Raw genomic sequence first — 72,089 nt, 5'->3', positions numbered from 1 at the left:
TGCCAGGGACGGTGTTCGGGGGGCCTCTGCCAGGGACGGTGTTCGGGGGCCCCTGCCAGGGACGGTGTTCGGGGGGCCCTGCCAGGGATGGTGTTTGGGGGGCCCTGCCAGGGACGGTGTTCGGGGGGGCCCTGCCAGGGACGGTGTTCGGGGGGGGCCCTGCCAGGGACAGTGTTCGGAGGGGCCCTGCCAGGGATGGTGTTTGGGGGGGCCCTGCCAGGGATGGTGTTCGGGGGGCCCTGCCAGGGATTGTGTTCGGGGAGGCCCTGCCAGGGACGGTGTTCGGGGGACCCTGCCAGGGACAGTGTTCGGAGGGGCCCTGCCAGGGACGGTGTTTGGGGGGGCCCTGCCAGGGATGGTGTTCGGGGGGCCCTGCCAGGGATTGTGTTCGGGGAGGCCCTGCCAGGGACGGTGTTCGGGGGGCCCTGCCAGGGACGGTGTTCGGGGGCCCCTGCCAGGGATGGTGTTCGGGGGGGGCCCTCCCAGCGGGGGACCCCTGCCAGGGACGGTGTTCGGGGGGCCCCTGCCAGGGACGGTGTTCGGGGGGGCCCTGCCAGGGACGGTGTTCGGGGGGGGCCCTGCCAGGGACGGTGTTCGGGGGGGCCCTGCCAGGGACAGTGTTCGGAGGGGCCCTGCCAGGGATGGTGTTTGGGGGGGCCCTGCCAGGGATGGTGTTCGGGGGGCCCTGCCAGGGATTGTGTTCGGGGAGGCCCTGCCAGGGACGGTGTTCGGGGGACCCTGCCAGGGACAGTGTTCGGAGGGGCCCTGCCAGGGACGGTGTTTGGGGGGGCCCTGCCAGGGATGGTGTTCGGGGGGCCCTGCCAGGGATTGTGTTCGGGGAGGCCCTGCCAGGGACGGTGTTCGGGGGGCCCTGCCAGGGACGGTGTTCGGGGGCCCCTGCCAGGGATGGTGTTCGGGGGGGGCCCTCCCAGCGGGGGACCCCTGCCAGGGACGGTGTTCGGGGGGCCCCTGCCAGGGACGGTGTTCGGGGGGCCTCTGCCAGGGACGGTGTTCGGGGGGGCCCTCCCAGCGATGTTGTTCGGGGGGGCCTCTGCCAGGGACGGTGTTCGGGGGCCTCTGCCAGGGACGGTGTTCGGGGGGCCTCTGCCAGGGACGGTGTTCGGGGGCCCCTGCCAGGGACGGTGTTCGGGGGGCCCTGCCAGGGATGGTGTTCGGGGGGCCCTGCCAGGGACGGTGTTCGGGGGGGGCCCTGCCAGGGACGGTGTTGGGGGGCCCCTGCCAGGGACGGTGTTTGGGGGACCCTGCCAGGGACGGTGTTCGGAGGGGCCCTGCCAGGGACGGTGTTTGGGGGGGGCCCTGCCAGGGATGGTGTTCGGGGGGCCCTGCCAGGGATTGTGTTCGGGGAGGCCCTGCCAGGGACGGTGTTCGGGGGGCCCTGCCAGGGACGGTGTTCGGGGGGCCCTGCCAGGGACGGTGTTCGGGGGGCCCTGCCAGGGACGGTGTTCGGGGGCCCCTGTGATCTCTAATAACAGCTGTGATCCTGAGTGTGAAGTGATTTCTCTTCCATCCAACCACAAAGGAGAGGAGAAAAAACACTGACAGATCAATACCCCCCGCCCCCCCCACATCCGGGCACCGGACCTGATCTCACTTGTAAGGCGAAGCAACGGCTGACACTGAGTCTACTATGAGAAAGCTGGGGGTGACTGTAGTCTCCAAAGAATCCACCGGAGGGCACTGTGACAAGAGCGGCGATAAGACGCTCCTTCCTCTTCCGAGTAAACGCACAGAGTGGTGTGAGCGGCGATTGAGCAGTTGCTATGACGCTTCCGCTATGACGCTTCCGCCCGACCCCTCCGCCAATCAAACGAAACGTGACACCCGCGCGGCCGCCCCTGCAGGTCTCTCAGCGAGCAGGATGTGTGTTCCGGTGTTGTGTCGAACCTGTTTCCCCTGGCTTTCGGCTGCGATCGGAACTCCGCCCCTCCAGCCTGATGCAGACCAGCTCCTCCCGGCTCTGCCTCTCTAGCCGATCGCAACTCCGCCCCTCCAGCCTCCCTGTTTACTACGCTCCAGCTCCGCCCATTGTCTCTCCTTGTTTCATTGCCCCCCTTATACAGCTAATGGCACAACATTGAAACAGTGATATGTGCCTGGCTTGCGACTGATTTAACCCTTTAAATGGCGCACTACCATGCTGCAATAGTGTGCATTGCAGGTCCATGGGGCTCTAATGCAAAGTGAATGGTGGCTACACTGTGACCAGCTCACAACTGCATGTAATGCACACCACTGCGATGTGGTCATGCGGCATTTATTGGGTTATATTAAGTGGAAGAGGCAATACATTGATATAAAATGCCTCTGAAAAGCAAAAAAATATGTGGATCGCTCTTCACCGCCTGATTTAACCCTTTAAATGGTGCACTACCATGCTGCAATAGTGTGCATTGCAGGTACATGGGGCATGCACACCACTGCGATGTGGTCATGCGGCATTTATTGGGTTATATTAAGAGGAAGAGGCAATACATTGATATAAAATGCCTCTGAAAAGCAAAAAAAAATGTGGATCGCTCTTCACCGCCTGATTTAATCCATCAAGTGCCATGGAAACCCTACTGGGTGGGGAAACCAGATCTGATAGCAATAGGCAGCTTGTTATCAGAATCGGTTTCCCCTGCACAGAAAGGGAGAAATGAAAGAAGGAAGAGTGAGGATGGTCTATACGGGGTTACGGAGCAGTCAGGGAAACCATATACAAGTGCTTTTTACCCATCAAGTGCCATGAAAGCTCTATTGGGTGGGGAAACCAGATCTGATAGCAATAGGCAGCTTGTTATCAGAATAGGTTTCCCCTGGATAGACAGGGACAAATGAAAGAAGGAAGAGTGAGGATGGTCTATACGGGGTACGGAGCAGTCAGGGAAACCATATGGAAGAATTGGTATCTCGCACCAATAGTGAAGTATATAAAATGAAATATATTAATATGACATATATATATTAGTGAATAGGCTGCTCCCCTGAAATTGAGACCAAGGTCAAAAGGTCAAAATTGGATAATAGTGGTGTGTAAAGGGGGCGCTCTAAATTAATTGTGTAATTTGAATAAACAAATGATCAAATACTCCGTCTGTGTCAATAAACAAAAATGGTTAACAAAATAATATATACAATAATTGAATAATACAATAAATTGGAATAAGAATATATATAATATAAAAAAGGGAGAAAAGTTGTAGTGACTAGATAAATAAAAAATATATAGATAAAGTCCATTCACAAATTATTTGGGTGAAATCCATTCAAATATGTCCTAGGCAGATTAAACTGAGAGAACAATGTTGAAAGTTCATGTGAAAGGTGTCGTCCTCCACCAAGAAAATATCCCCCAAAAGTGCACTAATGGATGGCTTCTTACCACAAGACGTTGACCTGATTGTTTAGAAAAGGTCACATAAAGCGATTGGTCACTAAACCAGTTGAAGGATTCAGCTGTGTAGCTATATGTCTCCTAGACTCGGGTACTCACATAAAAGAGGGAAAAGGAGAACCGCCATAGTAAAGTATTGTTTATTAAAATATACCAAAATGATAACAGCGTAGCCAAATGGTCTCTTACTTTAGTAGTGCAAGTACTGCAATGAAGGTTCCTCGCTGGGGAACTGGCGTGTGAGATGAAATTTCCTCGCTGGAAAGACGGCGTGCGTTCCAAGCACGGGAGCCAGCGGGACCGGAAGTGCGTCGTTCGTACGTAACTAGGCGCCTCGACGTACGTTTTGTTTCGCTTCCTGACGACGTGTTTACCACGAAACGTACGCCGAGGCGCCTAGTTACGTACGAACAACGCACTTCCGGTCCCGCTGGCTCCCGTGCTTGGAACGCACGCCGTCTTTCCAGCGAGGAAATTTCATCTCACACGCCAGTTCCCCAGCGAGGAACCTTCATTGCAGTACTTGCACTACTAAAGTAAGAGACCATTTGGCTACGCTGTTATCTTTTTGGTATATTTTAAAAAACAATACTTTACTATGGCGGTTCTCCTTTTCCCTCTTTTATGAGAGTACCTGAGTCTAGGAGACATATAGCTACACAGCTGAATCCTTCAACTGGTTTAGTGACCAATCGCTTTATGTGACCTTTTCTAAACAATCAGGTCAACGTCTTGTGAGTACCCGAGTCTAGGAGACATATAGCTATATAGCTGAATCCTTCAACTGGTTTAGTGACCAATCACTTTATGTGACCTTTTCTAAACAATCATGTCAACGTCTTGTGGTAAGAAGCCATCCATTAGTGTACTTTTGGGGGATATTTTCTTGGTGGAGGACGACACCTTTCACATGAACTTTCAACATTGTCCTCTCAGTTTAATCTGCCTAGGACATATTTGAATGGATTTCACCCAAATAATTTGTGAATAGACTTTATCTATATATTTTTTATTTATCTAGTCACTACAACTTTTCTCCCTTTTTTATATTATATATATATATTCTTATTCCAATTTATTGTATTATTCAATTATTGTATATATTATTTTGTTCACCATTTTTGTTTATTGACACAGACGGATTATTTGATCATTTGTTTATTCAAATTACACAATTAATTTAGAGCGCCCCCTTTACACACCACTATTATCCAATTTTGACCTTTTGACCTTGGTCTCAATTTCAGGGGAGCAGCCTTTTAACTAATATATATGTCATATTAATATATTTCATTTTATATACTTCACTTTATTGGCGCGAGATACCACTTCTTCCATAAGGTTTCCCTGACTGCTCCGTACCCCGTATAGACCATCCTCACTCTTCCTTCTTTCATTTGTCCCTTTCTATCCAGGGGAAACCTATTCTGATAACAAGCTGCCTATTGCTATCAGATCTGGTTTCCCCACCCAATAGAGCTTTCATGGCACTTGATGGGTAAAAAGCACTTGTATATGGTTTCCCTGACTGCTCCATACTCTGTATAGACCATCCTCACTCTTCCTTCTTTCCCTGGACACTTTCTGTCCAGGGGAAACCAATTCTGATAACAAGCTGCCTATTGCTATCAGATCTGGTTTCCCCACCCAATAGAGCTTCCATGGCACTTGATGGGTAAAAAAGCACTTGTATAAGGTTTCCCTGACTGCTCCGTACCCCGTATAGACCATCCTCACTCTTCCTTCTTTCATTTCTCCCTTTCTGTGCAGGGGAAACCGATTCTGATAACAAGCTGCCTATTGCTATCAGATCTGGTTTCCTCATCCAATAGAGCTTCCATGGCACTTGATGGGTGAAAAGCACTTGTATATGGTTTCCCTGACTGCTCCAATCCCCCTATAGACCATCCTCACTCTTCCTTCTTTCCCTGGACACTTTCTGTCCAGGGGAAACCAATTCTGATAACATGCTGCCTATTGCTATCAGATCTGGTTTCCCCACCCAATAGAGCTTCCATGGCACTTGATGGGTAAAAAGCACTTGTATATGGTTTCCCTGACTGCTCCGTACCCCGTATAGACCATCCTCACTCTTCCTTCTTTCATTTGTCCCTTTCTGTCCAGGGGAAACTGATTCTGATAACAAGCTGCCTATTGCTATCAGATCTGGTTTCCTCATCCAATAGGGTTTCCATGGCACTTGATGGGTTAAATCAGGCGGTGAAAAGCGATCCACATTTTTTTGCTTTTCAGAGGCATTTTATATCAATGTATTGCCTCTTCCTCTTAATATAACCCAATAAATGCCGCATGACCACATCGCAGTGGTGTGCATGCCACATGGACCTGCAATGCACACTATTGCAGCATGGTAGTGCGCCATTTAAAGGGTTAAATCAGGCGGTGAAGAGCGATCCACATTTTTTTTGCTTTTCAGAGGCATTTTATATCAATGTATTGCCTCTTCCTCTTAATATAACCCAATAAATGCCGCATGACCACATCGCAGTGGTGTGCATTACATGCAGTTGTGAGCTGGTCACAGTGCAGCCACCATTCACTTTGCATTAGAGCCCCATGGACCTGCAATGCACACTATTGCAGCATGGTAGTGCGCCATTTAAAGGGTTAAATCAGTCGCAAGCCAGGCACATATCGCTTTTTCAATGTTGTGCCATTAGCTGTATAAGGGGGGCAATGAAACAAGGAGAGACAATGGGCGGAGCTGGAGCGTAGTAAACTGGGAGGCTGGAGGGGCGGAGTTGCGATCGGCTAGAGAGGCAGAGCCGGGAGGAGCTGGTCTGCATCAGGCTGGAGGGGCGGAGTTCCGATCGCAGCCGAAAGCCAGGGGAAACAGGTTTCCTTGGGGAAACCAACTTCGACACAACACCGGTGTTCTGTCATGTCTAAAGTACCGGTGTTCTTGTTATTTGGTAGCTGTGCGTCATGGCAGGGGAAAGGTGACTTCTAGCGGCTGTTACGGCAGTTAACAATGAAGTGATGTCATTTTGGGGTGAGAATGATAGAACATGGATAAAACAACTTGGGGCGGAATAAAGATGTTTAAAATGATATATGGATGTGGCTTTGCCCCTTTCCTCAGTCTTAAAGGTATATTCCACCTTTTGTAAAAATGAAATTATGCAGCCAAATTGGAAAAAAATGCATTTGCAAGAAAAAGCGTGCTGTTATCAGGGTGTGAATGGCGCACAGGCTCCTGCAAACTTCCCCAGGTCTATATGGAGGTACAGATGGAGCTTCAGTTATGGATCTGGAGGAAGTAATCAGTGGACTACTGAATGGAGTGATATTACTGCACCACTGAGGCCCCTTTCACACCTGGGAGTTTTAAGATTGTGGCAGAATCGCTGTCGCCCTTATTATAGGCTTACCTGTAGGTAAACATGACCAAGCAGGGTTTACTACCAGTTTAAGTAATATTTCTCCTTCACTGATGTGTGCTGATGAGGCTACACTCATGGGCACTGATGGGGCAGAACTAATGAGAAGGCACTGATGAGGTGGCACAGATGGACACTAATAGGTAGCACTGATTGGCAAGTATAGGCACTGATAGGCAACTGATGAGGAGGCACTGATAGACACTAATAGGTGGCACTGATAGGTGACTCTGATGGGCAATTATAGGCACTGACATGCGGCACTAATAGGCATATCAGTGCGCTCATAGGCAGCACTTATGGCAGCTGATAGGCTCCTCACCCCCTTACACGCCACATTTGGCATGTCATTTTTTATTTTGGGGGGGGGGAGTGGGTACCTAGTTCTGACAGGTACTTCCTGCCCACTTCCTTCTTCCATCGCCTTGGCGACTCCTCCTCTCTACAATCTTCTGGGACACGTCACAGGTCCCAGAAGATTGCCTGACCACTAAGAGAGTACAGCGCGACTCGCGCATGCGCACTGCACCCGGCTGTGAAGCTGTAAGCTGTCACAGCTAGATGCCCAGACTTACAATGCCGGCACAGCAGAGAGGAGTGGGAGAATAGGGGGATTTTGGGTGACAGCTTCGCTGGACCATGGTACAGGTAAGTGTCTGTTTATTAAAAGTCAGCAGCTACACTTTTTGTAGCTGCTGACTTTTAATAAACATACAAAACAAGTGGAACTCTGCTTTAAAGGTTAAGGTTTTTTCTTTATGCATCCTATGGTAAAAAACCTTCTTTGTGCAGCACCCCCTGCCCCCACTAATACTCACCTGAGTGCCAGTGATGTGCACAAGAGCTGAGATTTTCCTGGGTCTCCTATTCCTTATTGACTGAGATAGCAACGGGAGCCATTGGCTCTTGCTACTGTCAATCACAGCCAGTGAGCCAATGAGGAGAGAGTGGGGGCAGGGCATGAGCTGCGGCTCTGTCTGTCTTATGGACGCATAGAGCGGAGCTCGGGAGCGAGCATGCACTAGTGCTTCCAAAGCAAGTAGCTTGCTATTGTGGGCACTGCCTGAAGGGGGAGGGGGGCAGGAGCGCCAGCAAGGGTAAGCCCCTGCACAGAGAAGGTAAGAATAACATATTTTTTCATTTATTTTTTATTTTTAAATGAGCCTTTAATGAAAACCTCATTCAATGTTAGAAATTCATTAGTTCTAGAAATATTTTCCATCCTGCTACTTTGAATTTTCTCATCACTGGAGCCAAAAACGTATGCCCATTTGACCCCAATGATGATTAAAAAAATCAAATGAACATTCTGAAGACAAACATTTTTGAACAAACTTCTACTAGTGTATGGCCAGCTTTAGTCAGTCACCTGTATTAAGAATGCAGTAAGTGAAGTCAGACAAAGGAAGAAACTCTGGTCTGTCTAGTTTTTCTGGGTCAGTGACTCCAAAAGTGTTAAAGCCCATGGATCAGTGTGACAGCTGGTTGGTAGGTATGTTTAAAATGACAGCTTAACAGTGGCAGTCAACATGATTTACTTAGTCTATTGGGCTATTTATAAAGCAGTAGAATGGTCTTCAAAGAGAGGTATGGCCAAAGCTTTTTTGGTCTCACTTCTCCTATGGGTCACAGGAGTGCACTTACTTTTGCTCTTCTGTGGCCCACAGTCAGCTTATAGCAGGCTACTGGTCACTATCAGCTGATGTCACAGAATTGCTCCAGACGCTGGAAGAATCCTGACCCAGTGGTGTGATCAACTGCTGGCTCTCAGAACACAGCTTAGAACCAAAGTCAGCTGCACCTGCCCCCTCACCAGCGATCACTGGAGGGGCAGAGCAGAGAGCAGTGACTGACAGTCTCTGATCTCTGCTCGGAGATGACTGAAAACTTTGCAGGGGACAGCTGCAGCATCAGACCAATGCTGCAGCATGGAGGTGAGTATTTTTATGTAGCCCATACATTTCCTTTAACACATTTACTCTGCTGCTTTAACCAATTGCCTCCTGGGCACTGCTAAAGAAACAAAATAATGTTTTTTTCATAGTCTGTTATAAAATTTTGTAAACAGGTGTTTTTTCTCCTTCACTGATGAGGCTGCACTCATGGCCACTTATAGGCTCTGATGAGGCAGCACTGATGGGTGGCACTGATTAAGCCGCACTAATGAGGCAGCACTGATAAGACTGCACCGATAGGTGACACTGGTAGGCAGCACTGATAAGTGGCGCTGATGATGAAGCACTGATGGCACTGATTGGCAGCACTGGTGAGCATTTATAGGTGAAACTGATGGGTGACACTGGTTGGCACTGATTAACAGCACTGGTGGGTTCCGATTGGGACTGATGTCCTTGTAACAGAAGCCTGGCTACCAGTTGCTGGCTTTCTTCATTTCTCCTCACGCTGATTGTAAGGAGAAAAAAAGCTGATAGCCAGCTTCACTTTCCTCCTGTGATCAGCTGTCTTTGGCTGACAGCTGATAACGTGGTAAAGGGGCGATGTGATTGGCCCTTTACCCTGTTCTGTGATCAGCCGAGTCCAAAGGACAGGGGGCTATCAAGTGTATTGACCCACTCCCGACACTGGAAGCCCGAGTTGTAGCTGTCTTTCGGCTACAGCGCGGGCGGAAAGTGGTTAAAAATGCACTGTATAATGCATGGCAATATAGTGCCCCAGGACGTCCGTTGTGACGAAACGCGTGCTGAACTCTTTATTTTTGTGGATCAACTGACAATACACAACTGTGAGAGATAACATCTGAGAGGACGCTGGACCATCGCCCAGGCTGGGTATTAAGCCACAAGTGCATGTGACCTCCTGTAAGAGATCACTGGCAGTCAATAAGCGTCAGTGTGTGTGAAGGTGGAAGCTATATGTTGTCTCATCACACTTCTTGGGTGCACTGTGTGTCAGCTTTACCATTCAAATTTTCATCTTTAATATAAAGGACTATTTGGAATACAACTTGATGCGATAATCAACTGTTACACAATCGAGTCACTTTATGAATGTTCACTACTAATTTTGTTCACAATATAAATGTATCATATACAGGGAGTGCAGAATTATTAGGCAAGTTGTATTTTTGAGGATTAATTTTATTATTGAACAACAACCATGTTCTCAATGAACCCAAAAAACTCATTAATATCAAAGCTGAATATTTTTGGAAGTAGTTTTTAGTTTTTTTTTAGTTTTAGCTATTTTAGGGGGATATCTGTGTGTGCAGGTGACTATTACTGTGCATAATTATTCGGCAACTTAACAAAAAAAAAATATATACCCATTTCAATTATTTATTTTTACCAGTGAAACCAATATAACATCTCAACATTCACAAATATACATTTCTGACATTCAAAAACAAAACAAAAACAAATCAGTGACCAATATAGCCACCTTTCTTTGCAAGGACACTCAAAAGCCTGCCATCCATGGATTCTGTCAGTGTTTTGATCTGTTCACCATCAACATTGCGTGCAGCAGCAACCACAGCCTCCCAGACACTGTTCAGAGAGGTGTACTGTTTTCCCTCCTTGTAAATCTCACATTTGATGATGGACCACAGGTTCTCAATGGGGTTCAGATCAGGTGAACAAGGAGGCCATGTCATTAGTTTTTCTTCTTTTATACCCTTTCTTGCCAGCCACGCTGTGGAGTACTTGGACGCGTGTGATGGAGCATTGTCCTGCATGAAAATCATGTTTTTCTTGAAGGATGCAGACTTCTTCCTGTACCACTGCTTGAAGAAGGTGTCTTCCAGAAACTGGCAGTAGGACTGGGAGTTGAGCTTGACTGCATCCTCAACCCGAAAAGGCCCCACAAGCTCATCTTTGATGATACCAGCCCAAACCAGTACTCCACCTCCACGTTGCTGGCATCTGAGTCGGACTGGAGCTCTCTGCCCTTTACCAATCCAGCCACGGGCCCATCCATCTGGCCCATCAAGACTCACTCGCATTTCATCAGTCCATAAAACCTTAGAAAAATCAGTCTTGAGATATTTCTTGGCCCAGTCTTGACGTTTCAGCTTGTGTGTCTTGTTCAGTGGTGGTCGTCTTTCAGCCTTTCTTACCTTGGCCATGTCTCTGAGTATTGCACACCTTGTGCTTTTGGGCACTCTAGTGATGTTGCAGCTCTGAAATATGGCCAAACTGGTGGCAAGTGGCATCTTGGCAGCTGCACGCTTGACTTTTCTCAGTTCATGGGCAGTTATTTTGCGCCTTGGTTTTTCCACACGCTTCTTGCGACCCTGTTGACTATTTTGAATGAAACGCTTGATTGTTCGATGATCACGCTTCAGAAGCTTTGCAATTTTAAGAGTGCTGCATCCCTCTGCAAGATATCTCACTATTTTTGACTTTTCTGGGCCTGTCAAGTCCTTCTTTTGACCCATTTTGCCAAAGGAAAGGAAGTTGCCTAATAATTATGCACACCTGATATAGGGTGTTGATGTCATTAGACCACACACCTTCTCATTACAGAGATGCACATCACCTAATATGCTTAATTGGTAGTAGGCTTTCAAGCCTATACAGCTTGGAGTAAGACAACATGCATAAAGAGGATGATGTGGTCAAAATACTAATTTGCCTAATAATTCTGCACTCCCTGTATGAAGGTTTTGCACAGCTTAATATTGAAGGTTTTGCACAGCTTAATATTGAAGGTTTTGCACAGCTTAGAATTGAATGTTATTGAATGTTGTACGGAAAGTATTCAGACCCACTTCAATTTTTTTTACTCTTTGTTATATTGCAGCCATTTGCTAAAATCATTTAAGTTCATTTTTTCCCCTCATTACTGTACACACAGCACCCCATATTGACAGAAAAACACAAAATTGTTGTCATTTTTGCAGATTTATTAAAAAAGAAAAACTAAAATATCACATGGTCCTAAGTATTCAGACCCTTTGCTCAGTATTTAGTAGAAGCACCCTTTTGATCTAATACAGAGTCTTTTTGGGAAAGATGCAACAAGTTTTTCACACCTGGATTTAGGGATCCTCTGCCATTCCTCCTTGCCGTTCCTCTCCAGTTCTGTCAGGTTGGATGGTAAACATTGGTGGACTGGACAGCCATTTTTAGGTCTCTCCAGAGATGCTCAGTTGGGTTTATGTCAGGGATCTGGCTGGGCCATTCAAGAAGAGTCACAGAAGTTGTTGTGAAGAAACCCCTTCATTATTTTACTCCTTCATTGTCTTGTTGGAAGGTAAACCTTTGGCCCAGTCTGAGGTCCTGAGCACTCTGGAGAAGGCTTTTGTCCAGGATATCCCTGTACTCGGCCGCATTCATCTTTCCCTCGATTGCAACCAGTCGTCCTGGCCCTGCAGCTGAAAAACACCCCCACAGCATGAAGCTGCCACCACCATGCTTCACTGTTGGGACTGTATTGGACAGGTAATGAGCAGTGCCTGGTTTTCTCCACACATACCGCTTAGAATTAAGGCCAAAAAATCCTATCTTGGTCTCATCAGACCAGAGAATATTATTTCTCACCATCTTGGAGTCCTTCAGGTGTTTTTTTTTTAGCAAACTCCATGCGTGCTTTCATGTGTCTTGCACTGAGGAGAGGCTTCCGACGGGCCGCTCTGCCATAAATCCCGACTGGTGGAGGGCTGCAGTGATGGTTGACTTTCTACAATTTTCTTCCATCTCCTGACTGCATCTCTGGAGCTCAGCCACAATGATCTTTTGATCTTTAGGTTCTTCTTTACCTCTCTCACCAAGGCTCTTCTACCCCGATAGCTCAGTTTGTCTGGACAGCCAGCTCTAGGAAGGGTTCTGGTCATCCCAAACGTCTTCCATTTAAGGATTATGGAGGCCACTGTGCTCTTAGGAACCTTAAGTGCAGCAGATTTTTTTTTTGTAACCTTGGCCAGATCTGTGCCTTGCTACAATTCTGTCTCTGAGCTCTTCAGGCAGTTCCTTTGACCTCATGATTCTCATTTGCTCTGACATGCACTGCGAGCTGTAAGGTCTTATATGGACAGGTGTGTGGCTTTCCTAATTAAGTCCAATCAGTGTAATCTAACACAGCTGGACTTAAAGCGGAGGTTCACCCGCACATGACACTTTTTCCCCTAAGGCTGGGTTCACACTACTACACTACTTTCATCCTACTTTGCTCTGTGTTCAATGTTTCCCTATGAGAGCGTCTTGTAGCATCCTACACAAGTCGGTCCGACTTTGAAAATGCTCCCTGTACTACTTTTGGTCCTACATTGATCCTACTTCAGGCCCATTGAATATCATTGAAGTCGGACCAAAGTAGTATCCTGTTCATGAAAGTAGGATGGATGTAGGACCAATGTAGGATACATGTAGGACCAATGTAGCAGAGCAAAGCAGGATGAAAGTAGTGTAGTAGTGTGAACCCAGCCTGAGGCTGGGTTCACACTACTACACTACTTCCAGTTTTTTTGGCGGACCTGAGCGGGCGCTCCATGCTCCTCTATGGAGCCGCGGATGTCAGCGGTGACATGCACGCTGACATCCGTCCCGCTCCGATCCGCCAAAGTGTGACGGAGGAAAAGCCTACTTTTCCATCCGTCTATCGGATCGGGTGAACACGGACATACGGTCCGTGTTCATCAGATCCCCCCATAGGGGGGAGTGGAGAAAAGACAGGGCGGTCCCTGCACAGTGTGTGGGGACCGCTCTGTCATCCGCCGGCTCAGCGGGGATCAACAGAGCGATCCCCGCTGAGCAAGCGGAGGTGCACGGGGCGGATCATTACTGATCTGCCCCGTGTGAAAGAGGCCCTACTAATATAAAAAAATACACAGCCTGTACTTTCAAACCAGACTGAATCACAGTGAATACTGTGCTGTAAGTAGCTTAATCTGACTTGGTATTCGCTTTTTTGAACCTCTTAAAGAGGAGTTCCACCCAAATTTGGAACTTCCTCCTAACCCACTCCTCTCCCCCTTACATGCCACATTTGGCATGTAATTTTTTTGGGGGGGGGAGTGGGGACTTCAGCAAGAGTGGGACTTCCTGTCCCACTTCCTCCTTCCTGTAGGCGACTAAGCTTAATCGCCTTCAGGAAGGGGCTGCTGTAGGCGATCGCCTAGGACACGTCACAGGTCCTAGGCGATCTCCTGGCCAATTATACGGCGCCGGGCCGCGCCGCTCGCGCATGCGCAGTGCCGCTCGCGCATGCGCAGTGGGTGCCCGGCCGTGAAGCCGAAAGCTGTCACGGCTGGGTGCCCACACTGAGAATGAAAACGCCAGCCGGGGAGGGGGGGGAGAGGAGCGGAGCCCCGGCCGGCGCGTCGCTGGAGCGCTGGAGCAGGTAAGTGTCTGTTTATTAAAAGCCAGCAGCTACACTTTTTGTTGCTGCTGACTTTTAATAAACATACAAATGGCTGGAACTCCCCTTTAAGGAGGGAGTTGCTAATAGACGGAGAGAGCAGAAAGAACAAAATGATTGAGCTGCTGCTCAGTCGCTGTCCAGTCTCTGACATTCAATGCAAACTTTCCCTTGTGCTGCTGGCTGACTCTTATGTACAATTCAAAGTCCTCCCAATCCACCTGTCCCCCGCAGCCGGTGCTGTGGTGATTAATACAGCTGCTGGACCTATCACAGACACTCATCAAGAGTGATGATTGTGTACGCCCATTCTGCTCCCCCCTTCTATTCATAAAAGCTGTACTATAGCTTCTATTAATGATAAGCCAATGATGGAGGATGAAGGTTTGAATGAAAGGTTCACAAATAGAGCTTTCTTTTAGTGGTATCTGATCACCTCTGTTTTTTTTTTTGTTAACCTCTTCCATACAGGGCAGTTATACACACTTCCATACCAGGCCTATTCTGGCACTTCTCTCCTACATGTACAAATCATAATTTTTTTGCTAGAAAATTACGCAGAACCCCCAAACATTATATATGTTTTTTTAGCAGACACCCTAGGGAATAAAACGACGGTCATTGAAACCTTTTATCTTGCACGGTATTTGCGCAATAATTTTTCAAACGCCTTTTTTTTGGAAAAAAATTGTTTCATGTATTAAAAAAAATTAAAAATAGTAAATTTAGCCCAATTTTTTTGTAAAATAGGAAAGATGATGTTACACCGAGTAAATAGATACCTAACATGTCACGCTTTAAAATTGCGCACACTCATGGAATGGCGCCAAACTTCGGTACTTAAAAATCTCCATAGGCAACGATTTGAAAATTTTTACAGGTTACCAGTTTAGATTTACAGAGGAGATCTAGTGCTAGAATTGTTGCTGGCACTCTAACGCACGCGGCGATACCTCACATATGTGGTTTAAACGGCGTTTACATATGTCGGCGGGACTTGCGTGTGCGTTCGCTTCTGCGCGCAAGCTACCGGGGACAGGGGCGTTAACATTTTTAATTTTATTTCTTTTTTTTTTTTTATATATTTATTTCTTTTTTTACACTTTTTTTTTTAATTTTTTATTTTTTTTTGATCACTTTTATTCCTATTACAAGGAATGTAAACATCCCTTGTAATAGGAATGTGTGTGACAGGTACTCTTTATGGAGAGATGCGGGGTCAATAAGACCCCACATCTCTCCTCCAGGCTGGAAAGCATGAAATCGGTGAAAAAAAATTCACCGATCTCATGCTTGCTGTTGCTTAGCAGCCGCAATCGTGGCTTTGTTTACTTACGGGGACCCGGGCGTGACGTCATCACATCGCGCCCGGGTCCTCCCACGGTCATAGAGATGACTGGTGACCATCTGGTCACCAGTCATCTCTATGCTTCCTGCGAGCGCCGGACGATTCGTTCTCCGGGCCCCCGATGGCACGGGAGAGCCCGGAGAAGCACCGGAGAACCACCGCCTGTAAGAACGATCTAGCGGCGGAACCGCCGCTATGATCGTTCTTACGTTGTGCAGAATCGCCGGCACAAGAGAAGGATATCTGAATGATGCCTCTATCTGCAGGCATCATTCAGATATCCCCCTGCAAATCCCAGGACGTCATATGACGTCCACTCTGAACGGCAGAGGTTCTTTGTGGACGTCATTTTACTATGGGCCGGTAGGGAAGTGGTTAAAAATGTTGAAAATTTCGAAAAAAATAAAAAACAGTTTTAGATTTTGATATAAAATTTTTGATGTATGCTGATGAGGCTGCACTGCACTGATGGGCACTGATAGGCTGCTTTGATGGGCACTGATGAGGTGGCACTGGAGAGCACTGATAGGTGGCACTGGAGAGCACTGATAGGTGGCACTGGTGGGTATGGAGAGGTACTGACAGGCACTGAAGGGCATTGATAGGTGGCACTGAAGGAAACTGATAGGTGGCACTGATAGGTGGCATTGATGGGCACTGATAGGTGGCAGTGATGGGCACTGTTAGGTGACACTGATAGGCAATACTGCTAGGTGGCACTGATGAAGCATTGATTGTCACCACTGGTTGGCATGATAGGTGGCACGCGTGGGTATTGATTGGTGGCGCTGATATACACTGGTGAGCACAGATTGGTGGCACTGTTGGCACTGGCAGGCGGCACTGGTGGGCACAGGTGTCCCTTACACAGAAGCCGGTGATCTGCAATTTTTTCTCCTCACAGAAGCCGCCGATCTGTGATCACCTGAATCTCATTGCCTCTGTGTTAACAGCATGTGCTGCGCGCGCTCTGCAGGGGGCGCGCAGGTATCGTGCAAAGGGGAGGATGTCTATTGACGGCCCCCCGGCAATGTAGGTCTGCGCTGTAGGCGTCATTTGGCTATAGCACGGACGGGAAGCGGTTAAACCAACAACAAACAAGATGATGCAGACTTTCTCAAGTATAACACAGTGGGGTTGATTTACTAAAACTGGAAAGTGCAAAATATGGTGCAGTTGTATATGGTAGCCAATCAGCTTCTAATTTCAGCTTGTTCAATTAAGCTTTTCCAAAAAACCTGAAAGCTGATTGGTTTCTATGCAGAGCTGGACCTGATTTTCTACTCTCACTTTTAGTAAATCAACCCCATTGTGCCTCAAGTGTGCACTATGTCGCTTTAACTGACAATTGCGCGGTCGTGCAATGCTGTACCCAAACACTAGTAATGGCGGCGATCTGTGATTTTTATCGGGACTGCGACATTATGGCGGACAGGTCGGACACTTTTGGCACATTTTTAGGACCATTGACAATTTTACAGCGATCAGTGCTATACAAATTCACTGATTACTGTAAAAATGCCACTGGCAGTGAAGGGGTTAACATTGAGGGACGATCAAGGAGTTAATTGTGTTCCCTAATTTGTGTTCTAACTGAAGGGGGTATGAGACTTACTAGGGGAAATGACAGATCACTGTTCATACTTGTATAAACATATGACAAGTCATTTGTCCCCTGAAAGAGCCGGGAGCTGTGTGTTTACACACACAGATCCACGGTTCCCGCTGTGTCACAAGCGATTGCAGGTGCCCGGCGGTCTTCACGCCTGCCGGGCACTCGCATCGGCTCCAAGGGCGAGCAGTGGGTGCTCACGCGCCCCTAGTGGCCACAGGGCAAAGCAACGTAACATAACGTTGTTTCGCAGTGCGGCGGCTGGTCGGCAAGTGGTTAAACCTAGTACACAAGGGCCTAATATCAGGCGATATCAGCTGGTTCAATGAAAAACGTCCAACATTTGGCCCGTGTGTATGGCAGCCGGTCTGACAGAAACGTCTGTCGGACGTGCATGCCGGAAAACAGCAGCCGACAGACTCCCGATCAGCCAATAGCTGAGAGCGCTGGCCGGAGTGTCCTGGCGGGGGGGTTGTCTCTCTGTCAGAACACAATAGCACAGCAGGGAGATTGCAGTACTAACATTAGATAGTTAGTTCAGCGGCTCTGATCTGAGCTGTCATGTTTTCTTCCTTCAAAAAAATAAAAACTATCGTTGTGTGCTTTAATCAGTGCTTTTTGTTTCCCGCTGCTTCTCAAAAATATGATATATATGTACTGTGTGTAAGTGATTTACTGAAAAGCTCACATCGCCCGCACCTTAAAAATGTATATTGTTTCGTCTTATGTGAGGCAAGTTTTCTGTAACACACAAACATAAAAACACATTTATTGTATGATATTGCAGATAGCAGCCTAGGCCTGTATAACTAGTAGAAATCTTGAGTGGCAAACATGACAAAGTGTTACATGTTGATAACATGATTTTTCAGGTTGTTTCTTCTACAAAGCAACATGCCCTACCAATGAGTGATGTGTATTCCTGACTCCACAAAAAGGTCAGTTATTTTTGCCTGGACACTCCCTAGCACAGCAACATAGCAGAGCTGCTTAATCAAAATCCTGAAATAGAAGCCCCTACCCATCTTGTAGTCTTCTAGTTAGCTGGCTGTAAACTGCTAGAGGAACATATCCCTGATCAGACGAGGAAAATCACATTTTCGAATACTTTCTGACTGATGATGAAGTTAAGCATTGGGTTATTTTTTGGTGGTCTTTTTGGCGCTCTTGGAATTTTAGTCCTTTTGGTAGCATTTGGATCAGACTACTGGCTTCTTGCTAAAGAAGTGGACAAATGCTCAGGAAATCAAGGGGTTGAGGTTAGTGTTACTGTTTTGTAGCTGCTCCTACTTATTATGTTCTCATAGGCTTTTATAGGTTTACATTCTAAATATTTTGTACTGTATGTGAAATAACAATAAATCAGTTATATTTTATGCTGTGCATTTTCTATAGGGGTCTGATCCAGCCCTTTTGCACCACGAGGGATTCTTTTGGAGATGTTGGTTTACCATGGATGTAGGACCAGATAACAACAGCATGGCAGCTTTTTGGATCAGTAAGATACCTTATATTTTGTCTAATAAGTTGTGTGCACAAATGTTCAAATGTTTTTTCTCTTTTTGTATTGTGATTATCCTGTATTTACATTTTATTTCTCATTACCATTTTTAAGCTTTTCTGGTTAGTACATACAGATCATTTTACTATTGCTGTCTAAGTGCCAGCATAGAAATGTGGCAAAATGAGTACAGATCCCATAATTGAGAACTGAGCTGCACTGTTATTATTAGGGACTATCTCTATATGATAAATGATATAAACTGTGGGGTTTTTGAAGGAGGATTACATTTTTTGTGTATCCTCATAGGGTGACAATGTGGATACAGCAGTAAGGCCTCGTACACACGCATGGTTTACTCGGCAAGAACCAGCAAGAAAACTGCTGGCAGAGCTTTCTTGCCGAGTAAACCGAGCGTGTGTACGAGGCTTTCAGGTTTCTCGCCAAGAAAACTGCCTAAAATCTTGACGAGAAAAATAGAGAACCTGCTCTCTATTTTCTCGTTGTGATTCTCGGCAGTGTTTTCCTGACGAGAAACCCAGAGAGTGTGTATACTTACCTGGGCTTGCTCGAAATTACTTTGACGCATGCACGGTAGCTTCCTAGGCATAGGTAGGGTGCAGCAAGATGGCGGAACTGCGTTCTTGCCTTCCAAAAGAACCGCAGTTCTTTTGAAAGGAGTGTCTGTACACTCGGGCGGCAAGAGATTCTAGCCAAGAATCTTGTCAGGAAAAACAACGTTTTTTTCCTGACGAGATCCTGGCACGTGTGTACAGGGCTTCACAGTGTGCCAACGTCCCGATCTTATATGTAAATAGAACTAAGAACTAAGGAAATTGGACTTTTAGAGGCACACGGGTAAGTATTGTAAAACACTAGAAGTTTTTATTGTTGACATTTTTTTTTAAAAGAACAATTAAACACGTAAAATTGTTTGTAACAACATTATTAAATGGCCCTTTCAAGTGTTATCATAGCATTTCCAATGGTATACAGTTGTATCAAAATAATTCAAAACATACAGTAAAGTGAAAAAAAAAATGGCGATACAAATGTGGAATGGATAACCATGAAGAGGTAGTCCAGATGTAGAAAAGAACTTGCTCTACATGTTACGTGTCTAGCAGGCCCGGACTGGCCATAGGGCATACTAGGCATATGCCTGGTGGGCGGCGGCCCGCGGGCCACATGTCACACCCCCCCCCCCCAGTGTAACCTACATGGGGTCCAGAACTGTTAGGGGGTTGTCTGTGTAACAAAATAAATGTGGGGGGCTGTGTAATGTAAAGGGGTTCAGAGGTGCTGTGCTATATAATGTAAAGGGGTCCAGAGGTGCAGAGGGCTGTTAAATGTAAAAGTGTCCAGAGGTGCAAGGTGCTGTGTAATGTAAAGGGGTCCAGAGGTACAAGGTGCTGGAACCCCACATCCACATCCCATCTTTAAACGCTGCCGTGAAGCACCGCTGAAGCCCCCCCCCACCCCCCCAGGCTGCTCAGTCTAAAATGCCTGGGCCTATTTTTTGTCCCAGTCCGGGCCTGGCATCTAGAAACGTTTCTTCAGGAGCATGAATGTCTAATAAAATATAAACAAACAAAGAAAGTATAATTATACTTTCTTTGTTTGTTTATATATATATATTTTATTAGACATTCATGCTCCTGAAGAAGTGTTTATAGACGCGTAACATGTAGAGCCATTTAGGGTCATTTAATAATGTTGTTACAAACAATTTTACGTGTTTAATTGTTTAAAAAAAAAAAAAATCGACAATAAAAACTTCTAGGGCCAGATTCACAGAAAAAGTACCCTGGAGTATCTGCTGATACTCCGGCGTACTTTCAAATTTGCCGCGTCGTATCTTTATTTGTAATTCACAAACAAAGATACAACGGCTTTAGGCTAAGATCCGACAGGCGTACGGCTTCGTACACCTTCGGATCTTAGGATGCAATACTTTGGCGACCGTTGGGTGGAGTTTGCGTCGTTTTCCGCGTTGGGTATGCAAATTAGCTGTTTACCGCGATCCACGAAGGTACGCGCGTTCGTCACATTCTCTTACGTCGTCGCTAGTCGGTTTTTCCCGTCGTAAAGTTGCACTTTCTATTTAGGTGGTGTAATATTAGACAGCCCATGTTAAAGTATGGCCGTCGTTTCCGCGTCGAATTTTACATTTTTTTTTTTTTCGTAAGACGTCCGGGAATACGAAAGGACGTAACGCATGTCGCCGTTCAAAAAACACGTCGGGGCGCCGTAATTTCGCACAAAGCACAGCGGGAAATTTCCTAATGGAGCATGCGCAGAAAGTTCGGCGCGGTACACGCCCCATTTGAATTAGGCGGGCTTGCGTCGGATGGCTTTACCCTACGCCGCCGCAAGTTTACAGGCAAGTGCTTTGTGAATCAAGCACTTACGCCGAAAACTTGCGGTGGTGTAACGTAAACAGGATACGTTACGCCGCCGTAATTCTACATGAATCTGGCCCCTAGTGTTTTACAATACTTACCCGTGTGCCTCTAAATGTTCACTTTCCTTAGTTCTTAGTTCTATTTACAAACAGTGGGGTTTATTTACTAAAGGCAAATCCACTTTGCACTACAAATACACTGCTAATGCACTTGGAAGTGCAGTCGCTGTAGATCGGATAGGGACATGCAAAATAAAAAACATGATTGGATAATAGAAATCAGCAGAACATCCCCTCATTTTAGATCTTCCCCTCAGATCTACAGCGACTGCATAGCTCCCAACTGTCCCTGATTTGGAGCAATGTCCCTCTGTCTCTCTTTCCTCCTCATCTCTCCCTCATTTTGATCTGATCTATAGAGTTGTATATAAAATGCACGTTTTATCTTTCAAAAAGTGTTTTACAGCATTAAACCTTTCATCTGGTTTCTAAATTGCTGCATTTGTAAATTCCAAAAGCCAATATAAAGGAATAGTAGTGGTAAAAAAAAGCACTTGTGGATTTAACCAATCTTGTTTTTTTTTGTGCAATTCTCCTTTAAGGAGGTGTGGCAAGGGGTGTGTCCTATGCCTGAATACTTTTTCTGATAGGTGACCCTCGTTCCCATTTCAAAGTTGGGAGGTATGCGACTGCACTTCCCAGTGCACTTCCATATGCATTAGTAGTGCACTTGTAGTAAATTAACCCCATTGTTCAATCTAAGGTGTTTAGAGAAATGTAATCTTAAATAGTTCTGCACTTAGAGGTTTTGCAGTTTTTCACAATGCAGTTTGTCCGAGCTACCTGTGGCTTGACACCAAGGGCAGGCTTCCATAAAGCTGTAAGTTCATTCATCAAAATGTTGTTAGTTATTTATGGACTGCTTGCAAAGAGCACTGCAGATCTAGGTCACTGAATGTCTAGGGCTCTCCAGCATTAGGTAACATTGGGTTCAGAGAATGGGAGGATTCTTGTGGCAGACACCATCATTGTGAATGCCTGAAAGCGATATTAAACCCAAAAACAAAAATGTTAGATATTTCAGCTGATCAACACTGCGCTCATTTTCTTTTTAGGCATCTTTTAAGTCCCATACACACAGGCCGAATGTCGGGAGACATCCGCCAGTGAAAAAAATAAAAATCCACGGTTTTGTTGTCCGAATGTCCGATCATGTGTCCATTTACATCTCTGCGTATGGGAGTGACAATCGCGGTAAAAAATATAGTCTGGGAATGCCGTTGCCCAAAGGAAGCTCCTGTATTTCTTTTGGGTGACAGGCGTCCCGCAATTCTTTTTGCGTTTTTTTACCTTGATTGTTGCCAGGCGAATCACGGGAAAATTGCGCCGTATTTGGGGTGCTATTAAAATCAACGGACAATGCACCAGGAACGCACAGGCATCCCGTGATTTGCCGCTGTTGCAATTGGGAACGCAGAGATATGAACGGAGCTTTAGAGTGTCTCAACTTTGGATGGAGGAACAAGAGAGACACCTTTGAACAATGTGAATCTGGGAAGGGGGAAGTGTTAGTTGCATTAGCAGATTTAGGTGGACTAAACTAACAAATTAGAGCTGAATTCCAGCTAATAGTTTTCAAGGAGTTACAGAAACAGTTTTTCTCTACCTTTAGGGTAAAGTTTTTACAAATTTTATAAATAAATAAAGGCTGACCATTGTAAGCATCCCTGTCAGTGTTAAACTCGACGTGCCAAACACATCGAGTTCCTCGGCCAGTTCAGCCCTGAAGCCGCCGAGGAGCTCGGCGGGCCGAGAGCTCCCATAGAACAACGAGAAAATAGAGAACATGTTCTCTATTTTCTCGACGAGTTCCTCGGCGGCTCCATCAGGCCAAAAGTGTACACACGACAGAGTTTCTCGGCAGAATCCGGCTCTGACCGAGTTTCTCGCCGAATTCTGCCGAGAAACTCTGTCGTGTGTACGAGGCCTCTGTCTCAAACCTCTAACTGCCACTTTTCCTGGATAGCTTGGTCTGTTAAAGGAAGTTGAAAAACAGACTTATGCCCTGTACACACGATCGGTTCGTCTGATGAAAACGGGCCGATGGATTTTTTCATCAGATATCCGATGAAGCTGACTTTCATCAGTCTTGCCTACACACCGGTTAAAAATTCTGATCGTGTCCAACGCGGCGACGTAAAACACCACGATGTGCTGAGAAAAATTAAGTTCAATGCTTCCAAGCATGCGTTGACTTGATTTTGAGCATGCATGGATTTCTGACCAATGGATTTCCCCACAGACGATCGTTTTTTTTCTATAGTATTTTTTAACCATACGAAAATTTTAAAACAGGTTCTTTTTTTTTTCACCAATGGGAAAAAACTGATGGGGCACACAAACGATCGGTTCGTCCGATGAAAACGGTCCGTTTTCATCAGACGAACCGATCGTGTGTACAGGGCATAACTGGTAGGATCACCAGTTGAAAATACAAGAAAACAGCCTAAAAAAAATTAATGCCGCCAAAACTTTTAAGAATTGGTAAGCTGCAATAAAATATATTTTTGTTTTTGGGTTTAATACTGTTTTAGGTATATTTACTCCAAAGTAAATAAGTGTGGAGGTTGTGAAAATGGGCCCTTACTTCTGAGCTCATAGGGTTTCTACAGAAATCAGTCTCTTTTACTTGGTCAGTACCATGAACCACAATTTTAGAAATCAGGAGATTAAGTGTAAAATGTTACTCTACAGTGCTACTTGATTGCCTATCTGTTTTTACTCAAAGACACCCCTTCATCTTTGTTTAATAGCACATCTTGTTCATATCATGTATCAGGCACAGTAGGTTCAATAAATTGCAGCTTTATATTTAGCATATTGATAGCCATCCACTTTTATGTTCTTTAAGGACAGCGATAAATATGCAAGCTGCATATTTTCCCCTCGTTTTCTTGAAGCAGCACACTTACCGATATGCAGATGTTTAAAAAACAACAAAAAAACAGTCTAGCCTTCATCTATGACTTAATTGGTGTATGAATGAACATGGATCTGTTTTTTTTAAAAATACTTCTCTACTCTGTAAAAAAAAAAAAAAACTAATGAGCACCATAGTACCATACACAACAAGCATACATAACAAGTTGTTATGTACAATCTCCGCTCACTGTACCACCCCAACAAATAGTAGCAAGGAGTCAGACCAAACGATCCAACCTGCATGATGCCAGTTCAGCCATTGGCATTTTCTCCCCATACACAGATAACAGTATTATTGTACTGTGATTGTCGGGTGCAAAAATGTATTAGTACTTTAAATGTTAGCTTATGCAGAAGTTTGTGAAATTCCATGAAAATAGCTTCCTACATTATAGTGCATATCTTTCGCGTTGCTGGATAGGAAACTTTATAAATGGAAAGTACAGGGAGTGGACAGAATAACTTAAATACCACACGGAAAAGTCGTTTAAAGTTGAAATCCAGGCAGATAGCTAAACAGTCAGATAAAATAATAAATACTCAGATCTGCCAAAAGATCTGTATATCCGTTAAGGCCTGGTTCACACCTATGCAGGTTGCTGTTTGCATATTACAGGTGCATTTTGCATTTTTCAATACACGCTTTTGATCCATTGAAGTCTATGTAACCAAAAAACAGAAAAATGTGCTTTAAAGGGGTTGTAAACCTTCGTGTTTTTTCACCTTAATGCATCCTATGAAAAAACACCTTGCACTCTCTGGCCCCCCCGTGCCCCCGTTTTACTTACCTGAGGTCCGAACTTCCGTGGGCTTGTTCCCGCATCACATTCCAAGCGTCTTGTTGGCTCTTCATTGGTTAGATTGATAGCAGCGCAGCCATTGGTTCCTGCTGCTGACAATCAAATCAATGATGCCGCGTGCCAGGGCGGAGCCGAGTCATACACTTGGCGGCTATGGCCACCTAGTGTATCATATGGGAGCACGCCCGCAAGGTAACCCCCTCGGAGGAGAGCTTCCCAGAGGGGGTTAGCTCTTGCGGGGAGGAGTCGCGAGAGCCACCATGGGACTCCAGGAGAGGACGATCGGGGCCACTCTGTGCAAAACGAACTGCACAGTGGAGGTAAGTATAACATGTTTTTTTTTTTTAACTGAACCCATACAACCCCTTTAAGGGTGGATTCACACCTATGCATTGTTAGTGCTTTTTGCATTTTGCAGATTTGCACTACAGAACGTGTTCCATAGGAAACCATGTTAAAGACTGTAGTGCAAATCTGCACAATGCAAAAAGCGCTAAAACTGCATAGGTGTGAATCCAGCCTAAGCCTCTACACACAATCAGATTTTCCGACAAAAAAAATCCGACCGTTTGTATGCTCCATCAGACAATTGTTTTATAGCATGCTTTAAAATTGATGCCAACAGTACTTCCTATTTTTTTTGGTGGCAGAGGAGGGAGTAAACTTCCTGGACCAAGCAGTGCTTATCCACTTAAGACCCAGATCATTATGCAGGTTAAGGACCTTGCCCCTTTTTGCGATTCGGCACTGCCTCGCTTTAACTGACAATTGCGCGATCGTGCGACGTGGCTCCCAAACAATATTGGCGTCCTTTTTTTCCCACAAATAGAGCTTTCTTTTGGTGGTATTTGATCACCTCTCAATATTTTTTACTTTTTGCTATAATAAATATCCCCCAAAAATATATCAAAAATTTTTTTTTACCTCAGTTTAGGCCGATACGTATTCTTCTACCTATTTTTGCCCAAAAAAATTGCAATAAGCGTTTATCGATTGGCTTGCGCAAAATGTATAGCATTTACAAAATAGGGGATAGTTTTATTGCATTTTTATTAATATTTATTTTTTTACTACTAATGGCGGCGATCAGCGATTTTTTTCGTGACTGCGACATTATGGCGGACACATCGGACAATTTTGACACATTTTTGGGACCATTGTCATTTTCACAGCAAAAAGTGCTATAAAAATGCACTGTTTACTGTGAAAATTTAAATTGCAGTTTAGGAGTTAACCACTAGGGGGCACTGTAGGGGTTAAGTGTGACCTCATATGTGTTTCTAACTGGACGTGTGACGTCAGTGATCGTCTTTCCCTATATCAGGGAACAGACGATCACTGACACTGCTACAATGAAGAACGGGGAAGGTGTGTTTACACACACCTCTCCCAGTTCTTCAGCTCCGGTGACCGATCATGGGACACCGGCGGCGATCAGGTCCGTGGGTCCCGCGGGCGCGGTCACAGAGCTCGCGACCCCACAGCTGGGCTTAAAGAGACACGTACAGGTACGTGATTGTGCCCAGCCGTGCCATTATGCCGACGTATATCGGCGTGAATGGGTCCTTAAGTGGTTAAGCTAAGGCCGGCCATGCTTGGTTCAAATTGTAAATGGACAGGCTGAATGTACCAAGTTGATTAAAGCGGAGTTCCGGCCACAATTTCACTTTTTAAATATAAATACCCCTGTAATACACAAGCTTAATGTATTCTAGTAAAGTTAGTCTGTAAACTAAGGTCCGTTTTGTTAGATTGTTACAGCATTTAGACACTTTATAAAATACAAATTGACTGGGGCCATCTTAAGTGTGGGCATCATGAAGCCAGACTGTATGACTTCCTGGATTTCAGCCTTGCAGATCTAGCACATGCTCAGTGCTGCACAAGCAGTGTCAGATCAGGTTTCAGCACCTGTGCTGTCCAAGTCACATGATTCTTTGAGACTGGGGAGTGCACAGACTCCTGGAAAGTTACACCCACTACACTCCCAGGAGTTTGTGCGGTGTAGGTTAGGAAGCATTAAGCACCTAGGTGCAGGAAGTGGGAAGATTAACTATTCTGCCTAGCAACAACACTTTGAAGGCATCTAAAAAAAAATGTTTTTTCGTAAAGGACTAATGACATTTTTTTTAAACTACTGATGTAATGTTATATTTATGGGTGGAACTCCACTTTAATCGATCGATTGCCAGCCTGTCGGATTCGTTTGCGATTATCAAAAGTAGCTGCTATAGCGAGCGGGGGGGTGGCTTTCCCCGCTTGCCCCAGCCCCCTGTCCGCCAGGAGAAGACAATGGCTTGGCAGGAGCGATTCGCCTATCAACACTGCCTGTGTTGATGGGGGAATCAAGCTAATTTATTTTCTGCAACCCGTGGTTTGCTCCTTGTATGGCTGGCCTAACCCCCGGGGAGGGTGACAGTGACAGGCTGAGATCACAAAGCAATGCCAGTGTTGTTCTCTCTGAAGAGGAGGAGGAATCTGGGACAGTGCTGGGGTAAGTATAGCGTAATAAAAAATGTAATACAAGAGCGGAAAGAAAAAACATAAAAGATGCAATTTTATTTTCACTACACATATTTTGTTTCTTTATTATTTGTATAGCCAATCAAGCTCCAACAAAGAACTGCACTCATGCTTACCTGTCTCCATTCCCAAGGAGTAGAGATAACAGTAATTCTACAGCGTACCACTCGGCAGTAGGTATGTATTGCTTTTGTAAGCTTATATTTGATTGTCAATAATACCTGTTGTTTGTTTACTATTACAATGCTGATATTATAAAGTGAAAGTGTGTGCTGTATACAGGGAGTGCAGAATTATTAGGCAAATGAGTATTTTGACCACATCATCCTCTTTATGCATGTTGTCTTACTCCAAGCTGTATAGGCTCGAAAGCCTACTACCAATTAAGCATATTAGGTGATGTGCATCTCTGTAATGAGAAGGTGTGTGGTCTAATGACATCAACACTCTATATCAGGTGTGCATAATTATTAGTCTACTTCCTTTCCTTTGGCAAAATGGGTCAAAAGAAGGACTTGACAGGCTCAGAAAAGTCAAAAATAGTGAGATATCTTGCAGAGGGATGCAGCACTCTTAAAATTGCAAAGCTTCTGAAGCGTGATCATCGAACAATCAAGCGTTTCATTCAAAATAGTCAACAGGGTCGCAAGAAGCGTGTGGAAAAACCAAGGCGCAAAATAACTGCCCATGAACTGAGAAAAGTCAATCGTGCAGCTGCCAAGATGCCACTTGCCACCAGTTTGGCCATATCTCAGAGCTGCAACATCACTGGAGTGCCCAAAAGCACAAGGTGTGCAATACTCAGAGACATGGCCAAGGTAAGAAAGGCTGAAAGACGACGACCACTGAACAAGACACACAAGCTGAAACGTCAAGACTGGGCCAAGAAATATCTCAAGACTGATTTTTCTAAGGTTTTATGGACTGATGAAATGAGAGTGAGTCTTGATGGGCCAGATGGATGGGCCCGTGGCTGGATTGGTAAAGGGCAGAGAGCTCCAGTCCGACTCAGACGCCAGCAAGGTGGAGGTGGAGTACTGGTTTGGGCTGGTATCATCAAAGATGAGCTTGTGGGGCCTTTTCGGGTTGAGGATGGAGTCAAGCTCAACTCCCAGTCCTACTGCCAGTTTCTGGAAGACACCTTCTTCAAGCAGTGGTACAGGAAGAAGTCTGCATCCTTCAAGAAAAACATGATTTTCATGCAGGACAATGCTCCATCACACGCGTCCAAGTACTCCACAGCGTGGCTGGCAAGAAAGGGTATAAAAGAAGAAAAACTAATGACATGGCCTCCTTGTTCACCTGATCTGAACCCCATTGAGAACCTGTGGTCCATCATCAAATGTGAGATTTACAAGGAGGGAAAACAGTACACCTCTCTGAACAGTGTCTGGGAGGCTGTGGTTGCTGCTGCACGCAATGTTGATGGTGAACAGATCAAAACACTGACAGAATCCATGGATGGCAGGCTTTTGAGTGTCCTTGCAAAGAAAGGTGGCTATATTGGTCACTGATTTGTTTTTGTTTTGTTTTTGAATGTCAGAAATGTATATTTGTGAATGTTGAGATGTTATATTGGTTTCACTGGTAAAAATAAATAATTGAAATGGGTATATATATATTTTTTTTTGTTAAGTTGCCTAATAATTATGCACAGTAATAGTCACCTGCACACACAGATATCCCCCTAAAATAGCTAAAACTAAAAACAAACTAAAACCTACTTCCAAAAATATTCAGCTTTGATATTAATGAGTTTTTTGGGTTCATTGAGAACATGGTTGTTGTTCAATAATAAAATTAATCCTCAAAAATACAACTTGCCTAATAATTCTGCACTCCCTGTATGCTGTGGCCATAGATCTCCTTTAACAGTAGCCACACTATTTGTAATTCATAGCTGAAATACCATTTAGGAGAATGTTGTTCAAAGTGATTATCCTAAACCTAGAATAATTACATTGTAACAGAAAAGCTCAATATTTAACCTGTAGGAATATCAGAAGGAGGCCTGGAATAAAAGTAGTCTTAAAAGTATCATATGCTCCGGATTGCTCAGGATGGATTAAATATTTGCTTAGAGACATATAAAAGAATTGTTGGAATAAGAACATTTTTGAAGCATGCTGGTTAAGGCTTTGTGCGTGGAATACTAATGATTGCGATGTTATATGGATACAGATGTTTTGCTGTACTGTATTTATATAATTAACTAAGACCTTGTGTTTTCTCTTTTTTATTTTAGTATATCGTGGATTTTGGAATATATTTATGCTCCTTGGTATAGTGACTGTTGTTGCAGGAGGTTTCTTCATCATATGTGCGGCTCCTTTCACAAATCACAGGCTTTATAAAGCTGGAGGAGGTCTTTTTATTACTTCTGGTAAGAAAGAGGGGCAGGGAGTTATATGTTTGCAGATGAGACTTGAATCAGTTTATTTAAATTTTTTTGTTCAACCAGCAGGTTGAACGCAAAAAAAGAAATAAATCTGACTCTATTACCCCAACCACACACTAAGAGCCGGTTCACACACAGGCGGCACGACTTTGGGGGCGACTCGGCAAGGCGATCTCAAGACGACTTGAGAGGCAACTTGCAAAATGACTTCTGTTTTGAAGTCAATGCAAGTCGCCCCAAGTTGCAACTTGCGTCGCTCCTATTAGAGCGGTTATATTGAATAGAGCGGACCACGACTTGTCAGGCAGCTGAGTCACCTGACAGGTGGCCCCTGTGTGAACCGGCTCTTAGAGGGTTATTTACGAAAGTCAAATTCACTTTGCATTACAAGTGCAGTTGCTGTAAATCTGAGGGGAAGCTCTTAAATGAGGGGAAGCTTTGAAATGAGGGGAAGCTCTGCTGATTTTATTATCCTGTGCAAGCTAAAATGCTGTTTTTTTCTTTTCCTTGCATGTCCCCCTCAGATCTACAGCGACTGCACTTCCAAGTGCACTTTGCACATATAGCGCAAAGTGTATTTGCCTTTTCCAAAAAAAAAACTTTAATGTGTATAAGGGAATTCTCCCTGATAAGCGATTGCATTCTGACAGCAGGGAGACTTCTCTGCTGTCAGAAAACACTGATCAACCCTGCCAGCTATATTAGGCAGCGCTGATCGAGCAGGGGAAAATCCGACTGGGCGGTTGTACAGAAGTTGATTGGTAGATCGACTTCTGCACAATCGCCTTGCCCATATATAGAATTCTGCTGAACTGGCTGAATTTTGATCCATGTATGGCTGGCTTTATATTATAATTTGAGGGGAAACTTTTTTTAGTTTTAGATAGAGTAAAGAGAGATTAGTTTAATTGTCAGGTTTTTTTTTTTTTATTGCTGTCTGTAACCCTGTTTAGAAGATTTAATCTCCCTTTTTGTCCTGGTGTCCATTGTCGTACAAAGTGAAAGTGAAAGAACAATTTTCCATCAGTTTAGCTTACAAGATACTCTTATATACATTGTTATATTATACACCATGTTCTTCGTGTATATAGAAGCATCATTTTACAACTCAGGCTTTCAGCACAGAGGGCTGACTCATAGCGGACATGTGTTACATACCATACATTCATTTCAGAGGCTCTGTGTGCTTCCATTTGGCAACGTACAGCACGATTACTGTGCTGCATGAAATGTTTTCTGAATAAGGCGACCTGTAGGTATCTAATTAGGGAATTGAAGCATGACCACTCTACACATAGCTCACTTCTTTCTTATTTTCGCATTGGGTGAAGAAAGCTGCCCACTGTAATATACGGTATATGAGGAGCAAGTAAATTAACTGCTATTATTACTGATGGGCTTTAGGAACCTCAGTTCATGCAGGTGCTGCTTTATACAATTTTGTATTTAAATGCTGTTATGCATTGATTCTTGTACACAGTTATAGTGCATTCGGAAAGTATTCACAGCGCTTCACTTTTTCCACATTTTGTTACATGACAGCCTTATTCCAAAATGGATTAAATGAATTCTTTTCCTCAAAACTCTACAAACAATATCCCATAATGACAACATGAAAGATGTTTGTTTGAAAATGTTACCAATTTATTAAAAATAAAAAACGGAAAAGAAAATCGCATGTACATAAGTATTCACAGCCTTTGCTCAATACTTTATTGAAGCATTTTTGGCACCAATTACAGCCTCTAGTCTTTTTCAGTATGATGCTGCAAGTTTGGCACACCTATTTTTGGGCAGTTTCTCCCATTCTCTTTTGCAGGACCTCTCAAGCTCCATCAGGTTGGATGGGGAGCATTGGTGCACTTTGGGATTTTCAGATCCATTTTCAGTTCTCTCCAGAGATGTCCAATCAGGTTCAAGTCTGGGCCAGTCAAAGACCATCACAGAGTTGTCCCTTAGCCACTTTTTTGTTATCTTGGCTGTTTGCTTAGAGTCTTTGTCCTGTTGGAAGATGAACCTTTTGCCCCAGTCTGAGGTCCAGAGTGTTCTGGAGCAGGTTCTCATCAAGGATGCCCCTGTACATTGCTGCATTCATCTTTCCCTTGATCCTGACTAGTCTCCCAGTTCCTGACTCTGAATAACATCCCCACAGCATGATGCTGCCACCACCATGCTTCACTGTAGGGGTGGTATTGGCCAGGTGATGAGCAGTGCCTGGTTTCTTCCAGACATGATTCTTGCCATTCAGGCCAGAGTTCACTCGTTGTTTCATCAGACCACAGAATGTTGTTTATCATGGCTTGAGAGTCCTTCAGGTGACTTTTGGCTAGCTCCAGGTGGCAGTCATGTACCTTTTACTGAGGAGTGTCTTCTGTCTGGCCACTCTACCATACAGGCATGATTGGTGGAGTGCTGCAGAGATTGTTGTTCTTCTGCAAGGTTCTCCTCTCACCACAGAAAAACACTGGAGCTCTGTCAGAGTCACCATCGGGTTCTTGGTCACCTCCCTGTCTAAGGCCCTTCTCCGTTGATTGCACAGTTTGGCTGGGTGGCCCCCACTAGGAAGAGTCCTAGTAGTTCCAAACTTCTTCCATTTACAAATATTCAAGGCCATTGTGCTCATTGGGACCTTCAATGCTGCAGAAAATTTTCTGTACCCTTCCCTAGATCTGTGCCTCAATACAACCCTGTCTCGGAGGTCTACAGACAAGGCCTTGGACTTCATGGCTTGGTTTGTGCTCTGACTGCACTGCACTGTTATCTGTAGGCCCTCATTTAGACAGGTGTGTACCTTTCCAAATCATGTCCAATCAACTGAATTTCCCATGGGTGGACTACAATCAAGTTGCAGAAACATCTGAGGCCGGGTTCACACTATACTACGTCACTTTCATCCTTCTTTGCTCTGCAACAATGCTCCTACACTGATACTACATTGGTCCTACATTTATCCTACATTGGTCCTACATCCATCTGACTTTCATGAACAGGATACTACTTTGATCCGACTTTGCCCTGGACTTGAAGTCCGACTTTCAATGAGCAGGGATCCGACTTGGATCCCTGCCAATATCAGGCACTGTGTTTGATATGAATCTTGAGGGGGAACTCCATGCCAAATTTTAACAAAAAAAACGGCATGGGTTCCCCTCCAAGAGCATATCAGGCCCATGGGTCTGGTGCGGATTTAAAGGGGAACCCCTACGTATGAAAAAATTCATACCAGACCCGTATCCGAGCAGCAGCCCGGCCGGTCAGGAAAGGGGATGGGGACGGGCGAGCGCCCCCCTCCTTAACCATGCCAGGCCGCATGCCCTCAACATGGGGAGGTAGGTGCTCTGGGGCAGGGGGGCGCCCTGCGGCCCCCCCACCCCAAAGCACCCTGCCCCCATGTTGATGAGGACAGGGCCTCTTCCCGACAACCCTAGCTGTTGGTTGTCTGGGTCTGCAGGCGGGGGGCTTATCGGAATCTGGGAGCCCCCTTTACCAAGAAGGCCCCCAGATACCGGCCCCCCATCCTAGGTGAATGAGTATGGGGTACATCGGTGGCGAGGGGGGGGGGTGCCCGGGCTTCTGTCGCCTTCTGCATCCTTCTGCCTTCTCCTTCTGCCTTCTTCTTCTCCTTTTGCCTTCTTCTGCCTTCTTCTTCTTCGCTGTTGACACGTCGCTTCCTCCCGCTGTAATGCCGTGTGCGGCGGCTCCCACCGACTTATATAGGTCTCTTATGACGTCACAGTCCGATCATGCTTCGTGCACCCGGAGCATGATGCTTCCAAAACACGCCCACCACTGTTATTCAGATGGCTGGCGCTCAACAGGGGGCCGGACATCTGAATAGTGGGTGGCAGCGGCAACAATACATACATTCATGCAATGCATAAATCTATGTATTGTTGATTGATGGGTGCAGGAGAGAGGGGGCGGCGCTCCTGCACCCACTATGGACACGCCGCCAATGCTGACAATGCTGATGTCTGCTGTGCCCCCTGTGTTTCTTCATCCACAGGGGCACTTGAATACAGGAGGTGTGTTACTGGCCAGATCACCAAGTGAAAACAGTGGAAAAAAGCATAAACACCTACAAAAATATAGGAATACCAGGCTGAATTTTTTTGTACTTTCACAATTAGAGATTATAGGAATGTTCCACAAATCTTAACCTAATTACGTTTAACTTTGGTCACTGGTTTTCAGTTCAGGTCTATTACATTTCTATTTCAGTTAGTTATCATATAACGACATATAATTACATGCATCATTTGACTGTTTATATATTTAGCAACAACATTACTACTGTAAAATCAAGATTTATAGCACTTCATTTGTAGAAATGTATCTATATTATGCAGCCCTACTATTATTAATAATTGTAATTCAAAGCTCTCATTTGTCATGCATGTACAGTAAGTAAAGGACAGTTCAGCCTATACAGCAAGGCGGTACAAAGAGCAATAATTGTAGAGCAGTTGCTGTAATTCGTACCTTTGCTTAACATAAAAACTCTCTCTCTTTGAATAAAGATGCTGTAGCAAACATTCCCAGAGAGTCCAAGGTTAAGGTAGCTTGTAAAATGCATGCTGAGGGGGAAAGTTAACAGAATTGTGCTAGTGGAGTTTTTTTTTTTTTCAGTCTAAATACGCCCCTGGGTTTGTGGTTGTGCTGGACATTTGCTGGTTAAATAATAGTGGGAATAACCGCCTTGAAACCTATGTCTGGTGGTAGGTTCTCATTGTTCAAAGCTAAAATCCCAGAATGCCTATAATAGGCTAAGTTCACACTGCAGCAGTCTCTCTTTTGCTTTTTTTTCTTTGCTGGTTGTTGGTTTTGTAAGGAACTAATGTGCCGTACCTGCTAGCCATGCTTGTGGCAGGGCCCCATTGGCTTTGGGCATTGCGGCCTCTCAACTCATCAAGTTGTGTTATATTTGCCATGGGCGCAATGCAAAGTGTTGTGGCATGTGTACAGCCCCTTCCAGCTGTATGTTAGGTTTTAGGTGGGTGGTCAGGGACGGTGAAACCACAGCTCAACTGCCCATTTTTACCACCCCTTGGCTGCCCGTGTAAAAAAGGCCTAAGAAGAAATTTCCCTGATTCAGCTAATTAGATTAAGATAACAAAACTATTGTTTGTCTATAAGCCCTCCTTAACCCCATCACATCTCCCCTTTGTCACATTTTTTTAAAGGAAGAGCTGACCAGGTTGGATTTTCCTAGGTGTCCACTGTTCCCAATTCTCTAAAGCCTCGTACACACGACCGAGGAACTCGACGGGCGAAACACATTGTTTTCCTCGTCGAGTTCCTTGTTAGGCTGTCGAGGAACTCGACAAGCCAATTTTCTCCATTCTCGTCAAGGAAATAGAGAACATGCTCTCTTTTTGGCTCGTCGAGTTTCTCGTCAGTTTCCTTGACGAAAATGTACACACGACCGGTTTCCTCAGCAAAAAAATATGTCCCAGCAAGTTTCTTGCTGGTTTTTGCCGAGAAACTCGGTCGTGTACGAGGCCTAAGGCAGGGGTCTTCAGACTTTCTAAACAAAGGGCCACTTTACTGTCCTTTAGGCCTTAGGAGGGCCAGACTATGGCCAAGTAAAAATGCCCTGGGACTATGGCAAAGTAAAAATGCCCTGGGTCAGTGGAAGTAAACAATTCCCTATCATTGGTTTAACAGTGGGAGGAATAGTGCTCCATCATTGGTGTCAGTGTGAGGAATAATGCTCCATCATTGGTGTTAGTGGATGGAATGGTGCCCCATCATTTGTCTCAATGGATGGAATGGTTCCCAATTATTGTGTCAGTGGATGGAATGGTGCCCCATCATTGATGTCAGTGGATGAAATGGTGCCCCATCATTGATGTCAGTGGATGAATCGGTGCCCCATAATTAATGTCAGTGGATGGAATAGTGCCCCAGTATTGTGTCAGTGGATGGAATGGTGCCCCATTATTGTGTCAGTGGATGAAATGGTGCCCCATCGTTGATGTCAGTGGATGAATTGGTACCCCCATCATTGATGTCAGTTGATGGATTGGTGCCCTATTATTGATGTCAGTGGATGAATTGGTACCCCATCATTGATGTCAGTGGATTAATTGGTGCAATATCATTGATGTCAGTTGATGGATTGGTGCCCTATTATTGATGTCAGTGGGTGAATTGGTGCCCTATCATTGATGTCAGTTGATGAATTGGTGCCCTATTATTGATGTCAGTGGATGAATTTGTACCCCATCCATGATGTCAGTGGATGAATTGGTGCCCCATCATTAATGTCAGTGGATGGATCTGTGCCCCATCATTGATGTCAGTGGATGAATTGGTGCCCCATCATTAACGTCAGTGGATGGAATGGTGCCCCAGTATTGTGTCAGTGGATGGAATGGTGCCCCAGTATTGTGTCAGTGGATGGAATGGTGCCCCATTATTGTGTCAGTGGATGAATTGGTACCCCCATCATTTATGTCAGTTGATGGATTGGTGCCCTATCATTGATGTCAGTTGATGGATTGGTGCCCTATCATTGATGTCAGTTGATGGATTGGTGCCCTATCATTGATGTCAGTGGATGAATTGGTACCCCATCATCGATGTCAGTGGGTGAATTGGTGCCCTATCATTGATGTCAGTTGATGGATTGGTGCCCTATTATTGATGTCAGTGGATGAATTGGTACCCCATCATTGATGTCAGTGGATGGATCAGTGCCCCATCATTGATGCCAGTGGCTGGATTGGTGCGCCAAGGGCCAGATGAAGGCAAGCTAAGGGCCACAGTTTGGAGACAACTAGTCTAAGGAAAGAGAAATCTGCAGAGAGTTGCCGTACTATAGGCACGAATTTGAATGTTTGTGTGTTTGTTTTGTGTGAAAGATTATTCCAGCAGCCAGCCAGTTCATGTAGAGGTTTGTAGACAGATTCAATATACTGAGGTTAATTTATTAAAACTGGAGAGTGCAAAATCTGGAGCCAAACCAATCAGCTTCCAGGCTGTTTTGTCAAAGCTTAATTGAACAAGCTGAAGTTAGAAGCTGATTGGCTCCCATGCACAACCCCCCCGCGTATTAGGTATCTTGGCGATGAGAGATATTTCATATAAACTTGTAACTTTCTTTCTAGATATATAGAAGGACGCTACAGATAGTCTTTTCTTGTTGGCTCTGTGCCATACTGTTTGAGATCCTATGTTCTCCAACACAGAATATGTTAATATAAAAAGTACTCACGTTTGGTTAAACTATTGGGACGAATACTTACATAACAATAAATGCTTTTGTGCAAGGCAGTTTACGTGTTCGGTTTATTGGCTCTTCATTTGATTGGGAAGAGGTCTGTTTGTTTTGGTTTGCCCTTGACACTGCACAGTTCTGTACACAGCTAAACACTAGTGAGAGCAGCGTTATGTTGTATACATCTTTAGGGAAAAAAAATCGGAATTGTTACCAAATTGTCTATTACTTTGCATTTCCCCTTTTCCATAGCAACTTTAATTACTTACTGACGTGAAATGTTAACATGTGTAAAGCACTCGGCCAACAACCTTGTACACATTACTTCAACCTTGCTTTATAAACATAAACCAGAGCCTGTTGAGTGGCAGCTGTATAACTTCAGTTGGCAGAGACTAGAGTTTTATGTTGTGCCTAACCCACTTTTCTGCAGAAAGCAGGGTGTAAGCGATCTATTTTCTGGCAACAAAAATTAAATAGCAAATAAATGAGGTATACTGGATGGAAGAGAAGTAGCAAAAGGTGAGAGGGGAAATTAGCAAAATCTGAAAAGCTGAAAAGTATAGTTCTTTCTTTTACACTGAGGGACACTGGAAGGCTTAAACCTTCAGGTTACATTGCCACCTACAGGAGATATGGACACTAGCAACAAAAACACAGCCAGCACAGGATAAAGCCACCCACAAGCTAGTATCCTCAGGAGAGTGGACATGTTTTCTTCAACTCTGATGTTTGGAAGGTTTTTCTACTATCAACAGCTGCTATCAACGCACATGTTTTTTTCGGCAATGCGCAGTGCGAATGCATCGCACATATGTGAACCAGCCTCATTGAAAACAATGTATTTAGAAATGTTCTGCGAATTGGATACGGTTTTAGCCACACTCAATTCGCATAGGTGTGAGCCCAGCCTAAGTTTCTGGAAGTTTATACAGTCATCAACAGCTACTGGAAGATACAGTATCTGTCGCCGAGAATGTGTTTCCAGCACGACGGCATAGCGCTGATTCTCGGCGACATGGTGCCGACATCTCGCACTCGTTGGAATAGAAAAAGCACATTCCAGCGAGCGCGTCATAGAAGCGACGGGGATCCGACTTGGATTCCCGCCAATTCTAGCCGCGGCGTTTGGTATGAATCATGAGGGGGAACTCCACGCCAAATTTTAAATAAGAAACCGGCATGGGTTCCCCCCCCAGAGGCATACCAGGCCCTTAGGTCTGGTATGGATTGTAAGGAGAACCCACTACGCTGAAAAAACAGCGTAGGGGTTCCCCCACAAACCATACCAGACCCGTATCCAAGCCCGTCGCCCGGCCGGTCAGGAAAGGAGTGGGGACGAGCGAGCGCCCCCCCCCCCCCCCTCCTGAGCCGTACCAGGTCGCATGCCCTCAACATGGGTGGCTTGGGTGCTCTGAAGCAGGGGGGCGCCCTGCGGCCCCCCACCCCAAAGTACCCTGTCCCCATGTTGATAAGGACAGGGCCTCTTCCCGACAACCCTGGCCGTTGGTTGTCGGGGGCTGCGGGCAGGGGGCTTATCGGAATCTGGGAGCCCCCTTTAATAAGGGGGCCCCCAGATACTGGCCCCCCACCCTAGGTGAATGAATATGGGGTACATCGTACCCCTACCCATTCACCGTGAGGAAAAAGTGTCAATATAATAAACACACAACACAGCTGTAATGCTGGGTGCGCGGCTTGCACCGATTCATATAGGCCTCTTATGACGTCACAGTGCCATCATACTCCGTGGGTCCCGGAGCATGATGGGACTGTGACGTCATAAGAGGCCTATATAAATCGGTGCGAGTCGCGCACCCGGCATTACAGCGGGAGGAAGCGTCGCGTCAACATAAGAAGAAAAGAAGACGGCAAAGAAGAGCGGGCTGTGCCGCCGCTAGTAAGAGAGCTACAAAGAAGATAGCGGCGGCCAGCCCCGAAGAAGGCACCGGAGAGCGAGCGGGAGAAGAACCCAGGAGCGCCGAGACGACAGCGGAGAGCGGAGAAGATGGAAGAAGACCCCCGGAGAGTGGAGAAGACACCCCCGGGAGAGTGGAGAAGACCCCCGGAGCTGACTAATAAATTATTCTAAAACCCTGTGTTGTGTGTTTATTATATTGACACTTTTTCCTCCAGGTGAATGGGTAGGGGTATGATGTACCCCATATTCATTCACCTAGGGTGGGGAGCCGGTATCTGGGGGCCCCCTTATGAAAGAATGGGATACAGGTCTGGTATGGATTGTGGGGGAACCCCCACAATGTTTTTTCGGCGTAGTGGGTTCTCCTTATAATTCATACCAGACCTAAGGGCCTGGTATGCCCCTGGGGGGAACCCATGCCGGTTTCTTATTTAAAATTTGGCGTGGAGTTCCCCCTCATGATTAATACCAAACGCCGCAGCTAGAATTCGCGGGAATCCAAGTCGGATCCCCGTCACTTCTATGACGGCTTTTTCCCATCGCGGCGAGCCGGCTCGGCGCTGGTTCCCGCAACGGGGCTCGTAGGTGGTCAATCTCGCCGAGAAAGGGAGCGAGATTGACACAATATCGCGGTCACCTGCTGTATAGGTCAGTTATGGAAATCCTGGACAGCTGTCCAGTTAACTAAAAGGTGTAGGTTACCGGTTCATTATCTACACTAGTGTTCTCTCTGCCACAGTCTTACAGTTGGTACTGACTTCTCTTTGTATTCAAGCTTCAAAAGAACTGATCTATTTATGTCTGACGATTCTCTATGGCGTGATCAGTTCAGAGCTGAGGCAGTTTTCTGTTTCTGCAACTTACTGTTACTGTTGTTACTGTTGAGATTTATCCTGGGTTATGATTTCCTCTGTTTGGTCCTCGGGGTATTTGCAACAGAAACATTTGTAGCCCAATGGCCATCATGTGGGATAGTTTGATTTCTTTGTTTCTGGGCTTGCTTATACTTTTTGTACTTTGCAAATTGGCCACATGAGGGAGAGCACCTCTTTACATTATTCTTTTGCTTGGGCTATACAAGATTAATTGTTAATGTTTTAATTATCCCACTGCCTCCTCCTTCATAGCTATTGTTGATGCAGCTCCAAATCAGGAGGGAGCAAAATATGCTTGGGAGCACAAATTTACACAGAAGCATGTGTGCACTAAATGGGACTGGCTTAGGAATTTAAAAGACTTGGAGGCCCCTGTGGACAGGAGCTTAAGTTTGTCAAGCAGATTGTTGGTGAACAACTTTCTCAATTTATCTGGACTTTAGAGACTAAAATGTCCCATGCTTATTCAGGCCAAAGTCAGAGTAATAGACCACAGTCAGATTGTATTTGTAGAGGCTAGATTTGAATCTTTCTCTGGCTAATTACATAAGCTGCTGTAGTTTCCTATGTGAGGTTGTTCCCAAGCAGTACCACCTACCTTGGCACAGACATTGACTCTATAGTCTTGATGTATTTTTAGAACACACAGTATTGGCTGGGGCCCTATTGTAAGCCTGTTGATTGCCTTTGGTATTGTGGTACATCTAGGCAGTTGGGGGATTCATTTGGGTCTTAACCCTTGTTTTGTTTGGTCTTCACTTCTACCTCTGGCAAGCAGATGTGCATGCAAATTGCAAAACTTATAGCTAGATTCAGGTAGAGTTACGCAGCGTATCAGTAGATACGCCGTCGTAACTCTGAATCTGCGCCGTCATACATTTAAGTGTATTCTCAAATTGAGATACACTTAAATGTAGCTAAGATACGACGGCCTGCGCCGTCGTATCTTAGCTGTCTAGTTCCACCGGCCGCTAGGGGCGTGAACGCTGATTTACGCCTAGAATGTGTAAATCAGCAAGATATGCCTATTCACGAACGTACGCTTGCCTGTCGCAGTAAAGATACGCCGTTTACGTAAGGCATTTTCAGGCATAAAGTTAGTCCAACAAAAAGCTGGCCTAGCCAATGTTAAGTATGGACGTCGTTCCCGCGTCGAATTTTGAAAATTTTACGTCGTTTGCGTAAGTCGTCCGTGAATAGGGCTGGACGTAATTTACGTTCACGTCGAAACCAATAAGTCCTTGCGACGTACTTTGGAGCAATGCACATTGGGATATGTCCACGGACGGCGCATGCGCCGTTTGTTAAAAAAGGTCAATCACGTCGGGTCACGATTCATTAACATAAAACACGCCCCCCTGTTCCTCATTTGAATTAGGCGCGCTCAATCTAATGTTAACATTTTTTTTCCGGGTGAACCCCCGCTTTAATAATATTCTGTATCTTACATATATACCTTGTTAACATCCTTTATGCACACTTCCTGAAGAAACCATGTGGCGAAACATGCAGGAAAAATGCGTAAAGGACCCTGTCAATACCCTCACAATAATTATAGTGGATGATAACAAAAACCCAAGGGGTTCATATACCTTTTTTCTTGCCACCGTATATAAACCAATAGAAGTGTGGCAAGATCATCATTGTTGGGTTTAGTGATTTGCCTCAGTAAGTTCGAGAATTCTATGGCAAATACATCTGCTTATTTGCTGTATCGCTAACACAATAACACTAGTTACTGGTAGAATTTTTTTTAAAGTTATATAAAAATAATAAAAGGTACTTTACCAAATTGATATCACCAGTCTGTATGCCATGCCACTGATGTAGCCTAAAATGTGGGAGAATAGGCAGCGTAAAGGCTGCCTTGTATTAAGTACCACAGCTGAAGCCTTTTCTATAGAATGAAAATGAAAAAAGCAAAAAGCTACATCCAAGATTGACATGTTTCCACAGATCATGGAGATGCTGAAAAGAAGTGGAATCAGGAAAATGGTGGTAGTAAAATACAACTGAATCCTGTTTTTGCAATTTTCTTCTTTGTATGTTGCTAGTCAGTGTGTAATTATTTTGACAGTACGACATTTTAGCCTAGTATGTTTTGATCATGGGCCTCTTGGCTGCATCTCTGATCAGTCTTCTCCTTGTATGAGCTGAAAGTTTAGAGGGACGGCCAGGTCTTCATAGATTTGCAGTGGTCTGATACTCCTTCCATTTCAATATTATCGCTTGCACAGTGCTCCTTGGGATGTTTAAAGCTTGGGAAATCTTTTTGTATCCAAATCTGGCTTTAAACTTCTCCACAACAGTATCTCGGACCTGCCTGGTGTGTTCCTTGTTCTTCAGGATGCTCTCTGCGCTTTAAACGGACCTCTAAGACTATCACAGTGCAGGGGCATTTTTACGGAGACTTGATTACACACAGGTGGATTCTATTTATCATCATTAGTCATTTAGGTCAACATTGGATCATTCAGAGATCCTCACTGAACTTCTGGAGAGAGTTTGCTGCACTGAAAGTAAGGGGGCTGAATAATTTTGCACGCCCAATTTTTCAGTTTTTTATTTGTTAAAAAAGTTTGAAATATCCAATAAATTTCGTTCCACTTCATGATTGTGTCCCACTTGTTGTTGATTCTTCAAAAAAAATTACAGTTTTATATCTTTATGTTTGAAGTCTGAAATGTGGCAAAAGGTCGCAAAGTTCAAGGGGGCCGAATACTTTCGCAAGGCACTGTACATGGAAAAGGGTATGTTTGGAGTGGCATAGCTACCTTTGATTCCACAGATTCTGGCTTGGGCAGAACTTCACATTCCACCATGCACATTCCAGGCATAGCCATTTGGCAAGCAGGCTTCCTAAGTCGAAAATATCCTGATTCATAGTCTCTTTACTAAGATGTATTTCTAGGCCTTGGTCGCCAATGGGAAATGCTTGAAGTAGACCTCCTGGCTTCGTAATTCAACAACAAACTAAGCAAGTTTATCTCCAAGTCCAGGGATCCTCTAACCATAGCAGTGAATTCTCTAGAGGACTTGTGGATTCAGTTCCACCTGTTCTACTCTTGTCCTCCTCTAAATCTCCTTCCTCATCTGTTCAACAGAATCAAGACAGGGGGCATTCTAGTGATTTATCAGGCTCCTGGCAGACTCTCTGTGGGCTCTTATAGCCCTTCTGGATTGTCTGGATCGTCTGTGCCAAGGACTGATTTTTTTCCCACCCTGCACCACTTTAATAGCATGGCTGTTGAAACCCAGGTTCTAAGAGATAATGGTCTCTCTGAAACTGTTAGTCCTATCCCCCTAAAGGTAAGGAAATCTGCTACTTCCATGCACCATTGCACACAATTTAGCATAGTTTCCATCCCAGGAAATACTCAGTGGGCCATATCCTTACCATATCCTTACCTTTGACCGATCTTGGTTCCAGTGACTCTCTTTCAAAGGTTGCTTGCTTCTCAATCCTTGATAAAGGTCTAGTACAGGGTATTGCTCATATAGCTCCACCTTTACATACACCTGGAACTTCATTGGATCTCATTGGCTCTGTTGGCCCTTCAAAAACCACCCTTTGATCAGGGATATTTCTCTCTCCATACTCACTCACAAGGTTGATTTTCCTATTGCCATCACCCCTGTGAGATGAGTTTCTGAGTTGCCAGCCTTCTTATGTTGCAAACCATTTATTGTTCTACAAAGAGACAAGGATGTCTAAAGGTCTAATGTCTCTTTTCTCCCAAATATAGTTCATTCCTTTCACCTTAACCAGGAGATTATACTTTCGTCCTATTGTCCTGCTGGAAAATATAATTAAACCAACCCAGTAATTATAAAGACCATTTTATTAAGATGAATGCTGCCCCGCTGGTAATAGAGGAAGTGAATGCCAGTTTTTACCTTTCAGCTTTAATTGTTGTAGAATGGAAAAGAGGTTTAGGTCAGTAGCGTGTGGGTTAAGAGGGAGAAGCAAAAGTGATTTATTATGGTTATACAGTAAAACACCCCAAAGGTTTTGAATACTGAGTGGGTAGCTTGTAAGGGTCATTAGGATATAGCAGTCTTTTTGACAACCCCTTGTTTCTATGCTTTTATATGTTACATATGTGCTCCAGTTAGGAGATTTAATGAGAATAGAAGCCAGCGCCCGAGAAAAAAATACTATTTTCAAAAGAAGCTCAGTTGAGGCAGAAACAGTGTTCCGTTTAATTTGCAGATACATCAGTATATATGTTGAAAATATTGAAATGTTTACGACAACTATAGTTCAAAAACAGTGTTTTGGAAACACAGCTCTATCTCCTCTTTGGACCTCTTACTACAAAGCCATAGAATGTGCCGTCTAGAGATTGGGCTACTTGGATTGACATAAAAAGTGTAAAGTAAAGTGATTTTATTTGATGGGTGTGCCCTATCTACCTCAGTTATGTTATCTTCCATCTGCATTTTCCAAAATAATTAAGAGTATTTGGAATGAAACTAGGCCTCATTAATTTGCTGGTCATATATGCTGCATAAATGATCTTGCTTTTATATCATTTCTGATATTGCAGTTTTTTTTTTTTTTTCAGCATCAGCAATGTTGCCTTTGAATAATACAAAACTCTTTTTAGTTTCTTATTGTAGGTTTAAACTGAACATTATTGAATTTGTATAATAGTTCTGAAAATCCAACTATGCATATTAGCTGCTCATAAAATAAAAATGCCTTTAAAATAAACAGAGCAGAAAGTGACACGTTGATTTTAAAACTGAAGACTTAAAGTTCACACTCATTACTTTATTAAAGTCTTTAACATTTCATGAAAGATCATTAATGAATTATCTGTTTACATCTTAGGTCTTTTTAATCAAATGTCAACATCTTTTTGGGGTCTTGGCTCATTAGACATGTTTCCACTAGCTCTGGCATGACAGGAAGAAAACCTTTTGCAGTTCACTGTGATAAATAAAGAAAAAGAAAACCACTAATTCATATGAAAGAAATTTGCTTAAAAGCCATTCTAATTAAAGATTTCATCCCATCCAAATTCTTGCACTTCCTCTGTAATGCATGTTCAAAAACAACAGTTGATTGCTTTCTTCTAAATATCAGTTTTAATTAATAGTGATGGTATTAAACTTCAAAATATTGTATCAAAGAGTTGTTGAGTGAAATATTCATATTAGTGTAATTCATACAACACATATTTGATTAAACACACATTTTGTCAGTTGGAAAAAATTAGAAACCATGTATTCTTTTTTGCATTTCCAGTATTTTACTACAGCTTAACTTGCCTCCTATTCGTATATGTTATTATGTTATTTTTTCTACCTAGAACTTTAAAAAAGTGCTTGTCAATCTCAAAATGTAAAAAGGTTGTTTAGAATGAGAGGAGATGGAAGTCAAATGTTGCAATTTAGCTTGGTAAATGTACTGAATGACCACATCCTCCAGTCACTGGGTGTAAGAACAAGAGCCATATTTCTCTGTATAAAACATGTTGTAGCTGCAATAAAATAGTTTTGGGCTAGGGTCTACTACTAAATGAGAGACCAGGCCAAGTACTTCTAAGTTTTATCTGCTTTAGTGGCCGTGCTTGCTTTTTTAAATCATATGATCACTGGTGCCCTCAGTATTAGTTGTATAGACCTTTTCTTGTTTTTATATATGTAAACTTGGATCTCTAATATTTGGCGGATATATAAAACAGTACTAAAGATGGTAGGAGGTGTCAGTTGACTTACATATAGATGACTTACATATATGTCATTGGTGTAATTGTGTGACAGCCTTAGCTTTTAGCAAATACTTCATTATATAGACAAACTTGACCTAGTCCCCAACTATATAAGGCATAAGTTATTTGAGAAAATAAAATGTTTCCTACAACTGCTACTTAAAGGGGTTGTAAAGGTAAAAATTTTTTTCCCTAAATAGCTTCCTTTAGTGCAGTCCTCCTTCACTTACCTCATCCTTCAATTTGCTTTTAAATGTCCTTATTTCGTCTGAGAAATCCTCACTTCCTGTTCTTCTGTCTGTAACTCCACACAGTAATGCAAGGCTTTCTCCCTGGTGTGGAGTGTCGTGCTCGCCCCCTCCCTTGGACAACAGGAGAGTCAGGACGCCCACTAACACACAGCTCCTTTCTCTATCTGTAACATAGAGAGCGTCCTGACTCTCCTGCAGTCCAAGGGAGGGGGCGAGCACGACACTCCACACCAGGGAGAAAGCCTTGCATTACTGTGTGGAGTTACAGACAGAACAGGAAGTGAGGATTTCTCAGAAGAAATAAGGACATTTAAAAGCAAAATCGAATGATTGAGGTAAGTGAAGGAGGACTGCACTAAGGTAAAGGAAGCTATTTAGGGAAAAACATTTTTTTTACCTTTACTACACCTTTAAGCAGGAAAATAGGAATTGTTTAACATACTGCAAATAAGGAAGTTAAAGAGCTTGATATTTTTTTCTGAACAATCAAATTGCTACTTGTATAGGCATTTAAAAATAAAATTAACAACGCAAATGTTCACCTTAACTAAATCAATAAACAAAGGCAAGACTAGCAACATTTTTGAGTTTCAAGTATCTGTATTGAACCAAGGAAGTTCACCCCAACAATTTTGGCACACACAAACAGTGTTGGTTTTCATGTATATATCTTTTTTATATGCACAAGGAACACATGCATTTTTTTAAATATTTCTACAAGCACATTAGTACTGGCTATCCATATATTGCACCCATAAGTCAGTGTACTCAAATATTACAAGCTGAATTATTTTAAGTTAGTCACTGAACAGACATGCAAAGAGGAATGTGTAAAGGCAAAATTTGACTACAGCTCCCTAGCTGCCTGAGATAGTTGGATAGTAAAATGATACTTGGATGAGTTACTACTGACTAATTGTTGGCTTAGATTTTTCAGTTTCTACAGCCATTTAGTTTCAAACATAATCAGTTATTGGTAGTTTTAATAATATATAAATAGTTAAAGAGTTTTCTGACTATAAATAATAACACATTTGGGGCCAGATCCACAAATATCGGGCGCAACTTAAATCTTCCAATTTAAGTTACACCGCCGCAAAATTTCTACCTAAGTGCCCGATCCACAAAGCACTTACCTAGAAATTTTCAGCGGTGTAACTTAAATCCATCCGGCGCAAGGCGGGCCCAATAGAATGGGGCGAGTCCCATTTAAATTAGGCGCGCTCCCGCAGCAGACGTACTGCGCATGCTCCGTCGGGTAAATTACCCGACGTGCATTGCGCTAACTGACGTCGCTCCGACGTCACTTGCTTAGACGTTAACGTAAATGGTGTCCAGCGCCATTCACGGACGTCTTACGCAAACGACGTGGAGGTTTAAATTTCGACGCGGGAACGACGGCCATACTTACCATGGCTTGGTCAAATAGGACTCAGCCCTAGTTTTACGCGGCGTAACTCGACGTAAACAACGTAGATTTAGAGCGACGGGCCGTTCGGGACGTTCGGGATCGCCGTAAGTCTACATTTGCATATTCTACGCCGGCCGCAATGGCCTCGCCACCTAGCGGCCAGCCTAGAATTGCATCCTTAAGATCCGACAGTGTAATTCAATTACACCTGTCGGATCTTCTGCCTATCTATGCGAAACTGATTCTGTGGATCAGTCGCATAGATAGAAACAGAGATACGACGGCGTATCAGTAGATACGCCCTCGTATCTCGTTTGAGGATCTGGCCCTTAGTCCCTATATTGGAAGGTTAATTCATTAAAATAGTATGTAAAACGTTATTTTTTTAATTTTGGATGGAGCAAGGGAGGGTTATAACCCCTGTCGAAATGTTTTCACCAATCTCTGCAAATTAAGATAATTTCTTGGGACCCCTCAGGGCACTAGCACTAGTGTCCTTATTGGAACATTTCCCCTCTATTATTTTTCTGGGGACAACCCAACATTTGGGACTTACTTTTACTTTCACTTTCTATGATAATGGATAAAAGGACAAATAGAAAGGGTGACTCTCCCTAACAGGGGCACAGACAGCAATGGAAAATGACAGGGGTTCTAATCTCTCTCCACTCTATCCAAAAAAATAATAATCTTTAGTTATACTTTAAGTGTTTTTGTAGCCATCCTCTACATCAGCAATAATAAAAGTAACACTCAAAGCCTTAAAAATTGACACATTGTCATGTTTAACCGCTTGCCGACCACCCACCGCTGTTTTATGGCGGCAGGTCGGCTCGGCTCCGCAAAATCACGTAATATAACGTGATTTTGCTTTTTGGCCACTAGGGGCGCTCCCCCTGCTCGCCCCTGGTGCTGATCACCGCCGGGCATCTGCGATCGCTCGTGGTAGAGCGAGAACCGGGAGCTGTGTGTGTAAACACACAGCTCCTGGTTCTTTCAGGGGGAGAAATTACTGATCGTATGTTCATACAATGTATGAACAGCGATCTGTCATTTCCCCTAGTCAGTCCCACCCCCCCTTCAGTTAGAACACACTTTAGGGAACATAATTAATACCTTGGTCACCCCCTAGTGTTAACCTCTTCCCTGCCAGTGACATTTTTACAGTAATCAATGCATTTTTATAGCACTGATCGCTATAAAAATGCCAATGGTCCCAAAAATGTGTCAAAAGTGTCCGATGTGTCCGCCATAAGGTCGCAGTACCGATAAAAATCGCAGATCGCCGCCCCATTACTAGTAAAAAAAATATTAATAAAAATACCATAAAACTATCCCCTATTTTGTAGACGCTATAACTTTTGCGTAAACCAATTAATAAACACTTATTGCAATTTTTTTTTTACGAAAAATATGTAGAATACGTATTGGCCTAAACTGTGGAAAACATTTTTTTTTATATATATTTTTGGGGGATATTTATTATAGCAAAAAGTAAAAAATATGATTTTCATTTAAAAATTGTCGCTCTATTTTTGTTTATAGAGCAAAAAATAAAAACTGCAGAGGTGATTAAATACCACCAAAAGAAATCTCTATTTGTGGGAATAAAAGGACAATTTTGTTTTGGAGCCACGTCACAGGACCGTGCAATTGTCAGTTAAATCGACGCAGTGCCGAATCGCAAAAAGTGGCCCGGTCATTGAGTGGTTAAAGTCCAATTGCAGCTAACAGATATTCTTTTCAATTAAGTCATTTTTACAATGCTTTTTGTGCCCCCACTGGGTGGTCTTCCCTCACTACCTGTACCAAAGGTCCATTGTAGAATAGGAAGAAAGGCTACAGTTAGGCAAAAACAAACCTTTCACAGTTACCAATTGCAAAGGTGTTCCCAAAGGGAGATTTTAACTCTCTTAATTTGTTATGTCATCTATCAATGATGCCACGTCTCCATATTTCTGTTAGTTAGGATGCATTTCCGTAACAAGGACACAGACAGCAGGGGAAGGGATCACCACTCCCCTCAAGGTGGAGGCAGCAGGTGCAGGCTAAGCATATAGCAATTGGAAGAGGGAAGGTCTGGACAGCCGCACTCCGATAAAAACTACTTTATTGTGAAAAATAACAAAAGTACAAACCACAGCAGGGTATAAAAAAGCTGACGTTTTTTTACACTCTCAATAGTGCTTAGTCGTAGCTCCACAGGACAGACAGCATTACAAAATTGGCAGAAGTTTACAATTTTTTCACACTCAACTTTTTTTTCCAGGAAGCATAGCAACTGAAATAAAACTTATAGTTGTATTACTTTCAAATAAATTATTTTATTCCCTGTTCTGAAACCTTCCTGATATGCACAAGTTTAATCATATTATTTCACTGAGTCATTCTCCTCTCCTGCTGCACACCAATATTTTCCTACAAAATATAGTTATGTTGCCATTACTGTCTACCTATTCATCAATATGACATTGATAAAGAGAAAGTAAATGGCTAAATTAATAAAGTAGACAGTTTTTAGCTACTTTTTACTAATAAAACACACACTTAAAGCGGATGTCCGCTGAAAAAAAAATATTAAAAGTCAGCAGCTACAAATACTGCAGCTGCTGACTTTTAATATCGGTACACTTACCTGTCCTGGAGTCCAGCGCCGTCCGCAGGAGAGGACGAGCGATCACTCGTCACTCTGCTGCCCCCCCGCCATCCTCGGTGAGGGAACCAGGAAGTGAAGCGCTCCGGCTTCACTGCCCGGTTCCCTACGGCGCATGTGTGAGTTGTGCTGCGCCTGCTGATTGGCTCCCGCTGTGCTCTGGGAGCCGAGTGTTCCCAGAACACAACGGGGGGAGGATGGGAGGTGACGTCCTGCCCGCAGTCTGCCCGCAGACTGTGGCCTGAAGTGGGTGCAAATACCTGTCTTTAGACAGGTATCTGCACCCCCCTCCCCCTGAAAGGTGTCAAATGTGACATCGGAGGGGGGGAGGGTTCCGATCAGCCGGAGTTCCACTTTAGGGTGGAGCTCCGCTTTAAGGCAGCAGGGGTAAACACTGTTTGAAATATATACCTTTTTAAACAAATACTTGAAGTGTACATATTTATTATTGCTGGGGTTGTGGTAATTATTTATTGGTATTTATAATAACTGAGAATGTATCTTTTTTTTTCAGGTATATTTTTCACCTTTGTTGTTATCATGCACGTCATCTGGGTACAAAGTGTATCAGATGTGAAGGGTTACCAGGATATGAGACAAGAGGATTGCCCAGGCTACACAGTGGACATTCGCTATGGGTGGTCCTTTATGTTGGCTCCATTCGGAATCTTTTTCTCACTTTTAGCAGGAATGCTCTTTCTCTTAGTAGGACATACCATTTTCTTACACATAAAATAACATTAATTAAATCAGCTTAAAGGCTTCATCCTGAAAATGTTTCATAATGTCTTGTATGATAATGGACACAGCAGTTAGTGTGTTACTACTTTACTTCCTTATGCGTTGTACTTTATTTCTGGATTGACAATGTTTTTTTTCTGTATCCAAGCTGCAGCATGTCATATAAATAACTTTGTTTATTATGTTACTGTAAGACCAAATGGTAGAGAAGTTAGTAATCAGAAGCTGTATTATATCTGTTATATTTTCTGTAATTTCTGAAATGTGTTTAATAGATTATTGAGTAAAGACTGAGGGTGTAATTTCATCTGCTTATGTGCTGCTTGTTCTCATCCTAAGGATCACATAAACATACTTCTTGGTGCCTAAAATAGAGTACAGTTGTTCATTTGGTTTCAGTGCCAGCAAGTGTGATTCACATGTACAGTATAGTGTTTCTCTGACAGAAAGTTAGAAGCAGTTTTGTTTTTTGTGTTAGGTGATATTCAAAAACATTAATGAAAAAGCAGTATTTATTTTCTTAATCATTGAAGGACACAGTAGATCTTTCACCTTTTGGATTTGTTGCCACTTACAGGAAGATTGGACACAGGCAAACAAGAAAACTGTAGGCCAGCTCAGGATAACCTCTTCTACTACCAGCATACCTCAGTTGTTTCTAGTGTACTAGGAGGATAGATGCCTTTTCTTCAGCTCTGCTGTGTAAAAAATATACCTATATCTGCATATTTTTTCTCATTCTTCAACATTTTGTCACAACCCCCAATACTATGTGCAGCTGCAAAAACCTATGATCTATGATTGATTGATAAGCATATTTTGATTCATTGTTTGTGAGTTGACATTTGTCATTTTTTTAAGTAAATGCACGACACCCACTACACTTAGATTGTGCCCTCTGGTGTGTTTTATCTGCTTCTACATACTGTGATATGTTTTATCTGGCTCAAAAAAGTCCATTTAGTTCAACCAATAGAAAAAAAAAATTCTGCAGCATGAAAGTGTGTCCCCACATTCCAGAGTGGGGGTGATGTTTATTAACCTTTGGGGACACTTGCTTGCATCGCAGATCCTGGGTACAAGAGGTGGTCTCCAAGGGCTTCAAGTTGTAATTTCACTCCCTGCCCCCTCCTTAGCTTCTCACCTTTAACCTTCATGTATCACTCACAGATTACAAGTTCCTATGGCAGAAAATTTTCATGGGTTTACAATAACTTGTTCACAATTCCCAGATCCTTACTAGGCATCTGTCCCAACTTGGATCTGAAAGGAAGAATGACTTTATTTGAGCTCAGAAACTCTACATGGAATCCAAAAGATCTCTCATCATCTCCTTTCATCAGGCAGACTTTCTAGCCTCAGTGGACATCAAAGACACATCCAGCATGTTCCTATATGTCTATCACATCAGCATTCCCTGTGCTTTGCTATGGCACCCCTACTGTACACTACTAAGAAGCTTTACGACTTCTTGTCTGCACTCTGGGTGTTCATTAATGTGCTAGCCCGCATGCCCTACTTCACTCTTGTAGTATCACCCATTGTGAGATACTCAGACAGTGAGGTCTGTCGGATAACTTGGATTTCACTGTCCAGACATTACAGCGTTTTAGATGGATGCTAAACCTTCAGAATTTGTCGTTGGAATTTACTCTTTGAGTATCTGGGTCTAGCTCTGGACACAGGCCATAATTTTTTTCCCACAGAAGTAACTTCTGACTCCCCCAATCTCAGATTTGATCTTTTCAGTCCAGCATTTTGTCTGACTCTCCACTTTTCCATGAGAGTCTTGGATATGATGGTAACCTCCTTTAAGACAGTCCTGTTTCTTTGCCCAGTTTTACTCTAGACCTCTACACTGTTGTCATTAGACAGACCAGTTTGTTTTGCATCCAGGACCAGGTTTTCCCTGATTTGTTGGCTCAGAAATCTGGCTCTGGGAGTCTTTCCTCCTGTCGTTTGGAGAATCCCTATCATGGATGCCAGCCTGTTGGGCTGGGGAGAGTTCTGGGCACCTTGTTGGTGCAGGGACTTGGTTATCACAAGGAAGTCTGATCAACATCCTAGACCTTAGGGCAGTTTGGCTGTTTCTGCAGTGTTCGATCATCCTATAGGTGGGTCATCTAATCCAGAGACAGTCCGACAACACCTTAGTGGCATACATCAAGCAGGGAGGGACCAGAGGTTTTACAGTGCATGTAGAAATCGCTTGCATCCTGTCTTGGACAGAACTTCACATTCTAGCTTTGTACATCCCAGACGTGGTAAGTTGGTAGGCAGATGCCCTTAACATCTGGATTTGGGGAAGGGATACCTACATCAGAGGTGTTCGAGGACCTGTGTCACAGGTAGGGGATGATCGATGTGGACCTTCTGACCTTCAGGTTCAACAACAAACATGATAGATTTGTCTCCAGGTAAAGTGATTCTCCAGCAGAAGCAGTGGATGTTATGGTGACTTTGTGGTATCAGTCTGATGATGAAGGGCATTTTGGTGATCCTTGTTGCTGTGGACTGGTCCAGGTAGATGTGGTACTGACCTGGTAAGACATCTGACGGATGGTCTGTAATCACTACTAGATCATCACAATCGTCTGTCTTAAGGACCAATTTACTACCCTGTGCTTCATCATCTCTGGGTTTAATAGCATGGTTGTTGATACCTTTCAATTGGTGATACCTATGATGTTAAAAGTAAGGAAGGCTACTTGCAGCATGGTCTGTAATCAATCATGGAAGGCATACTTCACTTGGTGTAAGTCTTGGGGGTTAAACCCTAGGAGTCACTCTGTGGCATACCTCCTCTGCTTCCTGCAGCTGGGTCTGGATCAGTGTTTGATACTCAGTACTATCAATGGTCAGGTTTATGTCCTTTTTTATTTTGTTAAAAAAATAAAATAGTATAAAGATACTCACAAGGCTCTTAAAAAAATTAACACTGCATAGCACAATGCAAGTATGTTGATGCATTTCAAGCGATATACCCTCTTCCTCAAAGCATTGTTTGCTGTGTTGCCCACCCCTTGGCTCTACAACAAAGCCCCATCAGCTAGTGAAACACATCAGAAAGAGAATCAATTGGGTGGAGCTTCTGTATTTGTGTTGGTAAAAAAAGCTGATTTAACTAAGTAACTGGTGTGCGACTCCAGACTTTGTAAATATTGTGTATGGGAAGAACAGACCCTGAAAGAATGTGCACCCACAGGCTGCAGAGGGGAACAACAATGGTCCTTAAACTAACACCACACCAACATTGAGTAGTTGCTCACTTCTCAGTTGGACTGCTTTTGGATGTCCCGGAAGACTTCATGTGTCCCTCAATGGATGAGAAAGAAAAAAAGGATTATTGTACACACCGTGACATCCTTTTCATGAAGTCCATTGAGAGACACATATCCTGACTCTCTGTGTTTATAATCATGCTCTTGGTACTGCTTTGCTACAAAACTAAAGGATTATCCTGGACTGGCCTATAGTTTTTTTTTGTTTGTCAGTTTCCATTCCTCCAGTAGGTGGCAATATAACCTAAAGGTGAAAAACTTTCTGTGTCACTCAATAGGCTCCAACAATTTTTTTTTTAATGGTGAGCAAAGAGCATGTTTTATTCATCATAAATGGCTAAATGCTATTATTTTGTTAGGAATATAATTCAGTTTTTTACGTACAGAGTTGTAATTTACTGTTGGAGGGCCTTTTGCAGTTTAAGGAAAATCTTTTATAAAAACACATACAGTACAGACCAAAAGTTTGGACACACCTTCTCATTCAAAGAGTTTTCTTTATTTTCATGACTATGCAAATTGTAGATTCACACTGAAGGCATCAAAACTATGAATTAACACATGTGGAATTATACATAACAAAAAAGTGTGAAACAACTGAAAATATATTTCATATTCTAGGTTCTTCAAAGTAGCCACCTTTTGCTTTGATTACTGCTTTGCACACTCTTGGCATTCTCTTGATGAGCTTCAAGAGGTAGTCACCTGGCACAGCACCCCATCAGTCTCCTTCTTGATCAAATAGCCCTTACACAGCCTGGAGGTGTGTTTGGGGTCATTGTCCTGATGGATGGAATAGCATGCCGCTGCAAGATGCTGTGGTAGCCATGCTGGTTCAGTATGCCTTCAATTTTGAATGAATCCCCAACAGTGTCACCAGCAAAGCACCCCCACACCATCACACCTCCTCCTCCATGCTTCACGGTGGGAACCAGGCATGTAGAGTCCATCCGTTCACCTTTTCTGCATCGCACAAAGACACGGGGGTTGGAACCAACGATCTCAAGTTTGGACTCATCAGACCAAAGCACAGATTTCCACTGGTCTAATGTCCATTCCTTGTGTTCTTTAGCCCAAACAAGTCTCTTCTGCTTGTTCCCTTTCTTTAGCAGTGGTTTCCTAGCAGATATTCTACCATGAAGGCCTGATTCACACAGTCTCCTCTTAACAGTTCTAGAGATGTGTCTGCTGCAAAAGGTGGCTACTTTGAAGAACCTAGAATATGAAATTTATTTTCAGTTGTTTCACACTTTTTTGTTATGTATAATTCCACATGTGTTAATTCATAGTTTTGATGCCTTCAGTGTGAATCTACAATTTTCATAGTCATGAAAATAAAGAAAACTCCTTGAATGAGAAGGTGTGTCCAAACTTTTGGTCTGTACTGTATATAGTACTGTATAATACAATTTTATAGATGCAGGGTTATGCTTTATATATCTTTAACTTTTATGCCACTAGTATCAATATGTACTAAGGGGCCTATTTATAAAGGCTAATACCACTGTACTCCAGTATTTTCCATGTCAAATTTTGTGTTTGACACTTTACCCCTCTCTATTCAGGTAAAAATAACCCACCAAAATGCATATTGCTCATACATTTTCAATATTTTGAAGACTTTCTTATAATGTTTTTATGATAATTGACACAGAAGTATGCCAAGCTTAATCCATTTGCAATTGAAGCAAGCTAGAGGAGAAACTCTCCAAACTATTTGTTAATTTATGTATTGTATACCTTATTATTATGAGTTTTTTTTTTCCTTTTTAGTTGCAACCTTCCATGTTGAAATTCCAAAAACTGGAGATATGTTAAGAAATAGGGCACAGTGCAGCAACTACAGTATTTCACCAGTCTTTATTAATAGGCCCCACGATTAGTATTATTAGTAACTGTAGAGGTGCAAGGTGTGTTCCTTCTTACAGGAGGAGCTTAGGGACCAAGGTGTTCCTTGGTGGATGTGTGTTAACTGTAATCATGGACAGTTGTAATGACTTGCTAAAGGAGGGTCATTTTACTATGCTCACTTTAAACATCCAGCCATGCATGGGGAAATTATACAATCACAACAGAAATCTAAATATAAATTTCCCTTGTACTTACTTGACTGAAATATTGAAGCAAATGCTGTTTCAATAATCTATTGAGCTAAGTGAAGAATTAACTTCTTTAGTCAGTCATCTTCAGTTTAGAAAAATATAAAGCATCTGTAGATAGTTGGAATCAGTGTGGTCCAAATTTACTGTATACATGCAAAGCTATTTTATGCTCTTAAAGTCTCAGAGATTGTACAGATATAAACTAATTTGTTATAACAGAAATCTTTACCTATACAAATATGCAACTTTTAAATTTAAAGCAACTGTCTATTTGGACTGTGCACTTTGTGGTACCAAATATAAATGTGTTAGGATGAAGCATAATGAATATTTCTAATTAGTGTAATATTTCATTTCTTTTTATTTGTTATTTGCTTTAAATCTATAAATAGGCCATTATAAAATGTAAAGGCTGTTTATACATACTTGACCTGCAAATCATCTTGTCATGCTCTTTTTTAGGTTCCATTAATTAGTGAGTCTCAGATTTATTCAGCCAGTAAAGCTAAAACCCACAACCTACGTAGTTGCTCTATGCCAGAATGTAGTAAAGCCAAAAAATTGCAGTCCAGCAATTTACAGTCTTTTTTCAAAAAACATTGAAAACAGGAGCTTCCATTTTTTTTAAATTGTGGCAAGTTGTCTTTGATATCTACTAGCATGAAAAGGGTAGTTATGTATGTTGTGCAAAGAGGACTTTATTTACCATATACCTAAAGTGAATCTATGCTAAAATGAGAATGTGAATAGAATTGTTACTTGTTAATACTGTACTTGCCTATTTGCTTCCTTCCTTGCTGCCTTTGATTCCAACTAAATTGCAGAAGAATTATAGTTTTAAGACTTCTCAGAAACGACTTCTGGTAGTGTTGGATTCTTGGACCCTACTGCTGACCCCCATGCCATTCTGTGTCCTGTAGTGGTGTAGGGGTCAGCGAAAGAAACCACTAAGTGCAGCAGGGGACCAAGAATTTGCCACCACCAATAGTAGTATCTGAGAAGTCCTAAAACCATGATTGCTGTGGATTACATTGGTAAAGGTAAAGGTAGCAAGAGGGCAAAAGTCTAACTACCTTCTTTGCAAGGAACACATGTACTAACAGTTTGAATTTAAAGTGAAGTAGCTTTAAGACAAGATGTGGTAGAAACAACAGAAATCAATATATGATATATGTATTGTTCACTTATATAATTTTTTTTTTCTGTTGTTATTTCGTTTCTGTTGTAGAAGCTGGTCATTTAAATTGAAAAAGTGTTTGGTTCAGGTTAAATAAAAATAGCATTAAAGAAGGTAAAAGCAAACCCCTTTCAATAGGACCAATATAAAAGAACACAAATTCCCCTATCTGTCTGCAGTTGCGCCATTCCCAAGGTCCACAGGTTGTTGTTATGAGCAACCACATACACACTTCATCCACACAAACTCCTGCATATACAATATATTCCTTACAGCACATATGTATACTGTTCATTTCATCAACCAGTTATGTGCTAGCAAAGATTCAAATATTGATTTTTCTTGCACATGATTGAGTATTCCTCTATTTTCCTTACATTCACTTTTCAAAATAAAAGTACACTTTTCAAACTGAACAGGTACTCCTTTAGTAGATAAACACCAGTGGATATATATCATAGTCACTACAACTGTTGGACCATTTGTTTCAGTGAAATATGTTCATGTATGCCCACTATTACTACCATGTATTCCATTATATGAATAGAGAACAGGAGTTGTGTAGAAAGGAAGACAATTTGGGGCATTAAAGCCATTAACCTCAAGAAAATCATTATGTAAACACATTACTGCCAGTGCTCATAACATATTGCCATTAACTTAGAATGAGACTTCTAAGAATGTTCTATATGCATCAGAAGTTTTGAAATTCAGTATTAAAATATTTGAAATATTTAACATTTAACAGTGTACATGTACATATTATTTTTTTAGCAGTACTGTTTTATTTCTTACATATTAAAGGTCCATTTTTTAGTTTATTCTCATATAATAGAAGAATGAATGAAGGTTGTTAGAATTTATTCTAATAACGAGTGAATGAAAAAAAACAAAAAAAGCCACAAGGTCATAATAAAATGTATACACACTATGCCAAATAATTCAGGAATGCTTGTTCATGGATGCAAATATGCATTTGAGGATTTTTCTAATGAAAGCAGCCTGAGAGGGGCAGCTTGAAATGTCATCCTCTGTGCTGACCAACAAGACACCCTTGACCATAGAAAAGCAATGCTCCCTAAAGTTACCAGTTAACAGAAAGTGTTTTTTCCTTCTTGTCCATTGAGGGACACAGGAAATCATTCACCTTAAGGTTATACTGCCACCGACAGGACAACTGAATATGGCACTCTGTGCTAGGAGTGCTATGTCTGGCTGATTGTAAGTCACTCTAATTTTGTCTGACAAGCTTATCCTGGAGGAGTTGAAGTCTTCTGTTCTCACACCAGTAAGATCGTTTTGGCTCTTATCAATGTGCTACACATCACTCTGAAACAGGATGAGCCTGTTGTTTCTACCTGTTTATAGTCTTGAGTAATTTAGAGCCTCTAAGAAATCCAAATGTTTCCCATTGTACCTGTTGTTGCAAGTCTTGAAGACTGTCAAGACTGGAAACATTCGACGTGGGGGAGATTTACTAAAACTGGTGCACAGACAATGTGGTGCAGCTATGCTTAATAACCAATCAGCTTCTAGGTTTTATTGGCAAAGCTTAATTGAACAAGCTGAAGTTAGAAGCTGATTGGTTACTATGCACCGCTGCACCAAATTCGGTGTGCACCAGTTTTAGTAAATCAACCCCAAGATGTTTATTCCCGCCAAAAGCTTATTAGCCTTTTACCTGTCTGAGAAGGACTTTGGCCTACCTCCATGGCAATATCATACCTTAACAGAGCAACTAAAATAATGGCAGTAGATGTGCCTGTTTTTAAGGACCCAACCAATATACATCTGAAGGCCATTTCTTGAGTTTTGTAGGCCATTTCTTGTTGGCAAGTCCTGCTCTTTACCCTATCTTGGCTGTGGTTTTACTTTGCTTGGCTGGTTGGGAAAAATAACCTTATTTTTTTTGTAATTCATCTCTTAATTATATAACATTTGTAGCAAAATAAATGTTTTGCTTTTTAATCTATGCCTTTCCTCCCTTGAAACTTCCTCATTGACCTACTATGTTCAATGATGTCATGGTCATCCCTGCCTATTTGTGTATGTGCAGCATTATTACCTTCCACTGAAATCTGTCTTCTAGGTTTGGATAAACTCACATTCTTCCCTGGTCAAGAGTAAGGTCCTTCAGACAGCTCTTTGAGCTGCAGACAGTCCTCAGTTCTGTTTTGTTTTTCTTGGGCTTGTTAACATTGTTGCCAACCCCTTAGATATTATGAATATCAAAGGTGAATGACTTCCTGCGTCCAGAAGACTGTATTTTTGCATTCACTGGAAAATCCCCAGTCTTGGAGTCCATTAAAGAGTACAGGTCCCATTCCTCAGCGTTTATGCTCATGGTCTCCAAACTACTTTGTTACAAACTAATGCATGCTGGTAGTAAGAGGGGTTATCCTAGATTGGCCTACAGTCTTTGTTCACCAGTGTTTTATCCTTCTGCAGATGGCAGTATAACATTACTGGGAATGTCTTCCTGTATCTGTCAATGGACTTCAGGGAACAAATTATATTTTTTATAATTTTTGTGTAAAAACTCAGCCTAAATTGATAATACTTTATAATTATGTGTAACTAGGGTGAATAATTTTTGACATCATAGTTGGAAGGAAAAAAAAAAACTAGCGTGTATCGTTGTATGAAATCCAAGAAAAACAATTGCCTTAGTAGTAAATCAACTCCCTTTGTGTATAAACAATCATATACAAAACTGTTACATTAAGGTGTTGTCTTCTGTAAGAATAACAAAAATATATATTATCCTGTGTTCAGTGATATAAGGTACTATATGGTTTTCATCATATCTGTTTGCATGAATGTATATGTTTGTTTTGTGTGCAGTGTTATTGTACTCCATAATAAAGGACAATCTGACTATGCTTTGTTGGATTTATCATTTCAAGTTTCTTTCACCGTTCTTTACAAATAGTTAATGACCTTTAAAGGCTGTGATTCTATATATTTACAGAAGATGTGAGTAAAAGAGCAAGACTATAAGTGTAGCCCCCTGATCTATAATCAATTAGGTTGTGCATTTCTCACTGTTGCCAGTAGGTGTCACTGGTACCACAGGCCAGTATGAAATAGTACAACTAGGTTGAGTTATGAATACTTATTCTTCTTCCAGCCATTCCAGTAGGAGGTCCTTGGCCACTGGTGCATTCTGGGAGAGGATATATATTTTGGTGGGGCCATTTGCTCACTCTCTCTTGCCTCAGGCCCTCCTGCCCTGAGGACACAGTGCTGAAGTGAGCTCTGCAAGTAGGCCCAGAAGCCTGTCTGGAGCTTATCAATCCTTAAAATGATCCTTAGGCTGTCTTGCCCGGCGTAAAAGAAGCCAAGCCAAGCTGGGAAGATCCAGGGGGGGCCTTGCTGGACAGAGCCAGAATGAAGGCTGGTCTCTCAGAAGGGCCTGGTGACTAATTTGGAGGACACATCTACATCCAAAATGTGCTTACAGTGTTGACGGGTTGGCTTAAAGGTTCTGACACTGTAAAGCTGAATCTTGTTCTACATCTAAAAGGTGATTTCAGTATCACCAGGTTGGCTTAAAGCTTCTGACACTGTAGAGCTGTACTTTTTCTGGATCCAAGGAGTCGGTAAGTGATCTGTTACTGGTATCTGAGATCCCTAACCCTCTCTCCTAATACAGAAATGAGGAACAAGAGAGGAACCATCCAGGTATAATGGTAGTCCTGACGGTCTCAGTCACATCCCAAAATGCTGACCTATTCTGACCTAACTTCTTTCTCTGTCTGCACAATCCCAGGGGCATTCTCTCTCCTAATACCTCCTTTCAAGTTCTGCATTAACCTGTGAAAATATCAAAAGTGACTGGCGTCCAATCTATGTTCTAAACTCCCTATTATAGCCCTGTGGTAAATGCTAGCTTGCCCTTGTCTCTAAAGGTTACACCCTGCCCCCCAGAAGACCCCGGGGACACTAGACTACAAGATTCTTTTGTTTTAAACCTGAAATTACTGACAGTTTGTTAAGGCACGGCATATCAGAAACATTGGGTAGAAGAATACCCAATCACGTGCAAGGAAATAAAAAATACAGCATTTTGGCTTGTACATGATTGGATGAAGGATGTCAGCAGAGCTTCCCCTCATTTACTAAGCTCTGGAGAAACGTTTTATTTCCCTTTAGTAAATCAACCCCATTGCTTCAAAATGTAATTTCTTTTTTTTTAACCTTTTTTCATACTGAGTTGCAGGCTATGCAGCCACTGTGTTACTTCCTATATGCATGTGCTCCAGTGATGCTGGCCTTATAGTGACAACATTGGGCCATGGGAGTACGCATGTTGTAATGGAAATTGTCACATGTATTCTCTATCAAAAACACCTGTTATAGGGTAACAATGCAGGAGCACAAATTGGAGACATTTCCACCATTAACAGGAAGTGCCTGAACAATGACCTTCATGGCAGGATCACCGGGTATTATTTTAATGAAAGTTTAAGATTTAAAAATGATGAAAACAGCTTTTGAAATTACATTAACATGTTAAAGCATCTATGAGGTTTTAGCGATTGGGCTTACATAGACTTTTCATATATGTTTGCTCATACGCCTTATTTATAGCATAATCTGGTCATCGTACCAGTCACTGTAATGGCTATATGACTTCAGGATTTAGGCAGGCTATGCTCACTCGCTGTTTTTCGGTGCATCCGTGGTGTTGTCACCTTCCTGGGTAAGCTCTGGCTGTAAGGCCCCGTACACACGACAAGTTTCTCGGCAGAATTCAGCCAGAAACTCGATCGGAGCCGTATTCTGCCGAGAAACCCGGCCTTGTGTACACTTTTGGCTGAGGAAGCCGACGAGGATCTCGTCGGGCCAAATAGAGAACATGTTCTCTACAGGGAGTGCAGAATTATTAGGCAAGTTGTATTTTTGAGGATTAATTTTATTATTGAACAACAACCATGTTCTCAATGAACCCAAAAAACTCATTAATATCAAAGCTGAATATTTTTGGAAGTAGTTTTTAGTTTGTTTTTAGTGTTAGCTATTTTAGGGGGATATCTGTGTATGCAGGTGACTATTACTGTGCATAATTATTAGGCAACTTAACAAAAAAAATATATATACCCATTTCAATTATTTATTTTTACCAGTGAAACCAATATAACATCTCAACATTCACAAATATACATTTCTGACATTTAAAAACAAAACAAAAACAAATCAGTGACCAATATAGCCACCTTTCTTTGCAAGGACACTCAAAAGCCTGCCATCCATGGATTCTGTCAGTGTTTTGATCTGTTCACCATCAACATTGCGTGCAGCAGCAACCACAGCCTCCCAGACACTGTTCAGAGAGGTGTACTTTTTTCCCTCCTTGTAAATCTCACATTTGATGATGGACCACAGGTTCTCAATGGGGTTCAGATCAGGTGAACAAGGAGGCCACGTCATTAGTTTTTCTTCTTTTATACCCTTTCTTGCCAGCCACGCTGTGGAGTACTTGGACGCGTGTGATGGAGCATTGTCCTGCATGAAAATCATGTTTTTCTTGAAGGATGCAGACTTCTTCCTGTACCACTGCTTGAAGAAGGTGTCTTCCAGAAACTGGCAGTAGGACTGGGAGTTGAGCTTGACTCCATCCTCAACCCGAAAAGGCCCCACAAGCTCATCTTTGATGATACCAGCCCAAACCAGTACTCCACCTCCACCTTGCTGGCGTCTGAGTCGGACTGGAGCTCTCTGCCCTTTACCAATCCAGCCACGGGCCCATCCATCTGGCCCATCAAGACTCACTCTCATTTCATCAGTCCATAAAACCTTAGAAAAATCATTCTTGAGATATTTCTTGGCCCAGTCTTGACGTTTCAGCTTGTGTGTCTTGTTCAGTGGCCGTCGTCTTTCAGCCTTTCTTACCTTGGCCATGTCTCTGAGTATTGCACACCTTGTGCTTTTGGGCACTCCAGTGATGTTGCAGCTCTGAAATATGGCCAAACTGGTGGCAAGTGGCATCTTGGCAGCTGCACGCTTAACTTTTCTCAGTTCATGGGCAGTTATTTTGCGCCTTGGTTTTTCCACACGCTTCTTGCGACCCTGTTGACTATTTTGAATGAAACGCTTGATTGTTCGATGATCACGCTTCAGAAGCTTTGCAATTTTAAGAGTGCTGCATCCCTCTGCAAGATATCTCACTATTTTTGACTTTTCTGAGCCTGTCAAGTCCTTCTTTTGACCCATTTTGCCAAAGGAAAGGAAGTTGCCTAATAATTATGCACACCTGATATAAAGTGTTAATGTCATTAGACCACACACCTTCTCATTACAGAGATGCACATCACCTAATATGCTTAATTGGTAGTAGGCTTTCGAGCCTATACAGCTTGGAGTAAGACAACATGCATAAAGAGGATGATGTGGTCAAAATACTAATTTGCCTAATAATTCTGCACTCCCTGTATTTCCTCGTTAGTCAATGAGGAAACTTGGCTCGCCGAGATCCTCGGCGGCTTCACAAGGAACTCGACGAGCAAAACGATGTGTTTTGCCCGTCGAGTTCCTCGGACGTGTGTACGGGGCCTAAGAATACCTGTGGCCATGTTAAAGCACAGCATACCTATCAGTAGTCTCCCCTTTATCACTGTACGTCATCCTGTTCATTATTTATTTACACCACCTGCAACACCCTATCATGTCTGACTGGTAGCAGCTGCCCAGGGATGTTGGGTGTTGAAGTCAGGGACACAACAGCGATGTCAATGGAAGGGATGAACCACTGCTTCTTATAACCCATGCAGAGCTCTGACCATGTAGAGCTTTGTGGGGAAGGCGGGATGGTAATGTGACTGTTGTAAGAAGCATTAGAAAACAGTTATTTTCTGGCTGATTAAAGCAGCGTTTTAGACATAGTCTAAGATTCATTAGGCTAGGCTTCACATCTAATTATATGATTATAAGGGTAAAACAATAGCTCTGTTGGCCATTTAGGGGATTTGGAGAGAACAATTTCTCCATTGTATCATGCCTAAAATAGTGTATATAAGTCCAATAGCAAAAAATTAACATACTGTTTTGCAAACTGCAGTTTACCTTTCCTTAGCTGTGGTGGCTGCATTCGTTTTCTTTTTTCTTTGTTTTCACCTGGTAAACCTGCCAGAAACACACTGCCTGTACTAGGGTCCAATGAAGAAAAAAACATCAAAGAGCTGCTAGTTTAATGTGAGTTCATACATTTGGATAGCTGTCTGGCTCAGGTTAGGCTGCTCACAACCGACAGAGCTACCCTCCAGTGGGTACCAAGCAGGTTACCAGAAAAATAAAACATGAACCAATGGAAGGAGCGCCAGACCAAAGGATAAAAGAGTCCAAATTCATTTATTGGTTTGCACTAAAACAACAGCCAAAGTGTTTTTGGGGGTAAGAAAACACCCCTCCTTCATCAGGGCTTCAGTTAAAATGAGAACCTTGAATGGACTTAAAATATGCCTTTCCTGTATGAATCTATGTAGGGAAGCTAACTACTGGATCAGGAGAGTAAGACCCCTTTCCCACTGGGGCGCTTTTCAGGCATATTAGCGCTAAAAATAGCACATATAAAGAGCCTGAAAAGCGTCTCTTAACCACTTGCCGACCGCCTTACGTCTTTTTACGGAGGCACTTTAAAGATGGATATCTCGGTAACGGCAGCAGCTGCTGCCACAACCGAGGTATCCATCTTTAGTGTGAGCGATCCTGTAAAAGATAATGCTGGTCTCCACGGCGGATTCACCGCGAGATCACCTGTATCGGTGGCGGGAGGGCCTTCGGAGCCGTGGGTAGCGGCGGAGGCGATCGGGTGCTTCAGCCTGCTCTGTGGGAATACGAGTGAGGGCAAGATGGCCCCCACCCGTCCCCATAGCATTGCTGGGCGGAAGTGACGTCAAAACGTCAGTCCCGCCCAGCGTCTTAACTCCCCTGGCGGTATTCCCGAGCGTGACTCGGGGTGGGTTTTTCATGTTACGATCCTGTTACGAGCCTGCAGCGTGCGCTGGCTTACCTTGTCCTGGATCCAGCGATGTCACCATGCTGTGTGAGTGAGCGGGACCTCGCTCGATTCACACAGCGTCCTCCTGTGCCGCCGATCCCCGTCCCTGCGACGTTACGACGCACGGGAGCGGAGATCGGCGCCAAATTCAAAAAAGTAAACAAACACTTTACATACAGTATACTGTAATCTTATAGATTACAGTACTGTATGTAAAAAAAACACACACCCCTTGTCCTTAGTGGTCTGCCCAGTGTCCTACATGTCATTTTATATAATAAAAACCTTTCTTTCTGCCTGAAAACTGTAGATTGTCCATAGCAACCAAAAGTGTCTTTTTATGTCAAAAATGGTTTTAGATCAGCTAGAAAACAGCGATAATAAATTATAATCACTTGCAGAATTGTGCGATAGCGATTTGCGGGGAAATTCGTCATAAAAAAAAAAAAAATAATGACAGCAACAATTCTGCAACTGAGAAAATTTCAGTGATTTTGATTTGATTACATTATTGAATAATTTTTATTTCAATTATATTATTACTTGCTATAATTATTTATAATTGTTTATTATATTATAATTTAAAATGTTGTTTTTAAAAAAATGTCATACCCGGGATGCCTATTAGATTCTTGTTTGGTCAGATTTAAGTGAGTTATTCCTAAAAATTACAGGCCTACAGTATAAAACACCAAATTTCCTTGCAAATAATTGTACCGCTTTCAGCATGTTTTTTCAGACAGAATCATACCGCCAGGGAGGTTAAAGAGACAATTTTTTTGTTGTAATTTTTTTAAATGACAAAATTTAAATATTTTTTTTTTTTTTTGCTTTTAAGTCTAAATATTAGATCTGAGGTCTTTTTGACCCCAGATCTCATATTTAAGAGGACCTGTCATGCTTTTTTCTATTACAAGGGATGTTTACATTCCTTGTAATAGGAATAAAAGTGATCAATTTTTTTTCCCCCCATAAATAAAAAAAATAAGAAAAAAAAAAAAAAGTTTTAAAGCGCCCTGTCCCGACGAGCTCGCACGCAGAAGTGAACGCATACGTGAGTAGCGTCCGCATATAGACCTCCTCTGTAGCTCAAAAAATGCAACCTATAGAATTTTTTAAACGTCGCCTATCAAGATTTTTAAGGGTAAAGGTTTGACGCCATGCCACGAGTGGGCGCAATTTTTAAGCGTGACATGTTGGGTATCATTTTACTCGGCGTAACATTATCTTTCACAATATATAAAAAAATCTGGCCAAATTTATTGCTGTCTTATTTTTTAAATTCAAAAAAGTGAATTTTTTCCAAAAAAAGTGCGCTTGTAAGACCGCTGCGCAAATATGGTGCGACAAAAAGTATTGCAATAAGCGCCATTTTATTCTCTAGGGTGTTAGAAAAAATATATATAATGTTTGGGGGTTTTAAGTAATTTTTTAGCAAAAAAAATGTTTTAGTCTTGTAAACACCAAATCTGAAAAACACCCAAAGTAGAGAAGTGGTTAAACTGGTGCAATTGCAGCATCTTTGAGGTGGTGCGGGAGCGGTGTATATACTGCTCCTCCACCGCCCCTGCCCATTGAAATGAAGGGGCAGTGCTGCCAAAGCGCATGCAAAGCACTCCGGCAGCACCGCAACACGGATGCTATTCGCCCCTTCTTCGCAACTATAACAGCAGTAAAGCACAGCCAAAACTTTACCACTGACACCCGCACCGTCCCAGTGTGAAAGGGGTCTTAAGCTGCATTCACACATGGGCGTTTTGAATTGCGGGCAGCATTCCCGCGATTCTGACTGCAATTTGAAAATGCCCAGGTGTGAATGAGAAATCGCACCACGCACATTTCAGATGCCATTCATTTGAATAGCACCTAAAAATGCGTTGCAGTACTGCTGCATTTTGTCGCACAATAAATTGTGCTGCAATCGTGGCAAACCACATCATGTGAAGCTTGTCACCAAAAAAGTTCAGGAGCTTGTTTTAAGCGACATGCTTCAGGCGATTTGGTTTGCGGCGATTGCAGCACAATTAATCGAGCAACCAATTTAGGCAGAACCGCACCGCGTTTTTAGGTGCCATTCAAATGAATGGCATCTGAAATGTGCGTTGTGAAATTTGTCATTCACACCTGCATGATTCTGCCCGCTATTCAAAATGCCCATGTGTGAATGCAGACTATTCGACCAGCAATGTGTGATTGCTCTGTGTGAGCAATCAAGATAATGGGGTTGATGACTAAAACTGGAGAGTCCAAAATCTGGTGCAGGTGTGCATGGTAGCCAATCAGCTTCTAACTTCAGCTTATTCAATTAAGCTTTTGACAAGAAACCTGGAAGCTGATTGGTTTCTCTGCAGAGCTGCACTGGATTTTAAGCTCTCCAGTTTTAGTAAATCAACCCCAATAAGTCTCTTAGGGTGACAAATGTACTGTATCTAGAAGGAGCAGAGTGGTCACCCTAGGAAAGCAGTGTGCTAGGAACACATAACACATCACCCTCTACATAATATAGGAGGGGGGGGGGGTATTTTGTAGTCAGCAATAGCTGGGAACATTGCTATCTAAAAACTGACTGCAGAGTATGAACGCACAAGAAGTTATAAGCTCAGAGGATTTCTGGCTGGATGAACAGCTATTTTTTGCATTTGTCCAACAGACATACCGTAATAAAATGGTTTATTTAACAAAGCCATAGGGGAGAAAATACAAGGCATTTACAGTTAGAGTTTACATACAAAGGCTGTACAAAATGTATGAGTAATTTTACTGTTGTTTTTTTATAATATAGAGAACATTTTATTTTTTGGAACCATGTGAATAAATACAAATTAATAACATATACACTTCTTGACAGCAAATTAATCCCCTGAGGAAGACCTTGATTACGCAGGTCGAAACGTGTAGGGACATTTCTAATATATGCTGTGTACTATTCAATGTTTGCATATTTTTGTAGAATTTTCAATGGTGTTATAGTCTCCAACCAGAGCTCATATTTTAACATCAATGTGTTTTTTGCCATGTTGTTGATTTTCAATAAAGAACCTTTTTTAATCAATGACTTTTTTCAATACCAATAATTTGTTGTGAAAAAGCCCCACTGGGGGAATTTCCTATATTGTGAGTGAGTGAGAAACTTGTATAGCGCTACACATGCGAACTGAATCGCCTCAGGGTGCTTGGTATCCATTTCCTACTATATTTTGCCTTCAGAATAGATGGGTTTTGAGTTTTTTTCTGAAGGCCTGGTGATTCACTTCCATTCGGATGCTGGTTGGTAAAGCGTTCCAGATTCTACGTCCTTGGACTGCAAATCTTCGTTCTCCTTTGGACTTGTATCTGGCCTTGGGTATTTGGAGTAGATTTTGGTTGGTAGAACGGAGAACGCAATTGGGGTTGTGACATTTTAATTTTTCACATAGATGTTGGGGCGCACTTCCTTGTACACATTTGTGCATCAGGCAGAGTGTCTTAAACGTAATTCTGTCTTTTACGGGAAACCAATGAAGGGATCTAAGGGAGGGGGAAATTGATTCCCAGGGTTTTTTCCTGTTAGAAGTCGCTGGGCGTGGGGGAGTGAGGGCAGATGAAACTTGGGGGGAAGTTCCACTGGCCACACAAACCCCCTACCCAGGGTGGTAGCGTCCCCTCTTGGTGGTAGATGAGTGCATGCAGGTGGGGCAGGGGGTATTACCAGTACACTAGGCGTGGGGGAGTGAGGGCAGATGAAACTTGGGGGGAAGTTCCACCGGCCACACAAACCCCCTACCCAGGGTGGTAGCATCCCCTCTTGGTGGTAGATAAGTGCATGTAGGTGGGGGAAGGGGGTATTACCAGTACACTGGGCGTGGGGGAGTGAGGGCAGATGAAACTTGGGGGGAAGTTCCACTGGCCACACAAACCCCCTACCCAGGGTGGTAGCGTCCCCTCTTGGTGGTAGATGAGTGCATGCAGGTGGGGCAGGGGGTATTACCAGTACACTAGGCGTGGGGGAGTGAGGGCAGATGAAACTTGGGGGGAAGTTCCACCGGCCACACAAACCCCCTACCCAGGGTGGTAGCATCCCCTCTTGGTGGTAGATAAGTGCATGTAGGTGGGGGAAGGGGGTATTACCAGTACACTGGGCGTGGGGGAGTGAGGGCAGATGAAACTTGGGGGGAAGTTCCACCGGCCACACACTCCCTACCCAGGATGGTAGTGTCCCCTCTTGGTGGTAGATGAGTGCATGTAGGTGGGGGCAGGGGGTATTACCATTGTAATCTAATTGGGGGGGCAGCACCAATATCACTGACATCCTGTGTCTTTTGCATGTTGAGTAATTTTACTAAGCTCAAAAACTAGAATGACCAATACTAAATGGCTTTAAAACATTATTCCCTTTAAGTTCACCACAAAAACAGTAAAGAAATATTAGGTAAATAAAAATAAATAAAAAAATGGGTAAACAATTTAGAACTAAAGTCTAATTTTAAAGCACAGTTTTTAAATCAGTAACTGCTGAAATTTCTAAATATAAAACTATGTTGCGCTCCTTTGTAATAATAATATAAAATATGCTTCACAAAATAGGTATTGAAACATTGAAAATAGTATCTGTAAAAATATTGAAGGTTATGCCTATTTTTTGTCTGCTAAAATGGATTAACTGTGCATAAATACAGAATGTAGCTATTCCCTATTTTTCCAGTAGGTGTCACACTTGCATGATGAAATGCACTGGCACACTTCTAGTTCTTAAACACAATTGATTTTTAAGTGATGGGTTTTGAATCATAAAGTATAGTTCTTCCTTTTTAGAATATACATCAGCACAGTCATAAAATAACATGACTTTAACATTTCAAAACTTTTAACATTACTAATTTTGATGCATATGTAATTTGCTTCCCATTTGCACATAAAGCAGGATGGTTCATTGCACAGAGCTCTTTAAAGTGCTGCAGATGAATGAAATGAAGTAGATTGGGTGAAGTAGATTCCATATTTAAGATTATTCATCTTAAACAATACAATATGAAAGCTGTTAACTCCTATAAAACATCATTTGCTTCTTTTTTATTTACATTACATTTTTTTAAGTTGTAATGGTTGTTTATACAAATGGTGTTAACTGTGCTTGCATAAGGATGTGGTTTTATTATTATTTGTACAGTATGTCTTCAAAAGGATTAAAGCTTTTTCTCAGGATTAGATGTGATTTTATACTGGAGATTTTTTTTTTTTTTTAGATGCAATGCTTTGCAGCAAAGCTACGGTCTACATCAAGTTTCAGCCTGCAATGTTCTATATCCTATTTGTCATACAAAGCTTTCTGAGTGTGTCCAGGACAATGCCAGCCATGGCAGATCCAACCAGAAGTGGATTGCCAAATGTATAAAAAGTAATCAGCCCAGCTTTAACAAAAAAAAATAAAAAATGAATATAGAGTAGGGTTGCCATCTCATCCCTTTAAAACCAAAGACATATTCATTACAAAGGTTCTGTGGCTGATTAAGGTGGTAATTAAACTCACTTGGTGCCCTATCTGCATTAAATTAGCCGCAGAACCTATGTGTTTGCGTTTAAAGGGATGAGGTGGCAACCCTAAATAGAGGTATACTCCAGAGAAATACCCTTTTAACCACTTGCCAAACGGCTAACGACAAAATACGTCGGCAGAATGGCACGGCTACGCAAAGCAACATACCTGTATGTCACTTTGAATTTGGCACCATGCTCCGTGAGCATGCCTGCGGGTCCTATAGACTCGATGTCCGCCAGGTGCCCGTAATCGTCTCACAGAGAGGCAGAATGGGGAGATGCCCATGTAATCAAGGCATTTCCCTGTTCTGCCTAGCAACATGACAGAGATCTACTGCTCCCTGTCATCGGGAGCAGTGATCTCTGTCATGTTCTAGACAGCCCCCCCCCCCCCCCCCACAGTTAGGCCCTGTACACACGACCGGTTTTCTCTGCAGAATTCAGCAAGAAACTCGATCGGAGCCGTATTCTGCCGAGAAAACCGGTCGTGTGTACACTTTTCGCCGAGGAAACCGACGAGGAACTCGTCGGGCCAAAAAGAGAACATGTTCTCTATTTCCTCGTTGGACAATGGGAAAATTTGGCTCGCCGAGATCCTCGGCGGCTTCACAAGGAACTCGATGAGCAAAACGATGTGTTTTGCCCGTCGAGTTTCTCGGACGTGTGTACGGGGCCTGAGAATCACTCCCTAGGACACACTTATCCCCTTGATCGCCCCCTAGTGTTTAACCTCTTCCCTGCCAGTGCCATTTACACAGTAATCGGTGCATTTTTATAGCACTGATCGCTGTATAAATGACAATGGTCCCAAAATAGTGTCAAAAGTGTCCGATGTGTCCGCCATAATGTCGCAATCATGATAAAAATCTGTGATCGCCGCCATTACTAATAATAAAAAATAAAAATGCCATACAACTATCACCTATAGCAGTGATGGTGAACCTTGGCACCCCAGATGTTTTGGAACTACATTTCCCATGATGCTCAACTACACTGCAGAGTGCATGAGCATCATGGGAAATGTAGTTCCAAAACATCTGGGGTGCCAAAGTTCACTATCACTGCCCTATAGTGTAGACACTATAACTTTTGCGCAAACCAATCAATATACTCTTATTGCAATTTTTTACCAAAAATATGTAGAAGAATACATATCGACCTAAACTGAGAAAGAAACATGTTTTTTTTTATATATATATTTTTTGGGGATATTTATTATAGCAAAAAGTAAAAAATATAGCTTTTTTTCAAAATTGGCGCTATTTTTTTGTTTATAGCGCAAAATATAAAAACCGCAGAGGTGATAAAATACCACCAAAAGAAAGCTCTATTTGTGGGGAAAATAAATGTTTGGGTACAACTGGGCAGGACAGCGCAATTATCAGTTAAAGCGACGCAGTGCCGAGTCGCAAAAAGTGCTCTGGTCAGGAAGGGGGTAAATTCTTCCGGGACTGAAGTGGTTAACTTAACAGATACAAGACAAGACATTAACCTAAAACTATTTCCTTGTGTAGTTTCATTTAGTGCAACAAAAGTTAT

The 72,089-nt window shown here is 43.0% G+C and overlaps 1 protein-coding gene across 1 annotated transcript; it reads left to right on the top strand.

The window, feature by feature from the left end:
- The first annotated feature begins 18,077 nt into the window (after positions 1 to 18,077).
- Positions 18,078 to 51,364, top strand: TMEM182 (transmembrane protein 182). The gene is made up of 5 exons (XM_040336406.1): positions 18,078 to 18,334; positions 18,471 to 18,573; positions 27,364 to 27,462; positions 29,531 to 29,668; positions 50,251 to 51,364. Exons 1-5 carry the CDS (start codon positions 18,194 to 18,196, stop codon positions 50,472 to 50,474), a joined length of 705 nt encoding a protein of 234 aa, XP_040192340.1. The 5' UTR covers positions 18,078 to 18,193; the 3' UTR covers positions 50,475 to 51,364.
- Positions 51,365 to 72,089: the final 20,725 nt, after the last annotated feature.

This window comes from Rana temporaria, chromosome 2 (genome assembly GCF_905171775.1).
Source record: "Rana temporaria chromosome 2, aRanTem1.1, whole genome shotgun sequence".
NCBI classification, from domain to species: domain Eukaryota; kingdom Metazoa; phylum Chordata; class Amphibia; order Anura; family Ranidae; genus Rana; species Rana temporaria.
The sequence above is the reverse complement of the archived record's forward strand: the minus strand, read 5'-3'. Positions and strand labels throughout refer to the sequence as shown.

What these genes read in the sequence shown, in the direction of transcription:
- TMEM182 (XM_040336406.1), top strand. Translation starts at nt 18,194, where the DNA reads ATGATGAAGTTAAGCATTGGGTTATTTTTTGGTGGTCTTTTTGGCGCT. An exon ending in CAGGAAATCAAGGGGTTGAG is followed by an intron (nt 18,335 to 18,470) that starts GTTAGTGTTACT and finishes CATTTTCTATAG; the next exon opens with GGGTCTGATCCAGCCCTTTT. An exon ending in AGGTCTTTTTATTACTTCTG is followed by an intron (nt 29,669 to 50,250) that starts GTAAGAAAGAGG and finishes TTTTTTTTTCAG; the next exon opens with GTATATTTTTCACCTTTGTT.